At 55.2% G+C, this 69,001-nt stretch overlaps 8 long non-coding RNA genes across 8 annotated transcripts in view; all 8 read right to left on the reverse strand.

Annotated features, from left to right (window-relative positions):
* Positions 1-3,806: 3,806 nt before the first annotated feature.
* LOC142077130 (uncharacterized) lies at positions 3,807-7,464 on the reverse strand. Its single transcript, XR_012671572.1, has 5 exons — positions 6,573-7,464; positions 6,088-6,151; positions 5,530-5,703; positions 5,309-5,425; positions 3,807-4,486 (listed from the first exon to the last, which is right to left on the reverse strand). It is a non-coding gene; the product is annotated as an uncharacterized LOC142077130 (long non-coding RNA).
* Positions 7,465-12,621: 5,157 nt separating this feature from the next.
* LOC142077119 (uncharacterized) lies at positions 12,622-17,209 on the reverse strand. The gene is made up of 7 exons (XR_012671561.1): positions 17,114-17,209; positions 15,353-16,396; positions 14,866-14,929; positions 14,308-14,481; positions 13,962-14,203; positions 13,114-13,263; positions 12,622-12,831 (listed from the first exon to the last, which is right to left on the reverse strand). It is a non-coding gene; the product is annotated as an uncharacterized LOC142077119 (long non-coding RNA).
* A 5,647-nt stretch (positions 17,210-22,856) lies between these two features.
* Positions 22,857-25,479, reverse strand: LOC142077128 (uncharacterized). The gene is made up of 4 exons (XR_012671570.1): positions 24,105-25,479; positions 23,618-23,681; positions 23,060-23,233; positions 22,857-22,955 (listed from the first exon to the last, which is right to left on the reverse strand). It is a non-coding gene; the product is annotated as an uncharacterized LOC142077128 (long non-coding RNA).
* A 4,677-nt stretch (positions 25,480-30,156) lies between these two features.
* On the reverse strand, positions 30,157-34,744 carry LOC142077118 (uncharacterized). Its single transcript, XR_012671560.1, has 7 exons — positions 34,649-34,744; positions 32,888-33,931; positions 32,401-32,464; positions 31,843-32,016; positions 31,497-31,738; positions 30,649-30,798; positions 30,157-30,366 (listed from the first exon to the last, which is right to left on the reverse strand). It is a non-coding gene; the product is annotated as an uncharacterized LOC142077118 (long non-coding RNA).
* Positions 34,745-38,941: 4,197 nt separating this feature from the next.
* LOC142077120 (uncharacterized) lies at positions 38,942-43,529 on the reverse strand. Its single transcript, XR_012671562.1, has 7 exons — positions 43,434-43,529; positions 41,673-42,716; positions 41,186-41,249; positions 40,628-40,801; positions 40,282-40,523; positions 39,434-39,583; positions 38,942-39,151 (listed from the first exon to the last, which is right to left on the reverse strand). It is a non-coding gene; the product is annotated as an uncharacterized LOC142077120 (long non-coding RNA).
* A 4,413-nt stretch (positions 43,530-47,942) lies between these two features.
* LOC142077123 (uncharacterized) lies at positions 47,943-51,832 on the reverse strand. Its single transcript, XR_012671565.1, has 5 exons — positions 50,458-51,832; positions 49,971-50,034; positions 49,413-49,586; positions 49,067-49,308; positions 47,943-48,368 (listed from the first exon to the last, which is right to left on the reverse strand). It is a non-coding gene; the product is annotated as an uncharacterized LOC142077123 (long non-coding RNA).
* Positions 51,833-56,400: 4,568 nt separating this feature from the next.
* Positions 56,401-60,990, reverse strand: LOC142077117 (uncharacterized). Its single transcript, XR_012671559.1, has 7 exons — positions 60,895-60,990; positions 59,132-60,175; positions 58,645-58,708; positions 58,087-58,260; positions 57,741-57,982; positions 56,893-57,042; positions 56,401-56,610 (listed from the first exon to the last, which is right to left on the reverse strand). It is a non-coding gene; the product is annotated as an uncharacterized LOC142077117 (long non-coding RNA).
* A 5,541-nt stretch (positions 60,991-66,531) lies between these two features.
* The window catches only part of LOC142077121 (uncharacterized), a 3,246-nt gene continuing 776 nt past the window's right edge, over positions 66,532-69,001 (reverse strand). Inside the window, exons 2-5 of the long non-coding RNA XR_012671563.1 lie at positions 67,919-68,962; positions 67,432-67,495; positions 66,874-67,047; positions 66,532-66,769 (exon numbers count right to left, since the gene is read on the reverse strand). This is a non-coding gene — a long non-coding RNA (uncharacterized LOC142077121). The remainder of the gene's footprint in view (positions 66,770-66,873; positions 67,048-67,431; positions 67,496-67,918; positions 68,963-69,001) is intronic.

The following is a 69,001-nucleotide window of genomic DNA, read 5'->3' on the forward strand; positions in this document are numbered from 1 at the left end:
GGGAGTTGTAGTCGGCGCCCCGGGACCGCGCATGCGCACGGCGCCCCGTTGAAATACCGTCCGCAACCAATGAACGCGCGGCTCCACCGGCCGGCCCGCCCGCGCGAGGCACGCCGGGAGTTGTAGTCGGCGCCCTAGGACCGCGCATGCGCACGGCGCCCCGGGACCGCGCATGCGCACGGCGCCCCGTTGAAATACCGTCCGCAACCAATGAGCGCGCGGCTTCACCGGCCCGCCCGCGCGAGGCACGCCGGGAGTTGTAGTCGGCGCCCCGGGACCGCGCATGCGCACAGCGCCCCGGCACCGCGCATGCGCACGGCTCGCAGCCCCTCCCCAGCGTTTGCAAGCACTTCCCAGCCCCAGGACCCCCGGAGCTCACAGCACCCGACCACACCATTTTCCAGCCCCCTGGGAGCCCCACTCTCAAGTCCCGCCAGGACCCACAGCCCCACTCCCCAGCTCTTGGGGGACCTTGATCTCGATGGTCCGGGAGTCCTCCAGGTGTACTCTCTGGTCTGGACGTCCGTCTCTATGGTCCGGGAGTCCTCCAGGGGTACTCTCTAGGCCGGACTTTGCTCTCTATGGTCCGGCAGTCCTCCAGGGGTACTCTCTAGGCCGGACTTTGCTCTCTATGGTCCGGCAGTCCTCCGGGATACTCTCTAGGCCGGACTTTGCTCTCTATGGTCCGGCAGTCCTCCAGGGGGTACTCTCTAGGCCGGACTTTGCTCTCTATGGTCCGGCAGTCCTCCAGGGGGTACTCTCTAGGCCGGACTTTGCTCTCTATGGTCCGGCAGTCCTCCAGGGGGTACTCTCTAGGCCGGACTTTGCTCTCTATGGTCCGGCAGTCCTCCAGGGGTACTCTCTAGGCCGGACTTTGCTCTCTATGGTCCGGCAGTCCTCCAGGGGTACTCTCTAGGCCGGACTTTGCTCTCTATGGTCCGGCAGTCCTCCAGGGTGTACTCTCTAGGCCGGACTTTGCTCTCTATGGTCCGGCAGTCCTCCGGGATACTCTCTAGGCCGGACTTTGCTCTCTATGGTCCGGCAGTCCTCCAGGGGTACTCTCTAGGCCGGACTTTGCTCTCTATGGTCCGGCAGTCCTCCAGGGGTACTCTCTAGGCCGGACTTTGCTCTCTATGGTCCGCAAGTTCCCCACGTGCACTCTCCGCTCCGGACGACCGCCTCGATGGTCCAGAAGTCCTCCAGCTGTACTCTCTAGGCCGGACATTTTCCTCTATGGTGCGGAAGTCCCCCGGGTACATTCTATGCGTCTGGACCTCCGTCTCTATGGTCCGGAAGTCCTCCAGGTGTACTCTCTGGTCCGGGAGTCCTCCAGCTATACTCTCTGGTCTGGTCTCGATGGTCCGGCAGTCCTCCAGCCCCTCTCCCCGACCCCCTAGGGCTCGCAGCCCCCCCCAGCCCCACTCCCCGGCCCCCCCCGGGATGCACAGCCCCACTCCTCGGCCCCCTCGGGGGTCCGCAGCCCCCCCACTCCCCCTCCCCAGATGCTCACAGGGGGAAAGGAACGGCTCGGCCTCAAGCTCTGCGGGCTGCCTGTGGCCCCTGCAGAGCCCACGATCCTCGGCAGCCCACACGCGGGGCGACGCTCACAGCCCGAGAAGGAGTCACAGGGAGCCGCCGCTCCTGCCACAACCCTCCTTCCCAGCCTGCTGCTGGAGCACAAGGCACTTGAAAGCAGCAGGAAAGAACAAGGAGGGCCTCGCAAGATGGCAGGAATAACGCGGGGAGCCTAAAGCGTTTAGCCAGGCAGGGCTTGCCACTCACCTTGTGCCGGGGTTGAATCCCAGCCGGCAACTCAGCACCACACAACCGCTCCCTCGCTGCCCCCTCAGCGGGAGGGGGGAGAGAATTGGAAGGGCAAAAGTGAAAACACCCCACTCGTAAGGAAAAGGGGGGAAAAAAAAAAACCCCAAACAACAGAGAGAAAAACCCCAGACAGACAAGCGGTACAAATGAAAACAACGGCTCGCCGCCAACCGCCCGATGCCCAGCCAGCCGCAGCCCAGCAGCGGCCCCCCCCGCCGACCTCCCCCCCGAGTTTTATTTCCTGACGTCATAGGGTCTGGAACACCCCCTGGGTCCGCCGGGGTCAGCTCTCCCAGCGGTGCCCCCTCCCAGGCCCTCGCGCACCCCCAGCCCGCTCGCCGGCAGGGCAGGGCGAGGAGCAGCACAGCCCCCGGCGCCGTGCAAGCGCTGCGCAGCGGGAACTCACGCAGCCCCGCGTCACCCACGCCGTTCTCAGCACAAACCCAAAACGCAGGAGGAGGGAGAGCGGGGTGGGAGTGGGGGGCGGGGGAGCGGGAGGGGGGTGCCAGAGTTTGGGCGGGGGGCAACGGGCAGGTTGGCGGGGCAGGCAGCACCCCAGGGGTCCGGGCCCCTCAAATGGCTGGTGTTTCACCCCAAAGCTTCCCCAAATCGGGGGTTTTTTTGCTTTTGTATAATATCAAAGCTGGGGTTTTTTCCTTTTCCAAAATATTCCACTTGGAGGTTTTTCAACGCTTTTTCACAACAAAACTTGGTGATTTTTGCTTTTTCGTTTTGTGCATGAAAATGGGGTTTTTTTTGCTTTCCGGCTGCCCAAATCCTGGTGGATTTGGCTTTCCCGGGAGCTCCAAGTTGGGTATTTTTCCCCCAAAAATGCGGGTTTTCTTTTTCCCCACCCCTTGCAGGCCCCGAATTAGGGGTTTTGTGGTGTTTTTAGGCCACGGCGGCAGGTCCCGCTCTGTGTGCACGGCCCTGCAGGGGAAAGTCCCTGTTGGGGGGACCGGCCCCCAATCAGGATGGGAAAAGACGGAAAAAGAGAACAGGGAAGAGGCAGCTTTTGAAAGCGCTTTTGGATCTTCAACAGAGAGGTGTTTCGGGGGGGTGGGGGGGTGAAGAGTTTTTAAATCCTTTCTATAAACAGGGTTTCTTTGCATTTTAAAAACCTTATCTATCATAGACGTTTACGCTTAACGTATTTACACATACCTCTCTCTATATATATTTAGTGAATATATTTATGTTTCACTTATACCCCCCAATTTCCCACTCATTATATAGAATACCTGCTCAGACTAGATATGTCGACTTACATATTTTGACACTTAAATGTCTTTATAGACTTCTCTATTTACACTTACGTATATTTACACTTATCTCTTTATAGACTTAGATTTTAGACTTAGATATCTATTTGCACTTATAGATCATCTCTTAGATTACATATAATGCCTATTTAGGCTCTCTATGTAACACGTAGTAAGTGTAGACAGCGGTATCTATTCAGACTTTTTTCTATTTTCAATTCCTTCATACATGAAATATATCATCCCTTTTGCGTTTGGAAGTGCTTTCTTTTTTAATTTATATAGACGGGAGTTCTTTTTGTATTTTAAAACCCTATATACGTCTTCCGGATTTTTTTATGCTCTAAAATCCTTTAGATAATAGGGCGGATATAGGTTCCTATTTTGAAATCCTTGTATACATATAAAGGAATATTATTTTTCAATATATAGAACAAGGAGAGATTTTTCTCTATTTCGAGGCCTCACAGAGAGATTTAGAGTTTTTAAAAATTTTTGAACCCCCCCAGGAATTATCAGGCACTTTTGGGCTGTGACCCCCTTTGTGGGGGGGGGGGGACCCCCCATGACCCCCCATTCCCCACTCACCTGCTCCTCCACGGCATCATCAGCCCGCCGGTGATGTTGGGGTGCCCCAAATGACATCATCACCCCTCCAGGCCCCCAACCCCCCCTTTTTATTCAGCCCCCAAAAAGGCACAACATGAGGGAAACGGCCCCAACCGGCAGCTCGTTACTTTAATAATGCCGTTGGCGTATGTACGCACGCACCCCCGCCAAAAAGGGGGGCTCTGCTAGAAAGATAAAGGAGGGGCGGCCCCCCCAAACGCTTGCAGCCCCCCCTCAGCCCCCGTCCCGCAGGCTGGCAGCCGGCCCCTTACCCTCAGCACGCCCAACGACCGGCAGGCAAACCCGGGCCGGGGGTCTCTCCTGAGCACCACGGGACGCTTACAGCGCGGCATCTGAAAAACAAAAATCCCAACGGATATATTTCAGCACGTTAAAAAAAACAGCACCGAAGGCAGCAGAGGAATTCGGTCAGGACAAGGGAGAGGGCAGCAGTCGAGCTAAAGGAGGGTGCCAGGCAAACGGGTCAGCTCGAAATACAACGCGGCCTTTAAAAGCTCGAGCGATTCGAACGCTTAAAATCCGCGTGAGGACTAATTGACGCGATTCTGAACGCGTCCTTCGCAGAGAAGTAAACGCTCTCGCTGGTGTCGGAAAACGCCTCGTCCCTTCCTTACAGCACCGCTGCCGGGAGATAACCCCGTGAGGCTGCAGGACAAGGGCGCGCCGTAATCGGCATCTACGCTCACGGATCCGCCGCCACAGCTCCAGCCCTGGCGCTGCTGCTGCTGCTGCTGCTGCTGCTGCGCATCTCGCTCGCTTGGCCGATAAAGCTGAAAGCGAAGCGTAAAACTTTGAAGAGTAAAATGAAAAAGAAAGAACAAATCTCAGCAATTCATTTTATGCTAAAAAGGCGTGCGTACACTTACAGACGTACAACGAGAAGGCTTATACTATAAAAATATTTGATTTTCCTTTTGCGTTAATTGAAATTGCGTAGCTGTGAATTCATACCGTTAAATTATCTACCTCCAAACTACACAGCTATCGTTTGACCAGGGGTTTTGCGTGCGTCACATGACTAGGAGGGACGCCTGGCCAGCTGCGCCGAGACCGATGCTACCCAACTGCCGGGGAAACGCGCCACTGAAAGCGAGACAGAAATAAAGGACTTCAGAGCGCTCTGCCAAAAGATCGGGAAAAAAACCCCATCAGTTGCCTCTCTTTTTAAACGTTTAGAGCAACTACCTAACTGCTTAAGCACACCTAATAAATTATACGCTACAGCTCTTTGGCAGTTGCAGTTTAAACAACGCAAGCCAGTTTGGAAGTTATACAATTTTCACTTTCTTTTTAAAATTTCGTTTACGATAGAAAAATCAGTGAGATAAGAGATCTCCCATACGGTTTTACTTTTTTTTTGGGGGGGGGTGGGGGGGGGCAGGCGGTGGGGAATATCAAATCCCCGGTGCTGCAATACATCAGGCTACCAAAAAGGACCGGCAAGTTTGCTAACGCTGTTGGCCGTACCCGAGCGTGCGGAGGAACGCGTCTTTACGATCTCTCGACCGTTACACCCGAGAACCAAAGATCAGCCGTACGTCGACTATCGGAAGACGTGCTGCGCTTGGGTCTGTGCAAGGAAATCGACCTACCCCTTTTTTTTTTTTTTTCCAGAGAGAGCGCGAAAAGTCTCCTTGCGGATGACTTCTACTGCCGAGCACGTCATCTCCGAAGATCCATTCTGATGGGAAGTTCGTAAAAGGCAACTCCTTTGAACGAGAAAGATTTCCATTCTGGAAAATCTCTTTCCAACCAAAGTCAAAATTACGCGCTGCAGGTTAGGAAAAAGGACGCGATAGAAGCAGTAACTCACCAAAACCACATCAGGACTCTCTGTCGCTAGTTACGAGGCTGCTACCGCTTCTCGGGAAAGCCTGGAAAGCGCACCGAAGCGACGCCGATTTGTCCCGTGTTGTCCACGCCTCTTCTTTGACCTTGATTGCTTTTAGCACAGATGCTAGCATCTCAGTAAGGTGTTCGAGTGCTCCTGTAAGGCATTTTAAACACCGACTGACTGAAAAAGCGTAAAGCTTTTATCGTGAAAACAAAGCCTGTTTCTCCCGAACATCCCAACTCTTACAAACGGTTCCTTTCCTCTTCTAGTCCGACGTTATTTTCACAGCACCCTTTCCTAGCAAGCGCACAGAAACAGAAGACTGTGCTTGCAGGAAGAGAAAACAGACGGAGGGAAGCAAGCTTTGCAGAGGCGTACCACGCTCCAGAACAGACCTCCTTTATTTTTAGTATTCGCGTTAAAATATTTCACGTTAAAAAATCATATAGAAGGAGAGCTGCCACGTTTCTCGTGTTAACTGTAAAGGCCGTGCTACAAGCACCTTAGGAAAAACGCAGACACATGTCACAGGCCTACCTCGTACTTGCAGACCACTAGGGATCCTTTCCACCTGTCTCGTACTTTCACGGCAGTTGACGTTCTGCTGAGAGGAAAGGAAAAAAAAAACAAACAACGTTTAGCACAAAGCTTCCTTTGCCGCGAAGAGAACAACTGAGTGGAGGAGAAAGTATTTGGCATCGTCTTTGGTGCGGTTGTTGAGACAGGCCACTAGAGCTTCTGCACGTTTCAGACAACCGTGCCTTTTTTTTGGCTCATTAGCAGCTTTAGTTTCGCTAGAACTCACTTGCCTAGAAAGAGGAGTGACAGAGAAGGAAAAGAGAGGTCAGGCAGCAAGAGAGCTCTGCAGGCTGCCACCAGTCAACGTCGCACTCTTAAGGAAAAACAAACAACCAACCAAACAACCAAACAAAAAAAAAAAACAAACAAAAAAAACCCCAAAACACACAAACACAAAAAAACCCCACAAAACCCAACAACAAAACAAAACTTTGACGTTGTACCTTTCTTTCCTTTTGGAGCTCGTCCCTGTCTCAGCTGATCGTCTCGTCAGAGCACGAAGTGCAGATGATCCGTATCCCGATGACATCTGCACGCGATGAACACGTGTTCAGAAATAGTCCAGATCTGTAAGACTGGTGTCATTTGTGTGGTTCCAAGCATCCTAACTCCATTTTACTGACCAATGCATTTGTGAGGAAACTAAGTAGCTTTTAAACGTAGCCTCTCCTTGGGGAGAAAAATGCGTTAGGGAGCGAAAAAAAGGATGATTCAGAGCTCCCAACCATGACGGAGCAGCGGGAAAACTAATGAAAGCGAAGACCGACAGCAGCAACGCGAAGCGGCATTTGGCTTTAATTCCGATCACGTACTTAAGCGGCTCGCCAAGTCTATGCCTCGATCCTATGAATGACTAGCCCTTTTTTGGAAGGACCAACTTTTTTCCTTCAAAGTCCTAGATTGAAGACTCCGCTGAACAGAATGTGGATGGAGCCACAGGACAACATGCCATCAACACTCTAATGAAAAAAAAAATCAAGTAAAAATCAAGTTGAAGTATCAGTTTCCATCGTGTCTCGTTCATTACGTTTCTAGTAGTACCTGGGTGCTCCAAAATTCACTATCCTGACACCGCGTAGTACTACAAATTACAATTACGCGTGTAAAAATAAAAGGCTATTTCCAACCTGCCCGTAAAATCAGTACGAACAAACAGAAGAGAAACACTTGACCCTAAAGAAGGTCACAGGCAGCTCTTAATTTATCGTAGGCGAAAGCTCATTCTTTTCCCTGAAAGGAAAACGCTCGTAACTACCCAGGGACCGATGCGGGAACGAGGCACGCGCGCTCTGTTAACGGCAACCGTTCGTCAGCTTTTCTGCACCGGCACAAATTTGCCTTTTCCCTGGGTTTGACGCGGAGCACCTGCAGCGTCCTTGAACGCGCCAATGTTTCTCCCCGCTCCCCCGGCCCCACACGTGCCGTTACCTGAGCAGCAAGCGGCGTCAACCGCGCAGGATTTTCCTCGCGTGACGCAGAAGGTGACGCTGGGAAAAGAGGAGGCACAAAATGAACCTGTTTGTCACACCCAGCCAACGGTGAAAACCCAGGGAAGGATTCTGCCGTGCGGGGCCGGGCTGTGCACCCCCGGAGCTCCAGCCGGCCGGTTTCGCTCCCCTTTGCCGGGTACCGGGGAGACACCGCCGCCTCGTGCTGCCGCCTGCCCCCCGGGGAGAGCCGGGGGACCCCCACCTCACTTCAGCCCTCGGGAACGGGGCTGAAAGGTCCGATCCCGGTGCCGGGGGAGCAGAGGCGAGCTGGCTGGGACCAGCTTTTGCTCCTGGAACAGCCCTGGGGTGGACCTGTCCCTCCCTTTCAAACGCTCCAGCAGTTTCGGGGGCAGAAGGCCGTTTCTAAGCCCTCTCTCCAGCAGCTCCTCCCTCGACTCGGCCCGCGAAGCCCCCAGTCTGCCTGCAGGGAGGGCTGGGGGGTCCCCGGCCCCACGGGGCGACAGTGGGGACTCGCAGGGAGGATCTGTTTGCACAAAGCGCCCCCCCCCTCCCGCCCGCCGGCCCCCCGCCCCGGCCCGGCCCACTGCGCGGCCCCCCTAGGGCACGCAGCCCCCCCCCCCCAACTCCCCACTCCCCAGATGCTCACAGGCCCTCCCCCGCCTGGAGCCCCCCCAGCCCCTGTCCCCGGAGCCTGCAGAACCGCCCCCCCCCGCCACAGCCCGGCTCCCCGGGCCCGCGGCCCCTCACACTCACGCTGCGCCGCCGCCTCGGTGCAAAGCCCGCCGCGCGCCCCGTTGAAATACCGTCCGCAACCAATCAGCGCGCGGCTCCACCGGACCGCCCGCGCGAGGCACGCCGGGAGTTGTAGTCGGCGCCCCGGGACCGCGCATGCGCACGGCGCCCCGTCCGCAACCAATCAGCGCGCGGCTCCACCGGACCGCCCGCGCGAGGCACGCCAGGAGTTGTAGTCGGCGCCCCGGGACCTCGCATGCGCACGGCGCCCCGTTGAAATACCGTCCGCAACCAATGAGCGCGCGGCTCCACCGGACCGCCCGCGCGAGGCACGCCAGGAGTTGTAGTCGGCGCCCCGGGACCGCGCATGCGCACGGCGCCCCGTTGAAATACCGTCCGCAACCAATCAGCGCGCGGCTCCACCGGCCCGCCCGCGCGAGGCACGCCGGGAGTTGTAGTCGGCGCCCCGGGACCGCGCATGCGCACGGCGCCCCGTTGAAATACCGTCCGCAACCAATGAACGCGCGGCTCCACCGGCCCGCCCGCGCGAGGCACGCCGGGAGTTGTAGTCGGCGCCCTAGGACCGCGCATGCGCACGGCGCCCCGGGACCGCGCATGCGCACGGCGCCCCGTTGAAATACCGTCCGCAACCAATGAGCGCGCGGCTTCACCGGCCCGCCCGCGCGAGGCACGCCGGGAGTTGTAGTCGGCGCCCCGGGACCGCGCATGCGCACAGCGCCCCGGCACCGCGCATGCGCACGGCTCGCAGCCCCTCCCCAGCGTTTGCAAGCACTTCCCAGCCCCAGGACCCCCGGAGCTCACAGCACCCGACCACACCATTTTCCAGCCCCCTGGGAGCCCCACTCTCAAGTCCCGCCAGGACCCACAGCCCCACTCCCCAGCTCTTGGGGGACCTTGATCTCGATGGTCCGGGAGTCCTCCAGGTGTACTCTCTGGTCTGGACGTCCGTCTCTATGGTCCGGGAGTCCTCCAGGTGTACTCTCTAGGCCGGACTTTGCTCTCTATGGTCCGGCAGTCCTCCAGGGGTACTCTCTAGGCCGGACTTTGCTCTCTATGGTCCGGCAGTCCTCCGGGATACTCTCTAGGCCGGACTTTGCTCTCTATGGTCCGGCAGTCCTCCAGGGGGTACTCTCTAGGCCGGACTTTGCTCTCTATGGTCCGGCAGTCCTCCAGGGGGTACTCTCTAGGCCGGACTTTGCTCTCTATGGTCCGGCAGTCCTCCAGGGGTACTCTCTAGGCCGGACTTTGCTCTCTATGGTCCGGCAGTCCTCCAGGGGTACTCTCTAGGCCGGACTTTGCTCTCTATGGTCCGGCAGTCCTCCAGGGGTACTCTCTAGGCCCGACTTTGCTCTCTATGGTCCGGCAGTCCTCCAGGGGTACTCTCTAGGCCGGACTTTGCTCTCTATGGTCCGGCAGTCCTCCAGGGTGTACTCTCTAGGCCGGACTTTGCTCTCTATGGTCCGGCAGTCCTCCAGGGGGTACTCTCTAGGCCGGACTTTGCTCTCTATGGTCCGGCAGTCCTCCAGGGGTACTCTCTAGGCCGGACTTTGCTCTCTATGGTCCGCAAGTTCCCCACGTGCACTCTCCGCTCCGGACGACCGCCTCGATGGTCCAGAAGTCCTCCAGCTGTACTCTCTAGGCCGGACATTTTCCTCTATGGTGCGGAAGTCCCCCGGGTACATTCTATGCATCTGGACCTCCGTCTCTATGGTCCGGAAGTCCTCCAGGTGTACTCTCTGGTCCGGGAGTCCGCCATCTCTATGGTCCGGGAGTCCTCCAGCTATACTCTCTGGTCTGGTCTCTATGGTCCGGAAGTCCTCCAGCCCCTCTCCCCGACCCCCTAGGGCTCGCAGCCCCCCCCAGCCCCACTCCCCGGCCCCCCCGGGATGCACAGCCCCACTCCTCGGCCCCCTCGGGGGTCCGCAGCCCCCCCACTCCCCCTCCCCAGATGCTCACAGGGGGAAAGGAACGGCTCGGCCTCAAGCTCTGCGGGCTGCCTGTGGCCCCTGCAGAGCCCACGATCCTCGGCAGCCCACACGCGGGGCGAAGCTCGCAGCCCGAGGAGGAGTCACAGGGAGCCGCCGCTCCTGCCACAACCCTCCTTCCCAGCCTGCTGCTGGAGCACAAGGCACTTGAAAGCAGCAGGAAAGAACAAGGAGGGCCTCGCAAGATGGCAGGAATAACGCGGGGAGCCTAAAGCGTTTAGCCAGGCAGGGCTTGCCACTCACCTTGTGCCGTGGTCGAATCCCAGCCCGCAACTCAGCACCACACAACCGCTCCCTCGCTGCCCCCTCAGCGGGAGGGGGGAGAGAATTGGAAGGGCAAAAGTGAAAACACTCCACTCGTAAGGAAAAGGGGGGAAAAAAAAAAACCCCAAACAACAGAGAGAAAAACCCCAGACAGACAAGCGGTACAAACGAAAACAACGGCTCGCCGCCAACCGCCCGATGCCCGCCCAGCCAGCCGCAGCCCAGCAGCGGCCCCCCCGCCAACCTCCCCCCCGAGTTTTATTTCCTGACGTCACAGGGTCTGGAACATCCCCTGGGTCCGCCGGGGTCAGCTCTCCCAGCGGTGCCCCCTCCCAGGCCCTCGCGCACCCCCAGCCCGCTCGCCGGCAGGGCGGGGCGAGGAGCAGCACAGCCCCCGGCGCCGTGCAAGCGCTGCGCAGCGGGAACTCACGCAGCCCCGCGTCACCGACGCCGTTCTCAGCACAAACCCAAAACGCAGGAGGAGGGAGAGCGGGGTGGGAGTGGGGGGCGGGGGAGCGGGAGGGGGGTGCCAGAGTTTGGGCGGGGGGCAACGGGCAGGTTGGCGGGGCAGGCAGCACCCCAGGGGTCCGGGCCCCTCAAATGGCTGGTGTTTCACCCCAAAGCTTCCCCAAATCGGGGGTTTTTTTGCTTTTGTATAATATCAAAGCTGGGGTTTTTTCCTTTTCCAAAATATTCCACTGGGAGGTTTTTCAACGCTTTTTCACAACAAAACTTGGTGATTTTTGCTTTTTCGTTTTGTGCATGAAAATGGGGGTTTTTTTGCTTTCCGGCTGCCCAAATCCTGGTGGATTTGGCTTTCCCGGGAGCTCCAAGTTGGGTATTTTTCCCCCAAAAATGCGGGTTTTCTTTTTCCCAACCCCTTGCAGGCCCCGAATTAGGGGTTTTGTGGTGTTTTTAGGCCACGGCGGCAGGTCCCGCTCTGTGTGCACGGCCCTGCAGGGGAAAGTCCCTGTTGGGGGGACCGGCCCCCAATCAGGATGGGAAAAGACGGAAAAAGAGAACAGGGAAGAGGCAGCTTTTGAAAGCGCTTTTGGATCTTCAACAGAGAGGTGGTTCGGGGGGGTGGGGGGGGTGAAGAGTTTTTAAATCCTTTCTATAAACAGGGTTTCTTTGCATTTTAAAAACCTTATCTATCATAGACGTTTACGCTTAACGTATTTACACATACCTCTCTCTCTATATATTTAGTGAATATATTTATGTTTCACTTATACCCCCCGATTTCCCACTCATTATATATAATACCTGCTCAGACTAGATATCTGTCGACTTACATATTTTGACACTTCAATGTCTTTATAGACTTCTCTATTTACACTTACGTATATTTACACTTATCTCTTTATAGACTTAGATTTTAGACTTAGATATCTATTTGCACTTATAGATCATCTCTTAGATTACATATAACGCCTATTTAGGCTCTCTATGTAACACGTAGTAAGTGTAGACAGCGGTATCTATTCAGACTTTTTTCTATTTTCAATTCCTTCATACATAAAATATATCATCCCTTCTGCGTTTGGAAGTGCTTTCTTTTTTAATTTATATAGACGGGAGTTCTTTTTGTATTTTAAAACCCTATATACGTCTTCCGGATTTTTTTATGCTCTAAAATCCTTTAGATAATAGGGCAGATATAGGTTCCTATTTTGAAATCCTTGTATACATATAAAGGAATATTATTTTTCAATATATAGAACAAGGAGAGATTTTTCTCTATTTCGAGGCCTCACAGACAGATTTAGAGTTTTTAAAAATTTTTGAACCCCCCCAGGAATTATCAGGCACTTTTGGGCTGTGACCCCCTTTGTGGGGGGGGGGACCCCCCATGGCCCCCCATTCCCCACTCACCTGCTCCTCCACGGCATCATCAGCCCGCCGGTGATGTTGGGGTGCCCCAAATGACATCATCACCCCTCCAGGCCCCCAACCCCCCCTTTTTATTCAGCCCCCAAAAAGGCACAACATGAGGGAAATGGCCCCAACCGGCAGCTCGTTACTTTAATAATGCCGTTGGCGTATGTACGCACGCACCCCCGCCAAAAAGGGGTGCTCTGCTAGAAAGATAAAGGAGGGGCGGCCCCCCCAAACGCTTGCAGCCCCCCCTCAGCCCCCGTCCCGCAGGCTGGCAGCCGGCCCCTTACCCTCAGCACGCCCAACGACCGGCAGGCAAACCCGGGCCGGGGGTCTCTCCTGAGCACCACGGGACGCTTACAGCACGGCATCTGAAAAACAAAAATCCCAACGGATCTATTTCAGCACGTTAAAAAAAACAGCACCGAAGGCAGCAGAGGAATTCGGTCAGGACAAGGGAGAGGGTAGCAGTCGAGCTAAAGGAGGGTGCCAGGCAAACGGGTCAGCTCGAAATACAACGCGGCCTTTAAAAGCTCGAGCGATTCGAACGCTTAAAATCCGCGTGAGGACTAATTGACGCGATTCTGAACGCGTCCTTCGCAGAGAAGTAAACGCTCTCGCTGGTGTCGGAAAACGCCTCGTCCCTTCCTTACAGCACCGCTGCCGGGAGATAACCCCGTGAGGCTGCAGGACGAGGGCGCGCCGTAATCGGCATCTACGCTCACGGATCCGCCGCCACAGCTCCAGCCCTGGCGCTGCTGCTGCTGCTGCTGCTGCGCATCTCGCTCGCTTGGCCGATAAAGCTGAAAGCGAAGCGTAAAACTTTGAAGAGTAAAATGAAAAAGAAAGAACAAATCTCAGCAATTCATTTTATGCTAAAAAGGCGTGCGTACGCTTACAGACGTACGACGAGAAGGCTTATACTATAAAAATATTTGATTTTCCTTTTGCGTTAATTGAAATTGCGTAGCTGTGAATTCATACCGTTAAATTATCTACCTCCAAACTACACAGCTATCGTTTGACTAGGGGTTTTGCGTGCGTCACATGACTAGGAGGGACGCCTGGCCAGCTGCGCCGAGACCGATGCTACCCAACTGCCGGGGAAACGCGCCACTGAAAGCGAGGCAGAAATAAAGGACTTCAGAGCGCTCTGCCAAAAGATCGGGAAAAAAACCCGATCAGTTGCCTCTCTTTTTAAACGTTTAGAGCAACTACCTAACTGCTTAAGCACACCTAATAAATTATACGCTACAGCTCTTTGGCAGTTGCAGTTTAAACAACGCAAGTCAGTTTGGAAGTTATACAATTTTCACTTTCTTTTTAAAATTTCGTTTACGATAGAAAAATCAGTGAGATAAGAGATCTCCCATACGGTTTTACTTTTTTTTTGGGGGGGGGTGGGGTGGGGGCAGGCGGTGGGGAATATCAAATCCCCGGTGCTGCAATACATCAGGCTACCAAAAAGGACCGGCAGGTTTGCTAACGCTGTCGGCCGTACCCGAGCGTGCGGAGGAACGCGTCTTTACGATCTCTCGACCGTTACACCCGAGAACCAAAGATCAGCCGTACGTCGACTATCGGAAGACGTGCTGCGCTTGGGTCTGTGCAAGGAAATCGACCTACCCCTTTTTTTTTTTTTTTCCAGAGAGAGCGCGAAAAGTCTCCTTGCGGATGACTTCTACTGCCGAGCACGTCATCTCTGAAGATCCATTCTGATGGGAAGTTCGTAAAAGGCGACTCCTTTGAACGAGAAAGATTTCCATTCTGGAAAATCTCTTTCCAACCAAAGTCAAAATTACGCGCTGCAGGTTAGGAAAAAGGACGCGATAGAAGCAGTAACTCACCAAAACCACATCAGGACTCTCTGTCGCTAGTTACGAGGCTGCTACCGCTTCTCGGGAAAGCCTGGAAAGCGCACCGAAGCGACGCCGATTTGTCCCGTGTTGTCCACGCCGCTTCTTTGACCTTGATTGCTTTTAGCACAGATGCTAGCATCTCAGTAAGGTGTTCGAGTGCTCCTGTAAGGCATTTTAAACACCGACTGACTGAAAAAGCATACAGCTTTTATCGTGAAAACAAAGCCTGTTTCTCCCGAACATCCCAGCTCTTACAAACGGTTCCTTTCCTCTTCTAGTCCAACATTATTTTCACAGCACCCTTTCCTAGCAAGCGCACAGAAACAGAAGAGCGTGCTTGCAGGAAGAGAAAACAGACGGAGGGAAGCAAGCTTTGCAGAGGCGTACCACGCTCCAGAACAGACCTCCTTTATTTTTAGTATTTGCGTTAAAATATTTCACGTTAAAAAATCATATAGAAGGAGAGCTGCCACGTTCCTCGTGTTAACTGTAAAGTCCGTGCTACGAGCACCTTAGGAAAAACGCAGACACATGTCACAGGCCTACCTCGTACTTGCAGACCACTAGGGATCCTTTCCACCTGTCTCGTACTTTCACGGCAGTTGACGTTCTGCTGAGAGGAAAGGGAAAAAAAAACAAACAACGTTTAGCACAAAGCTTCCTTTGCCGCGAAGAGAACAACTGAGTGGAGGAGAAAGTATTTGGCATCGTCTTTGGTGCGGTTGTTGAGACAGGCCACTAGAGCTTCTGCACGTTTCAGACAACCGTGCCTTTTTTTTGGCTCATTGGCAGCTTTAGTTTCGCGAGAACTCACTTGCCTAGAAAGAGGAGTGACAGAGAAGGAAAAGAGAGGTCAGGCAGCAAGAGAGCTCTGCAGGCTGCCACCAGTCAACGTCGCACTCTTAAGGAAAAACAAACAAACAAACAACCAACCAACCAAACAAACAAAAAACAAACAAAAAAAACCCCAAAACACACAAACACAAAAAAACCCCGCAAAACCCAACAACAAAACAAAACTTTGACGTTGTACCTTTCTTTTCTTTTGGAGCTCGTCCCTGTCTCAGCTGATCGTCTCGTCAGAGCACGAAGTGCAGATGATCCGTATCCCGATGACATCTGCACGCGATGAACACGTGTTCAGAAATAGTCCAGATCTGTAAGACTGGTGTCATTTGTGTGGTTCCAAGCATCCTAACTCCATTTTACTGACCAATGCATTTGTGAGGAAACTAAGTAGCTTTTAAACGTAGCCTCTCCTTGGGGAGAAAAATGCGTTAGGGAGTGAAAAAAAGGATGATTCAGAGCTCCCAACCATGACGGAGCAGCGGGAAAACTAATGAAAGCGAAGACCAACAGCAGCAACGCGAAGCGGCATTTGGCTTTAATTCCGATCACGTACTTAAGCGGCTCGCCAAGTCTATGCCTCGATCCCATGAATGACTAGCCCTTTTTTGGAAGGACCAACTTTTTTCCTTCAAAGTCCTAGATTGAAGACTCCACTGAACAGAATGGGGATGGAGCCACAGGACAACATGCCATCAACACTCTAATGAAAAAAAAAATCAAGTAAAAATCCAGTTGAAGTATCAGTTTCCATCGTGTCTCGTTCATTACGTTTCTAGTAGTACCTGGGTGCTCCAAAATTCACTCTCCTGACACCACGTAGTACTACAAATTACAATTACGCGTGTAAAAATAAAAGGCTATTTCCAACCTGCCCGTAAAATCAGTACGAACAAACAGAAGAGAAACACTTGACCCTAAAGAAGGTCACAGGCAGCTCTTAATTTATCGTAGGCGAAAGCTCATTCTTTTCCCTGAAAGGAAAACGCTCGTAACTACCCAGGGACCGATTCGGGAACGAGGCACGCGCGCTCTGTTAACGGCAACCGTTCATCAGCTTTTCTGCACCGGCACAAATTTGCCTTTTCCCTGGGTTTGACGCGGAGCACCTGCAGCGTCCTTGAACGCGCCAATGTTTCTCCCCGCTCCCCCGGCCCCGCACGTGCCGTTACCTGAGCAGCAAGCGGCGTCAACCGCGCAGGATTTTCTTCACGTGACGCAGAAGGTGACGCTGGGAAAAGAGGAGGCACAAAATGAACCTGTTTGTCACACCCAGCCAACGGTGAAAACCCAGGGAAGGATTCTGCCGTGCGGGGCCGGGCTGTGCACCCCCGGAGCTCCAGCCGGCCGGTTTCGCTCCCCTTTGCCGGGTACCGGGGAGACACCGCCGCCTCGTGCTGCCGCCTGCCCCCCGGGGAGAGCCGGGGGACCCCCACCTCACTTCAGCCCTCGGGAACGGGGCTGAAAGGTCCGATCCCGGTGCCAGGGGAGCAGAGGCGAGCTGGCTGGGACCAGCTTTTGCTCCTGGAACAGCCCTGGGGTGGACCTGTCCCTCCCTTTCAAACGCTCCAGCAGTTTCGGGGGCAGAAGGCCGTTTCTAAGCCCTCTCTCCAGCAGCTCCTCCCTCGACTCGGCCCGCGAAGCCCCCAGTCTGCCTGCAGGGAGGGCTGGGGGGTCCCCGGCCCCACGGGGCGACAGTGGGGACTCGCAGGGAGGATCTGTTTGCACAAAGCGCCCCCCCCCTCCCGCCCGCCGGCCCCCCGCCCCGGCCCGGCCCACTGCGCGGCCCCCCTAGGGCACGCAGCGCCCCCCCCCCAACTCCCCACTCCCCAGATGCTCACAGGCCCTCCCCCGCCTGGAGCCCCCCCAGCCCCTGTCCCCGGAGCCTGCAGAACCGCCCCCCCCCGCCACAGCCCGGCTCCCCGGGCCCGCGGCTCCTCACACTCACGCTGCGCCGCCGCCTCGGTGCAGAGCCCGCCGCGCGCCCCGTTGAAATACCGTCCGCAACCAATCAGCGCGCGGCTCCACCGGCCCGCCCGCGCGAGGCACGCCGGGAGTTGTAGTCGGCGCCCCGGGACCGCGCATGCGCACGGCGCCCCGTCCGCAACCAATCAGCGCGCGGCTCCACCGGACCGCCCGCGCGAGGCACGCCAGGAGTTGTAGTCGGCGCCCCGGGACCTCGCATGCGCACGGCGCCCCGTTGAAATACCGTCCGCAACCAATGAGCGCGCGGCTCCACCGGACCGCCCGCGCGAGGCACGCCAGGAGTTGTAGTCGGCGCCCCGGGACCGCGCATGCGCACGGCGCCCCGTTGAAATACCGTCCGCAACCAATCAGCGCGCGGCTCCACCGGCCCGCCCGCGCGAGGCACGCCGGGAGTTGTAGTCGGCGCCCCGGGACCGCGCATGCGCACGGCGCCCCGTTGAAATACCGTCCGCAACCAATGAACGCGCGGCTCCACCGGCCGGCCCGCCCGCGCGAGGCACGCCGGGAGTTGTAGTCGGCGCCCTAGGACCGCGCATGCGCACGGCGCCCCGGGACCGCGCATGCGCACGGCGCCCCGTTGAAATACCGTCCGCAACCAATGAGCGCGCGGCTTCACCGGCCCGCCCGCGCGAGGCACGCCGGGAGTTGTAGTCGGCGCCCCGGGACCGCGCATGCGCACAGCGCCCCGGCACCGCGCATGCGCACGGCTCGCAGCCCCTCCCCAGCGTTTGCAAGCACTTCCCAGCCCCAGGACCCCCGGAGCTCACAGCACCCGACCACACCATTTTCCAGCCCCCTGGGAGCCCCACTCTCAAGTCCCGCCAGGACCCACAGCCCCACTCCCCAGCTCTTGGGGGACCTTGATCTCGATGGTCCGGGAGTCCTCCAGGTGTACTCTCTGGTCTGGACGTCCGTCTCTATGGTCCGGGAGTCCTCCAGGGGTACTCTCTAGGCCGGACTTTGCTCTCTATGGTCCGGCAGTCCTCCAGGGGTACTCTCTAGGCCGGACTTTGCTCTCTATGGTCCGGCAGTCCTCCGGGATACTCTCTAGGCCGGACTTTGCTCTCTATGGTCCGGCAGTCCTCCAGGGGGTACTCTCTAGGCCGGACTTTGCTCTCTATGGTCCGGCAGTCCTCCAGGGGGTACTCTCTAGGCCGGACTTTGCTCTCTATGGTCCGGCAGTCCTCCAGGGGTACTCTCTAGGCCGGACTTTGCTCTCTATGGTCCGGCAGTCCTCCAGGGGTACTCTCTAGGCCGGACTTTGCTCTCTATGGTCCGGCAGTCCTCCAGGGGTACTCTCTAGGCCCGACTTTGCTCTCTATGGTCCGGCAGTCCTCCAGGGGTACTCTCTAGGCCGGACTTTGCTCTCTATGGTCCGGCAGTCCTCCAGGGTGTACTCTCTAGGCCGGACTTTGCTCTCTATGGTCCGGCAGTCCTCCAGGGGGTACTCTCTAGGCCGGACATTGCTCTCTATGGTCCGGCAGTCCTCCAGGGGTACTCTCTAGGCCGGACTTTGCTCTCTATGGTCCGCAAGTTCCCCACGTGCACTCTCCGCTCCGGACGACCGCCTCGATGGTCCAGAAGTCCTCCAGCTGTACTCTCTAGGCCGGACATTTTCCTCTATGGTGCGGAAGTCCCCCGGGTACATTCTATGCGTCTGGACCTCCGTCTCTATGGTCCGGAAGTCCTCCAGGTGTACTCTCTGGTCCGGGAGTCCTCCAGCTATACTCTCTGGTCTGGTCTCGATGGTCCGGCAGTCCTCCAGCCCCTCTCCCCGACCCCCTAGGGCTCGCAGCCCCCCCCAGCCCCACTCCCCGGCCCCCCCCGGGATGCACAGCCCCACTCCTCGGCCCCCTCGGGGGTCCGCAGCCCCCCCACTCCCCCTCCCCAGATGCTCACAGGGGGAAAGGAACGGCTCGGCCTCAAGCTCTGCGGGCTGCCTGTGGCCCCTGCAGAGCCCACGATCCTCGGCAGCCCACACGCGGGGCGACGCTCACAGCCCGAGAAGGAGTCACAGGGAGCCGCCGCTCCTGCCACAACCCTCCTTCCCAGCCTGCTGCTGGAGCACAAGGCACTTGAAAGCAGCAGGAAAGAACAAGGAGGGCCTCGCAAGATGGCAGGAATAACGCGGGGAGCCTAAAGCGTTTAGCCAGGCAGGGCTTGCCACTCACCTTGTGCCGGGGTTGAATCCCAGCCGGCAACTCAGCACCACACAACCGCTCCCTCGCTGCCCCCTCAGCGGGAGGGGGGAGAGAATTGGAAGGGCAAAAGTGAAAACACCCCACTCGTAAGGAAAAGGGGGGAAAAAAAAAAACCCCAAACAACAGAGAGAAAAACCCCAGACAGACAAGCGGTACAAATGAAAACAACGGCTCGCCGCCAACCGCCCGATGCCCAGCCAGCCGCAGCCCAGCAGCGGCCCCCCCCGCCGACCTCCCCCCCGAGTTTTATTTCCTGACGTCATAGGGTCTGGAACACCCCCTGGGTCCGCCGGGGTCAGCTCTCCCAGCGGTGCCCCCTCCCAGGCCCTCGCGCACCCCCAGCCCGCTCGCCGGCAGGGCGGGGCGAGGAGCAGCACAGCCCCCGGCGCCGTGCAAGCGCTGCGCAGCGGGAACTCACGCAGCCCCGCGTCACCGACGCCGTTCTCAGCACAAACCCAAAACGCAGGAGGAGGGAGAGCGGGGTGGGAGTGGGGGGCGGGGGAGCGGGAGGGGGGTGCCAGAGTTTGGGCGGGGGGCAACGGGCAGGTTGGCGGGGCAGGCAGCACCCCAGGGGTCCGGGCCCCTCAAATGGCTGGTGTTTCACCCCAAAGCTTCCCCAAATCGGGGGTTTTTTTGCTTTTGTATAATATCAAAGCTGGGGTTTTTTCCTTTTCCAAAATATTCCACTTGGAGGTTTTTCAACGCTTTTTCACAACAAAACTTGGTGATTTTTGCTTTTTCGTTTTGTGCATGAAAATGGGGGTTTTTTTGCTTTCCGGCTGCCCAAATCCTGGTGGATTTGGCTTTCCCGGGAGCTCCAAGTTGGGTATTTTTCCCCCAAAAATGCGGGTTTTCTTTTTCCCCACCCCTTGCAGGCCCCGAATTAGGGGTTTTGTGGTGTTTTTAGGCCACGGCGGCAGGTCCCGCTCTGTGTGCACGGCCCTGCAGGGGAAAGTCCCTGTTGGGGGGACCGGCCCCCAATCAGGATGGGAAAAGACGGAAAAAGAGAACAGGGAAGAGGCAGCTTTTGAAAGCGCTTTTGGATCTTCAACAGAGAGGTGTTTCGGGGGGGTGGGGGGGTGAAGAGTTTTTAAATCCTTTCTATAAACAGGGTTTCTTTGCATTTTAAAAACCTTATCTATCATAGACGTTTACGCTTAACGTATTTACACATACCTCTCTCTATATATATTTAGTGAATATATTTATGTTTCACTTATACCCCCCAATTTCCCACTCATTATATAGAATACCTGCTCAGACTAGATATGTCGACTTACATATTTTGACACTTAAATGTCTTTATAGACTTCTCTATTTACACTTACGTATATTTACACTTATCTCTTTATAGACTTAGATTTTAGACTTAGATATCTATTTGCACTTATAGATCATCTCTTAGATTACATATAATGCCTATTTAGGCTCTCTATGTAACACGTAGTAAGTGTAGACAGCGGTATCTATTCAGACTTTTTTCTATTTTCAATTCCTTCATACATGAAATATATCATCCCTTTTGCGTTTGGAAGTGCTTTCTTTTTTAATTTATATAGACGGGAGTTCTTTTTGTATTTTAAAACCCTATATACGTCTTCCGGATTTTTTTATGCTCTAAAATCCTTTAGATAATAGGGCGGATATAGGTTCCTATTTTGAAATCCTTGTATACATATAAAGGAATATTATTTTTCAATATATAGAACAAGGAGAGATTTTTCTCTATTTCGAGGCCTCACAGATAGATTTAGAGTTTTTAAAAATTTTTGAACCCCCCCAGGAATTATCAGGCACTTTTGGGCTGTGACCCCCTTTGTGGGGGGGGGGGGGACCCCCCATGACCCCCCATTCCCCACTCACCTGCTCCTCCACGGCATCATCAGCCCGCCGGTGATGTTGGGGTGCCCCAAATGACATCATCACCCCTCCAGGCCCCCAACCCCCCCTTTTTATTCAGCCCCCAAAAAGGCACAACATGAGGGAAACGGCCCCAACCGGCAGCTCGTTACTTTAATAATGCCGTTGGCGTATGTACGCACGCACCCCCGCCAAAAAGGGGGGCTCTGCTAGAAAGATAAAGGAGGGGCGGCCCCCCCAAACGCTTGCAGCCCCCCCTCAGCCCCCGTCCCGCAGGCTGGCAGCCGGCCCCTTACCCTCAGCACGCCCAACGACCGGCAGGCAAACCCGGGCCGGGGGTCTCTCCTGAGCACCACGGGACGCTTACAGCGCGGCATCTGAAAAACAAAAATCCCAACGGATATATTTCAGCACGTTAAAAAAAACAGCACCGAAGGCAGCAGAGGAATTCGGTCAGGACAAGGGAGAGGGCAGCAGTCGAGCTAAAGGAGGGTGCCAGGCAAACGGGTCAGCTCGAAATACAACGCGGCCTTTAAAAGCTCGAGCGATTCGAACGCTTAAAATCCGCGTGAGGACTAATTGACGCGATTCTGAACGCGTCCTTCGCAGAGAAGTAAACGCTCTCGCTGGTGTCGGAAAACGCCTCGTCCCTTCCTTACAGCACCGCTGCCGGGAGATAACCCCGTGAGGCTGCAGGACGAGGGCGCGCCGTAATCGGCATCTACGCTCACGGATCCGCCGCCACAGCTCCAGCCCTGGCGCTGCTGCTGCTGCTGCGCATCTCGCTCGCTTGGCCGATAAAGCTGAAAGCGAAGCGTAAAACTTTGAAGAGTAAAATGAAAAAGAAAGAACAAATCTCAGCAATTCATTTTATGCTAAAAAGGCGTGCGTACGCTTACAGACGTACGACGAGAAGGCTTATACTATAAAAATATTTGATTTTCCTTTTGCGTTAATTGAAATTGCGTAGCTGTGAATTCATACCGTTAAATTATCTACCTCCAAACTACACAGCTATCGTTTGACCAGGGGTTTTGCGTGCGTCACATGACTAGGAGGGACGCCTGGCCAGCTGCGCCGAGACCGATGCTACCCAACTGCCGGGGAAACGCGCCACTGAAAGCGAGGCAGAAATAAAGGACTTCAGAGCGCTCTGCCAAAAGATCGGGAAAAAAACCCGATCAGTTGCCTCTCTTTTTAAACGTTTAGAGCAACTACCTAACTGCTTAAGCACACTTAATAAATTATACGCTACAGCTCTTTGGCAGTTGCAGTTTAAACAACGCAAGTCAGTTTGGAAGTTATACAATTTTCACTTTCTTTTTAAAATTTCGTTTACGATAGAAAAATCAGTGAGATAAGAGATCTCCCATACGGTTTTACTATTTTTTTGGGGGGGGGTGGGGTGGGGGCAGGCGGTGGGGAATATCAAATCCCCGGTGCTGCAATACATCAGGCTACCAAAAAGGACTGGCAGGTTTGCTAACGCTGTCGGCCGTACCCGAGCGTGCGGAGGAACGCGTCTTTACGATCTCTCGACCGTTACACCCGAGAACCAAAGATCAGCCGTACGTCGACTATCGGAAGACGTGCTGCGCTTGGGTCTGTGCAAGGAAATCGACCTACCCCTTTTTTTTTTTTTTTCCAGAGAGAGCGCGAAAAGTCTCCTTGCGGATGACTTCTACTGCCGAGCACGTCATCTCTGAAGATCCATTCTGATGGGAAGTTCGTAAAAGGCGACTCCTTTGAACGAGAAAGATTTCCATTCTGGAAAATCTCTTTCCAACCAAAGTCAAAATTACGCGCTGCAGGTTAGGAAAAAGGACGCGATAGAAGCAGTAACTCACCAAAACCACATCAGGACTCTCTGTCGCTAGTTACGAGGCTGCTACCGCTTCTCGGGAAAGCCTGGAAAGCGCACCGAAGCGACGCCGATTTGTCCCGTGTTGTCCACGCCGCTTCTTTGACCTTGATTGCTTTTAGCACAGATGCTAGCATCTCAGTAAGGTGTTCGAGTGCTCCTGTAAGGCATTTTAAACACCGACTGACTGAAAAAGCATACAGCTTTTATCGTGAAAACAAAGCCTGTTTCTCCCGAACATCCCAGCTCTTACAAACGGTTCCTTTCCTCTTCTAGTCCAACATTATTTTCACAGCACCCTTTCCTAGCAAGCGCACAGAAACAGAAGAGCGTGCTTGCAGGAAGAGAAAACAGACGGAGGGAAGCAAGCTTTGCAGAGGCGTACCACGCTCCAGAACAGACCTCCTTTATTTTTAGTATTTGCGTTAAAATATTTCACGTTAAAAAATCATATAGAAGGAGAGCTGCCACGTTCCTCGTGTTAACTGTAAAGTCCGTGCTACGAGCACCTTAGGAAAAACGCAGACACATGTCACAGGCCTACCTCGTACTTGCAGACCACTAGGGATCCTTTCCACCTGTCTCGTACTTTCACGGCAGTTGACGTTCTGCTGAGAGGAAAGGGAAAAAAAAACAAACAACGTTTAGCACAAAGCTTCCTTTGCCGCGAAGAGAACAACTGAGTGGAGGAGAAAGTATTTGGCATCGTCTTTGGTGCGGTTGTTGAGACAGGCCACTAGAGCTTCTGCACGTTTCAGACAACCGTGCCTTTTTTTTGGCTCATTGGCAGCTTTAGTTTCGCGAGAACTCACTTGCCTAGAAAGAGGAGTGACAGAGAAGGAAAAGAGAGGTCAGGCAGCAAGAGAGCTCTGCAGGCTGCCACCAGTCAACGTCGCACTCTTAAGGAAAAACAAACAAACAAACAACCAACCAACCAAACAAACAAAAAACAAACAAAAAAAACCCCAAAACACACAAACACAAAAAAACCCCGCAAAACCCAACAACAAAACAAAACTTTGACGTTGTACCTTTCTTTTCTTTTGGAGCTCGTCCCTGTCTCAGCTGATCGTCTCGTCAGAGCACGAAGTGCAGATGATCCGTATCCCGATGACATCTGCACGCGATGAACACGTGTTCAGAAATAGTCCAGATCTGTAAGACTGGTGTCATTTGTGTGGTTCCAAGCATCCTAACTCCATTTTACTGACCAATGCATTTGTGAGGAAACTAAGTAGCTTTTAAACGTAGCCTCTCCTTGGGGAGAAAAATGCGTTAGGGAGTGAAAAAAAGGATGATTCAGAGCTCCCAACCATGACGGAGCAGCGGGAAAACTAATGAAAGCGAAGACCAACAGCAGCAACGCGAAGCGGCATTTGGCTTTAATTCCGATCACGTACTTAAGCGGCTCGCCAAGTCTATGCCTCGATCCCATGAATGACTAGCCCTTTTTTGGAAGGACCAACTTTTTTCCTTCAAAGTCCTAGATTGAAGACTCCACTGAACAGAATGGGGATGGAGCCACAGGACAACATGCCATCAACACTCTAATGAAAAAAAAAATCAAGTAAAAATCCAGTTGAAGTATCAGTTTCCATCGTGTCTCGTTCATTACGTTTCTAGTAGTACCTGGGTGCTCCAAAATTCACTCTCCTGACACCACGTAGTACTACAAATTACAATTACGCGTGTAAAAATAAAAGGCTATTTCCAACCTGCCCGTAAAATCAGTACGAACAAACAGAAGAGAAACACTTGACCCTAAAGAAGGTCACAGGCAGCTCTTAATTTATCGTAGGCGAAAGCTCATTCTTTTCCCTGAAAGGAAAACGCTCGTAACTACCCAGGGACCGATTCGGGAACGAGGCACGCGCGCTCTGTTAACGGCAACCGTTCATCAGCTTTTCTGCACCGGCACAAATTTGCCTTTTCCCTGGGTTTGACGCGGAGCACCTGCAGCGTCCTTGAACGCGCCAATGTTTCTCCCCGCTCCCCCGGCCCCGCACGTGCCGTTACCTGAGCAGCAAGCGGCGTCAACCGCGCAGGATTTTCTTCACGTGACGCAGAAGGTGACGCTGGGAAAAGAGGAGGCACAAAATGAACCTGTTTGTCACACCCAGCCAACGGTGAAAACCCAGGGAAGGATTCTGCCGTGCGGGGCCGGGCTGTGCACCCCCGGAGCTCCAGCCGGCCGGTTTCGCTCCCCTTTGCCGGGTACCGGGGAGACACCGCCGCCTCGTGCTGCCGCCTGCCCCCCGGGGAGAGCCGGGGGACCCCCACCTCACTTCAGCCCTCGGGAACGGGGCTGAAAGGTCCGATCCCGGTGCCGGGGGAGCAGAGGCGAGCTGGCTGGGACCAGCTTTTGCTCCTGGAACAGCCCTGGGGTGGACCTGTCCCTCCCTTTCAAACGCTCCAGCAGTTTCGGGGGCAGAAGGCCGTTTCTAAGCCCTCTCTCCAGCAGCTCCTCCCTCGACTCGGCCCGCGAAGCCCCCAGTCTGCCTGCAGGGAGGGCTGGGGGGTCCCCGGCCCCACGGGGCGACAGTGGGGACTCGCAGGGAGGATCTGTTTGCACAAAGCGCCCCCCCCCCTCCCGCCCGCCGGCCCCCCGCCCCGGCCCGGCCCACTGCGCGGCCCCCCTAGGGCACGCAGCCCCCCCCCCCCAACTCCCCACTCCCCAGATGCTCACAGGCCCTCCCCCGCCTGGAGCCCCCCCAGCCCCTGTCCCCGGAGCCTGCAGAACCGCCCCCCCCCGCCACAGCCCGGCTCCCCGGGCCCGCGGCTCCTCACACTCACGCTGCGCCGCCGCCTCGGTGCAAAGCCCGCCGCGCGCCCCGTTGAAATACCGTCCGCAACCAATCAGCGCGCGGCTCCACCGGACCGCCCGCGCGAGGCACGCCGGGAGTTGTAGTCGGCGCCCCGGGACCGCGCATGCGCACGGCGCCCCGTCCGCAACCAATCAGCGCGCGGCTCCACCGGACCGCCCGCGCGAGGCACGCCAGGAGTTGTAGTCGGCGCCCCGGGACCTCGCATGCGCACGGCGCCCCGTTGAAATACCGTCCGCAACCAATGAGCGCGCGGCTCCACCGGACCGCCCGCGCGAGGCACGCCGGGAGTTGTAGTCGGCGCCCCGGGACCGCGCATGCGCACGGCGCCCCGTTGAAATACCGTCCGCAACCAATCAGCGCGCGGCTCCACCGGCCCGCCCGCGCGAGGCACGCCGGGAGTTGTAGTCGGCGCCCCGGGACCGCGCATGCGCACGGCGCCCCGTTGAAATACCGTCCGCAACCAATGAACGCGCGGCTCCACCGGCCGGCCCGCCCGCGCGAGGCACGCCGGGAGTTGTAGTCGGCGCCCTAGGACCGCGCATGCGCACGGCGCCCCGGGACCGCGCATGCGCACGGCGCCCCGTTGAAATACCGTCCGCAACCAATGAGCGCGCGGCTTCACCGGCCCGCCCGCGCGAGGCACGCCGGGAGTTGTAGTCGGCGCCCCGGGACCGCGCATGCGCACAGCGCCCCGGCACCGCGCATGCGCACGGCTCGCAGCCCCTCCCCAGCGTTTGCAAGCACTTCCCAGCCCCAGGACCCCCGGAGCTCACAGCACCCGACCACACCATTTTCCAGCCCCCTGGGAGCCCCACTCTCAAGTCCCGCCAGGACCCACAGCCCCACTCCCCAGCTCTTGGGGGACCTTGATCTCGATGGTCCGGGAGTCCTCCAGGTGTACTCTCTGGTCTGGACGTCCGTCTCTATGGTCCGGGAGTCCTCCAGGGGTACTCTCTAGGCCGGACTTTGCTCTCTATGGTCCGGCAGTCCTCCAGGGGTACTCTCTAGGCCGGACTTTGCTCTCTATGGTCCGGCAGTCCTCCGGGATACTCTCTAGGCCGGACTTTGCTCTCTATGGTCCGGCAGTCCTCCAGGGGGTACTCTCTAGGCCGGACTTTGCTCTCTATGGTCCGGCAGTCCTCCAGGGGGTACTCTCTAGGCCGGACTTTGCTCTCTATGGTCCGGCAGTCCTCCAGGGGTACTCTCTAGGCCGGACTTTGCTCTCTATGGTCCGGCAGTCCTCCAGCTGTACTCTCTAGGCCGGACTTTGCTCTCTATGGTCCGGCAGTCCTCCAGGGGTACTCTCTAGGCCCGACTTTGCTCTCTATGGTCCGGCAGTCCTCCAGGGGGTACTCTCTAGGCCGGACTTTGCTCTCTATGGTCCGGCAGTCCTCCGGGATACTCTCTAGGCCGGACTTTGCTCTCTATGGTCCGGCAGTCCTCCAGGGGTACTCTCTAGGCCGGACTTTGCTCTCTATGGTCCGGCAGTCCTCCAGGGGTACTCTCTAGGCCGGACTTTGCTCTCTATGGTCCGCAAGTTCCCCACGTGCACTCTCCGCTCCGGACGACCGCCTCGATGGTCCAGAAGTCCTCCAGCTGTACTCTCTAGGCCGGACATTTTCCTCTATGGTGCGGAAGTCCCCCGGGTACATTCTATGCGTCTGGACCTCCGTCTCTAGGGTCCGGAAGTCCTCCAGGTGTACTCTCTGGTCCGGGAGTCCGCCATCTCTATGGTCCGGGAGTCCTCCAGCTATACTCTCTGGTCTGGTCTCTATGGTCCGGAAGTCCTCCAGCCCCTCTCCCCGACCCCCTAGGGCTCGCAGCCCCCCCCAGCCCCACTCCCCGGCCCCCCCGGGATGCACAGCCCCACTCCTCGGCCCCCTCGGGGGTCCGCAGCCCCCCCACTCCCCCTCCCCAGATGCTCACAGGGGGAAAGGAACGGCTCGGCCTCAAGCTCTGCGGGCTGCCTGTGGCCCCTGCAGAGCCCACGATCCTCGGCAGCCCACACGCGGGGCGAAGCTCGCAGCCCGAGGAGGAGTCACAGGGAGCCGCCGCTCCTGCCACAACCCTCCTTCCCAGCCTGCTGCTGGAGCACAAGGCACTTGAAAGCAGCAGGAAAGAACAAGGAGGGCCTCGCAAGATGGCAGGAATAACGCGGGGAGCCTAAAGCGTTTAGCCAGGCAGGGCTTGCCACTCACCTTGTGCCGGGGTTGAATCCCAGCCGGCAACTCAGCACCACACAACCGCTCCCTCGCTGCCCCCTCAGCGGGAGGGGGGAGAGAATTGGAAGGGCAAAAGTGAAAACACTCCACTCGTAAGGAAAAGGGGGGAAAAAAAAAAACCCCAAACAACAGAGAGAAAAACCCCAGACAGACAAGCGGTACAAACGAAAACAACGGCTCGCCGCCAACCGCCCGATGCCCGCCCAGCCAGCCGCAGCCCAGCAGCGGCCCCCCCGCCAACCTCCCCCCCGAGTTTTATTTCCTGACGTCACAGGGTCTGGAACATCCCCTGGGTCCGCCGGGGTCAGCTCTCCCAGCGGTGCCCCCTCCCAGGCCCTCGCGCACCCCCAGCCCGCTCGCCGGCAGGGCGGGGCGAGGAGCAGCACAGCCCCCGGCGCCGTGCAAGCGCTGCGCAGCGGGAACTCACGCAGCCCCGCGTCACCGACGCCGTTCTCAGCACAAACCCAAAACGCAGGAGGAGGGAGAGCGGGGTGGGAGTGGGGGGCGGGGGAGCGGGAGGGGGGTGCCAGAGTTTGGGCGGGGGGCAACGGGCAGGTTGGCGGGGCAGGCAGCACCCCAGGGGTCCGGGCCCCTCAAATGGCTGGTGTTTCACCCCAAAGCTTCCCCAAATCGGGGGTTTTTTTGCTTTTGTATAATATCAAAGCTGGGGTTTTTTCCTTTTCCAAAATATTCCACTGGGAGGTTTTTCAACGCTTTTTCACAACAAAACTTGGTGATTTTTGCTTTTTCGTTTTGTGCATGAAAATGGGGGTTTTTTTGCTTTCCGGCTGCCCAAATCCTGGTGGATTTGGCTTTCCCGGGAGCTCCAAGTTGGGTATTTTTCCCCCAAAAATGCGGGTTTTCTTTTTCCCAACCCCTTGCAGGCCCCGAATTAGGGGTTTTGTGGTGTTTTTAGGCCACGGCGGCAGGTCCCGCTCTGTGTGCACGGCCCTGCAGGGGAAAGTCCCTGTTGGGGGGACCGGCCCCCAATCAGGATGGGAAAAGACGGAAAAAGAGAACAGGGAAGAGGCAGCTTTTGAAAGCGCTTTTGGATCTTCAACAGAGAGGTGGTTCGGGGGGGTGGGGGGGGTGAAGAGTTTTTAAATCCTTTCTATAAACAGGGTTTCTTTGCATTTTAAAAACCTTATCTATCATAGACGTTTACGCTTAACGTATTTACACATACCTCTCTCTCTATATATTTAGTGAATATATTTATGTTTCACTTATACCCCCCGATTTCCCACTCATTATATATAATACCTGCTCAGACTAGATATCTGTCGACTTACATATTTTGACACTTCAATGTCTTTATAGACTTCTCTATTTACACTTACGTATATTTACACTTATCTCTTTATAGACTTAGATTTTAGACTTAGATATCTATTTGCACTTATAGATCATCTCTTAGATTACATATAACGCCTATTTAGGCTCTCTATGTAACACGTAGTAAGTGTAGACAGCGGTATCTATTCAGACTTTTTTCTATTTTCAATTCCTTCATACATAAAATATATCATCCCTTCTGCGTTTGGAAGTGCTTTCTTTTTTAATTTATATAGACGGGAGTTCTTTTTGTATTTTAAAACCCTATATACGTCTTCCGGATTTTTTTATGCTCTAAAATCCTTTAGATAATAGGGCAGATATAGGTTCCTATTTTGAAATCCTTGTATACATATAAAGGAATATTATTTTTCAATATATAGAACAAGGAGAGATTTTTCTCTATTTCGAGGCCTCACAGACAGATTTAGAGTTTTTAAAAATTTTTGAACCCCCCCAGGAATTATCAGGCACTTTTGGGCTGTGACCCCCTTTGTGGGGGGGGGGACCCCCCATGACCCCCCATTCCCCACTCACCTGCTCCTCCACGGCATCATCAGCCCGCCGGTGATGTTGGGGTGCCCCAAATGACATCATCACCCCTCCAGGCCCCCAACCCCCCCTTTTTATTCAGCCCCCAAAAAGGCACAACAGGAGGGAAATGGCCCCAACCGGCAGCTCGTTACTTTAATAATGCCGTTGGCGTATGTACGCACGCACCCCCGCCAAAAAGGGGTGCTCTGCTAGAAAGATAAAGGAGGGGCGGCCCCCCCAAACGCTTGCAGCCCCCCCTCAGCCCCCGTCCCGCAGGCTGGCAGCCGGCCCCTTACCCTCAGCACGCCCAACGACCGGCAGGCAAACCCGGGCCGGGGGTCTCTCCTGAGCACCACGGGACGCTTACAGCACGGCATCTGAAAAACAAAAATCCCAACGGATCTATTTCAGCACGTTAAAAAAAACAGCACCGAAGGCAGCAGAGGAATTCGGTCAGGACAAGGGAGAGGGTAGCAGTCGAGCTAAAGGAGGGTGCCAGGCAAACGGGTCAGCTCGAAATACAACGCGGCCTTTAAAAGCTCGAGCGATTCGAACGCTTAAAATCCGCGTGAGGACTAATTGACGCGATTCTGAACGCGTCCTTCGCAGAGAAGTAAACGCTCTCGCTGGTGTCGGAAAACGCCTCGTCCCTTCCTTACAGCACCGCTGCCGGGAGATAACCCCGTGAGGCTGCAGGACGAGGGCGCGCCGTAATCGGCATCTACGCTCACGGATCCGCCGCCACAGCTCCAGCCCTGGCGCTGCTGCTGCTGCTGCTGCTGCGCATCTCGCTCGCTTGGCCGATAAAGCTGAAAGCGAAGCGTAAAACTTTGAAGAGTAAAATGAAAAAGAAAGAACAAATCTCAGCAATTCATTTTATGCTAAAAAGGCGTGCGTACGCTTACAGACGTACGACGAGAAGGCTTATACTATAAAAATATTTGATTTTCCTTTTGCGTTAATTGAAATTGCGTAGCTGTGAATTCATACCGTTAAATTATCTACCTCCAAACTACACAGCTATCGTTTGACCAGGGGTTTTGCGTGCGTCACATGACTAGGAGGGACGCCTGGCCAGCTGCGCCGAGACCGATGCTACCCAACTGCCGGGGAAACGCGCCACTGAAAGCGAGGCAGAAATAAAGGACTTCAGAGCGCTCTGCCAAAAGATCGGGAAAAAAACCCGATCAGTTGCCTCTCTTTTTAAACGTTTAGAGCAACTACCTAACTGCTTAAGCACACCTAATAAATTATACGCTACAGCTCTTTGGCAGTTGCAGTTTAAACAACGCAAGTCAGTTTGGAAGTTATACAATTTTCACTTTCTTTTTAAAATTTCGTTTACGATAGAAAAATCAGTGAGATAAGAGATCTCCCATACGGTTTTACTTTTTTTTTGGGGGGGGGTGGGGTGGGGGCAGGCGGTGGGGAATATCAAATCCCCGGTGCTGCAATACATCAGGCTACCAAAAAGGACCGGCAGGTTTGCTAACGCTGTCGGCCGTACCCGAGCGTGCGGAGGAACGCGTCTTTACGATCTCTCGACCGTTACACCCGAGAACCAAAGATCAGCCGTACGTCGACTATCGGAAGACGTGCTGCGCTTGGGTCTGTGCAAGGAAATCGACCTACCCCTTTTTTTTTTTTTTTCCAGAGAGAGCGCGAAAAGTCTCCTTGCGGATGACTTCTACTGCCGAGCACGTCATCTCTGAAGATCCATTCTGATGGGAAGTTCGTAAAAGGCGACTCCTTTGAACGAGAAAGATTTCCATTCTGGAAAATCTCTTTCCAACCAAAGTCAAAATTACGCGCTGCAGGTTAGGAAAAAGGACGCGATAGAAGCAGTAACTCACCAAAACCACATCAGGACTCTCTGTCGCTAGTTACGAGGCTGCTACCGCTTCTCGGGAAAGCCTGGAAAGCGCACCGAAGCGACGCCGATTTGTCCCGTGTTGTCCACGCCGCTTCTTTGACCTTGATTGCTTTTAGCACAGATGCTAGCATCTCAGTAAGGTGTTCGAGTGCTCCTGTAAGGCATTTTAAACACCGACTGACTGAAAAAGCATACAGCTTTTATCGTGAAAACAAAGCCTGTTTCTCCCGAACATCCCAGCTCTTACAAACGGTTCCTTTCCTCTTCTAGTCCAACATTATTTTCACAGCACCCTTTCCTAGCAAGCGCACAGAAACAGAAGAGCGTGCTTGCAGGAAGAGAAAACAGACGGAGGGAAGCAAGCTTTGCAGAGGCGTACCACGCTCCAGAACAGACCTCCTTTATTTTTAGTATTTGCGTTAAAATATTTCACGTTAAAAAATCATATAGAAGGAGAGCTGCCACGTTCCTCGTGTTAACTGTAAAGTCCGTGCTACGAGCACCTTAGGAAAAACGCAGACACATGTCACAGGCCTACCTCGTACTTGCAGACCACTAGGGATCCTTTCCACCTGTCTCGTACTTTCACGGCAGTTGACGTTCTGCTGAGAGGAAAGGGAAAAAAAAACAAACAACGTTTAGCACAAAGCTTCCTTTGCCGCGAAGAGAACAACTGAGTGGAGGAGAAAGTATTTGGCATCGTCTTTGGTGCGGTTGTTGAGACAGGCCACTAGAGCTTCTGCACGTTTCAGACAACCGTGCCTTTTTTTTGGCTCATTGGCAGCTTTAGTTTCGCGAGAACTCACTTGCCTAGAAAGAGGAGTGACAGAGAAGGAAAAGAGAGGTCAGGCAGCAAGAGAGCTCTGCAGGCTGCCACCAGTCAACGTCGCACTCTTAAGGAAAAACAAACAAACAAACAACCAACCAAACAAACAAAAAAAAAACAAACAAAAAAAACCCCAAAACACACAAACACAAAAAAACCCCGCAAAACCCAACAACAAAACAAAACTTTGACGTTGTACCTTTCTTTTCTTTTGGAGCTCGTCCCTGTCTCAGCTGATCGTCTCGTCAGAGCACGAAGTGCAGATGATCCGTATCCCGATGACATCTGCACGCGATGAACACGTGTTCAGAAATAGTCCAGATCTGTAAGACTGGTGTCATTTGTGTGGTTCCAAGCATCCTAACTCCATTTTACTGACCAATGCATTTGTGAGGAAACTAAGTAGCTTTTAAACGTAGCCTCTCCTTGGGGAGAAAAATGCGTTAGGGAGTGAAAAAAAGGATGATTCAGAGCTCCCAACCATGACGGAGCAGCGGGAAAACTAATGAAAGCGAAGACCAACAGCAGCAACGCGAAGCGGCATTTGGCTTTAATTCCGATCACGTACTTAAGCGGCTCGCCAAGTCTATGCCTCGATCCCATGAATGACTAGCCCTTTTTTGGAAGGACCAACTTTTTTCCTTCAAAGTCCTAGATTGAAGACTCCACTGAACAGAATGGGGATGGAGCCACAGGACAACATGCCATCAACACTCTAATGAAAAAAAAAATCAAGTAAAAATCCAGTTGAAGTATCAGTTTCCATCGTGTCTCGTTCATTACGTTTCTAGTAGTACCTGGGTGCTCCAAAATTCACTCTCCTGACACCACGTAGTACTACAAATTACAATTACGCGTGTAAAAATAAAAGGCTATTTCCAACCTGCCCGTAAAATCAGTACGAACAAACAGAAGAGAAACACTTGACCCTAAAGAAGGTCACAGGCAGCTCTTAATTTATCGTAGGCGAAAGCTCATTCTTTTCCCTGAAAGGAAAACGCTCGTAACTACCCAGGGACCGATTCGGGAACGAGGCACGCGCGCTCTGTTAACGGCAACCGTTCATCAGCTTTTCTGCACCGGCACAAATTTGCCTTTTCCCTGGGTTTGACGCGGAGCACCTGCAGCGTCCTTGAACGCGCCAATGTTTCTCCCCGCTCCCCCGGCCCCGCACGTGCCGTTACCTGAGCAGCAAGCGGCGTCAACCGCGCAGGATTTTCTTCACGTGACGCAGAAGGTGACGCTGGGAAAAGAGGAGGCACAAAATGAACCTGTTTGTCACACCCAGCCAACGGTGAAAACCCAGGGAAGGATTCTGCCGTGCGGGGCCGGGCTGTGCACCCCCGGAGCTCCAGCCGGCCGGTTTCGCTCCCCTTTGCCGGGTACCGGGGAGACACCGCCGCCTCGTGCTGCCGCCTGCCCCCCGGGGAGAGCCGGGGGACCCCCACCTCACTTCAGCCCTCGGGAACGGGGCTGAAAGGTCCGATCCCGGTGCCGGGGGAGCAGAGGCGAGCTGGCTGGGACCAGCTTTTGCTCCTGGAACAGCCCTGGGGTGGACCTGTCCCTCCCTTTCAAACGCTCCAGCAGTTTCGGGGGCAGAAGGCCGTTTCTAAGCCCTCTCTCCAGCAGCTCCTCCCTCGACTCGGCCCGCGAAGCCCCCAGTCTGCCTGCAGGGAGGGCTGGGGGGTCCCCGGCCCCACGGGGCGACAGTGGGGACTCGCAGGGAGGATCTGTTTGCACAAAGCGCCCCCCCCCTCCCGCCCGCCGGCCCCCCGCCCCGGCCCGGCCCACTGCGCGGCCCCCCTAGGGCACGCAGCCCCCCCCCCCCAACTCCCCACTCCCCAGATGCTCACAGGCCCTCCCCCGCCTGGAGCCCCCCCAGCCCCTGTCCCCGGAGCCTGCAGAACCGCCCCCCCCCGCCACAGCCCGGCTCCCCGGGCCCGCGGCTCCTCACACTCACGCTGCGCCGCCGCCTCGGTGCAGAGCCCGCCGCGCGCCCCGTTGAAATACCGTCCGCAACCAATCAGCGCGCGGCTCCACCGGCCCGCCCGCGCGAGGCACGCCGGGAGTTGTAGTCGGCGCCCCGGGACCGCGCATGCGCACGGCGCCCCGTCCGCAACCAATCAGCGCGCGGCTCCACCGGACCGCCCGCGCGAGGCACGCCAGGAGTTGTAGTCGGCGCCCCGGGACCTCGCATGCGCACGGCGCCCCGTTGAAATACCGTCCGCAACCAATGAGCGCGCGGCTCCACCGGACCGCCCGCGCGAGGCACGCCAGGAGTTGTAGTCGGCGCCCCGGGACCGCGCATGCGCACGGCGCCCCGTTGAAATACCGTCCGCAACCAATCAGCGCGCGGCTCCACCGGCCCGCCCGCGCGAGGCACGCCGGGAGTTGTAGTCGGCGCCCCGGGACCGCGCATGCGCACGGCGCCCCGTTGAAATACCGTCCGCAACCAATGAACGCGCGGCTCCACCGGCCGGCCCGCCCGCGCGAGGCACGCCGGGAGTTGTAGTCGGCGCCCTAGGACCGCGCATGCGCACGGCGCCCCGGGACCGCGCATGCGCACGGCGCCCCGTTGAAATACCGTCCGCAACCAATGAGCGCGCGGCTTCACCGGCCCGCCCGCGCGAGGCACGCCGGGAGTTGTAGTCGGCGCCCCGGGACCGCGCATGCGCACAGCGCCCCGGCACCGCGCATGCGCACGGCTCGCAGCCCCTCCCCAGCGTTTGCAAGCACTTCCCAGCCCCAGGACCCCCGGAGCTCACAGCACCCGACCACACCATTTTCCAGCCCCCTGGGAGCCCCACTCTCAAGTCCCGCCAGGACCCACAGCCCCACTCCCCAGCTCTTGGGGGACCTTGATCTCGATGGTCCGGGAGTCCTCCAGGTGTACTCTCTGGTCTGGACGTCCGTCTCTATGGTCCGGGAGTCCTCCAGGTGTACTCTCTAGGCCGGACTTTGCTCTCTATGGTCCGGCAGTCCTCCAGGGGTACTCTCTAGGCCCGACTTTGCTCTCTATGGTCCGGCAGTCCTCCGGGATACTCTCTAGGCCGGACTTTGCTCTCTATGGTCCGGCAGTCCTCCAGGGGGTACTCTCTAGGCCGGACTTTGCTCTCTATGGTCCGGCAGTCCTCCAGGGGGTACTCTCTAGGCCGGACTTTGCTCTCTATGGTCCGGCAGTCCTCCAGGGGTACTCTCTAGGCCGGACTTTGCTCTCTATGGTCCGGCAGTCCTCCAGGGGTACTCTCTAGGCCGGACTTTGCTCTCTATGGTCCGGCAGTCCTCCAGGGGTACTCTCTAGGCCCGACTTTGCTCTCTATGGTCCGGCAGTCCTCCAGGGGTACTCTCTAGGCCGGACTTTGCTCTCTATGGTCCGGCAGTCCTCCAGGGTGTACTCTCTAGGCCGGACTTTGCTCTCTATGGTCCGGCAGTCCTCCAGGGGGTACTCTCTAGGCCGGACTTTGCTCTCTATGGTCCGGCAGTCCTCCAGGGGTACTCTCTAGGCCGGACTTTGCTCTCTATGGTCCGCAAGTTCCCCACGTGCACTCTCCGCTCCGGACGACCGCCTCGATGGTCCAGAAGTCCTCCAGCTGTACTCTCTAGGCCGGACATTTTCCTCTATGGTGCGGAAGTCCCCCGGGTACATTCTATGCATCTGGACCTCCGTCTCTATGGTCCGGAAGTCCTCCAGGTGTACTCTCTGGTCCGGGAGTCCGCCATCTCTATGGTCCGGGAGTCCTCCAGCTATACTCTCTGGTCTGGTCTCTATGGTCCGGAAGTCCTCCAGCCCCTCTCCCCGACCCCCTAGGGCTCGCAGCCCCCCCCAGCCCCACTCCCCGGCCCCCCCGGGATGCACAGCCCCACTCCTCGGCCCCCTCGGGGGTCCGCAGCCCCCCCACTCCCCCTCCCCAGATGCTCACAGGGGGAAAGGAACGGCTCGGCCTCAAGCTCTGCGGGCTGCCTGTGGCCCCTGCAGAGCCCACGATCCTCGGCAGCCCACACGCGGGGCGAAGCTCGCAGCCCGAGGAGGAGTCACAGGGAGCCGCCGCTCCTGCCACAACCCTCCTTCCCAGCCTGCTGCTGGAGCACAAGGCACTTGAAAGCAGCAGGAAAGAACAAGGAGGGCCTCGCAAGATGGCAGGAATAACGCGGGGAGCCTAAAGCGTTTAGCCAGGCAGGGCTTGCCACTCACCTTGTGCCGTGGTCGAATCCCAGCCCGCAACTCAGCACCACACAACCGCTCCCTCGCTGCCCCCTCAGCGGGAGGGGGGAGAGAATTGGAAGGGCAAAAGTGAAAACACTCCACTCGTAAGGAAAAGGGGGGAAAAAAAAAAACCCCAAACAACAGAGAGAAAAACCCCAGACAGACAAGCGGTACAAACGAAAACAACGGCTCGCCGCCAACCGCCCGATGCCCGCCCAGCCAGCCGCAGCCCAGCAGCGGCCCCCCCGCCAACCTCCCCCCCGAGTTTTATTTCCTGACGTCACAGGGTCTGGAACATCCCCTGGGTCCGCCGGGGTCAGCTCTCCCAGCGGTGCCCCCTCCCAGGCCCTCGCGCACCCCCAGCCCGCTCGCCGGCAGGGCGGGGCGAGGAGCAGCACAGCCCCCGGCGCCGTGCAAGCGCTGCGCAGCGGGAACTCACGCAGCCCCGCGTCACCGACGCCGTTCTCAGCACAAACCCAAAACGCAGGAGGAGGGAGAGCGGGGTGGGAGTGGGGGGCGGGGGAGCGGGAGGGGGGTGCCAGAGTTTGGGCGGGGGGCAACGGGCAGGTTGGCGGGGCAGGCAGCACCCCAGGGGTCCGGGCCCCTCAAATGGCTGGTGTTTCACCCCAAAGCTTCCCCAAATCGGGGGTTTTTTTGCTTTTGTATAATATCAAAGCTGGGGTTTTTTCCTTTTCCAAAATATTCCACTGGGAGGTTTTTCAACGCTTTTTCACAACAAAACTTGGTGATTTTTGCTTTTTCGTTTTGTGCATGAAAATGGGGGTTTTTTTGCTTTCCGGCTGCCCAAATCCTGGTGGATTTGGCTTTCCCGGGAGCTCCAAGTTGGGTATTTTTCCCCCAAAAATGCGGGTTTTCTTTTTCCCAACCCCTTGCAGGCCCCGAATTAGGGGTTTTGTGGTGTTTTTAGGCCACGGCGGCAGGTCCCGCTCTGTGTGCACGGCCCTGCAGGGGAAAGTCCCTGTTGGGGGGACCGGCCCCCAATCAGGATGGGAAAAGACGGAAAAAGAGAACAGGGAAGAGGCAGCTTTTGAAAGCGCTTTTGGATCTTCAACAGAGAGGTGGTTCGGGGGGGTGGGGGGGGTGAAGAGTTTTTAAATCCTTTCTATAAACAGGGTTTCTTTGCATTTTAAAAACCTTATCTATCATAGACGTTTACGCTTAACGTATTTACACATACCTCTCTCTCTATATATTTAGTGAATATATTTATGTTTCACTTATACCCCCCGATTTCCCACTCATTATATATAATACCTGCTCAGACTAGATATCTGTCGACTTACATATTTTGACACTTCAATGTCTTTATAGACTTCTCTATTTACACTTACGTATATTTACACTTATCTCTTTATAGACTTAGATTTTAGACTTAGATATCTATTTGCACTTATAGATCATCTCTTAGATTACATATAACGCCTATTTAGGCTCTCTATGTAACACGTAGTAAGTGTAGACAGCGGTATCTATTCAGACTTTTTTCTATTTTCAATTCCTTCATACATAAAATATATCATCCCTTCTGCGTTTGGAAGTGCTTTCTTTTTTAATTTATATAGACGGGAGTTCTTTTTGTATTTTAAAACCCTATATACGTCTTCCGGATTTTTTTATGCTCTAAAATCCTTTAGATAATAGGGCAGATATAGGTTCCTATTTTGAAATCCTTGTATACATATAAAGGAATATTATTTTTCAATATATAGAACAAGGAGAGATTTTTCTCTATTTCGAGGCCTCACAGACAGATTTAGAGTTTTTAAAAATTTTTGAACCCCCCCAGGAATTATCAGGCACTTTTGGGCTGTGACCCCCTTTGTGGGGGGGGGGGACCCCCCATGACCCCCCATTCCCCACTCACCTGCTCCTCCACGGCATCATCAGCCCGCCGGTGATGTTGGGGTGCCCCAAATGACATCATCACCCCTCCAGGCCCCCAACCCCCCCTTTTTATTCAGCCCCCAAAAAGGCACAACAGGAGGGAAATGGCCCCAACCGGCAGCTCGTTACTTTAATAATGCCGTTGGCGTATGTACGCACGCACCCCCGCCAAAAAGGGGTGCTCTGCTAGAAAGATAAAGGAGGGGCGGCCCCCCCAAACGCTTGCAGCCCCCCCTCAGCCCCCGTCCCGCAGGCTGGCAGCCGGCCCCTTACCCTCAGCACGCCCAACGACCGGCAGGCAAACCCGGGCCGGGGGTCTCTCCTGAGCACCACGGGACGCTTACAGCACGGCATCTGAAAAACAAAAATCCCAACGGATCTATTTCAGCACGTTAAAAAAAACAGCACCGAAGGCAGCAGAGGAATTCGGTCAGGACAAGGGAGAGGGTAGCAGTCGAGCTAAAGGAGGGTGCCAGGCAAACGGGTCAGCTCGAAATACAACGCGGCCTTTAAAAGCTCGAGCGATTCGAACGCTTAAAATCCGCGTGAGGACTAATTGACGCGATTCTGAACGCGTCCTTCGCAGAGAAGTAAACGCTCTCGCTGGTGTCGGAAAACGCCTCGTCCCTTCCTTACAGCACCGCTGCCGGGAGATAACCCCGTGAGGCTGCAGGACGAGGGCGCGCCGTAATCGGCATCTACGCTCACGGATCCGCCGCCACAGCTCCAGCCCTGGCGCTGCTGCTGCTGCTGCTGCTGCGCATCTCGCTCGCTTGGCCGATAAAGCTGAAAGCGAAGCGTAAAACTTTGAAGAGTAAAATGAAAAAGAAAGAACAAATCTCAGCAATTCATTTTATGCTAAAAAGGCGTGCGTACGCTTACAGACGTACGACGAGAAGGCTTATACTATAAAAATATTTGATTTTCCTTTTGCGTTAATTGAAATTGCGTAGCTGTGAATTCATACCGTTAAATTATCTACCTCCAAACTACACAGCTATCGTTTGACTAGGGGTTTTGCGTGCGTCACATGACTAGGAGGGACGCCTGGCCAGCTGCGCCGAGACCGATGCTACCCAACTGCCGGGGAAACGCGCCACTGAAAGCGAGGCAGAAATAAAGGACTTCAGAGCGCTCTGCCAAAAGATCGGGAAAAAAACCCGATCAGTTGCCTCTCTTTTTAAACGTTTAGAGCAACTACCTAACTGCTTAAGCACACCTAATAAATTATACGCTACAGCTCTTTGGCAGTTGCAGTTTAAACAACGCAAGTCAGTTTGGAAGTTATACAATTTTCACTTTCTTTTTAAAATTTCGTTTACGATAGAAAAATCAGTGAGATAAGAGATCTCCCATACGGTTTTACTTTTTTTTTGGGGGGGGGTGGGGTGGGGGCAGGCGGTGGGGAATATCAAATCCCCGGTGCTGCAATACATCAGGCTACCAAAAAGGACCGGCAGGTTTGCTAACGCTGTCGGCCGTACCCGAGCGTGCGGAGGAACGCGTCTTTACGATCTCTCGACCGTTACACCCGAGAACCAAAGATCAGCCGTACGTCGACTATCGGAAGACGTGCTGCGCTTGGGTCTGTGCAAGGAAATCGACCTACCCCTTTTTTTTTTTTTTTCCAGAGAGAGCGCGAAAAGTCTCCTTGCGGATGACTTCTACTGCCGAGCACGTCATCTCTGAAGATCCATTCTGATGGGAAGTTCGTAAAAGGCGACTCCTTTGAACGAGAAAGATTTCCATTCTGGAAAATCTCTTTCCAACCAAAGTCAAAATTACGCGCTGCAGGTTAGGAAAAAGGACGCGATAGAAGCAGTAACTCACCAAAACCACATCAGGACTCTCTGTCGCTAGTTACGAGGCTGCTACCGCTTCTCGGGAAAGCCTGGAAAGCGCACCGAAGCGACGCCGATTTGTCCCGTGTTGTCCACGCCGCTTCTTTGACCTTGATTGCTTTTAGCACAGATGCTAGCATCTCAGTAAGGTGTTCGAGTGCTCCTGTAAGGCATTTTAAACACCGACTGACTGAAAAAGCATACAGCTTTTATCGTGAAAACAAAGCCTGTTTCTCCCGAACATCCCAGCTCTTACAAACGGTTCCTTTCCTCTTCTAGTCCAACATTATTTTCACAGCACCCTTTCCTAGCAAGCGCACAGAAACAGAAGAGCGTGCTTGCAGGAAGAGAAAACAGACGGAGGGAAGCAAGCTTTGCAGAGGCGTACCACGCTCCAGAACAGACCTCCTTTATTTTTAGTATTTGCGTTAAAATATTTCACGTTAAAAAATCATATAGAAGGAGAGCTGCCACGTTCCTCGTGTTAACTGTAAAGTCCGTGCTACGAGCACCTTAGGAAAAACGCAGACACATGTCACAGGCCTACCTCGTACTTGCAGACCACTAGGGATCCTTTCCACCTGTCTCGTACTTTCACGGCAGTTGACGTTCTGCTGAGAGGAAAGGGAAAAAAAAACAAACAACGTTTAGCACAAAGCTTCCTTTGCCGCGAAGAGAACAACTGAGTGGAGGAGAAAGTATTTGGCATCGTCTTTGGTGCGGTTGTTGAGACAGGCCACTAGAGCTTCTGCACGTTTCAGACAACCGTGCCTTTTTTTTGGCTCATTGGCAGCTTTAGTTTCGCGAGAACTCACTTGCCTAGAAAGAGGAGTGACAGAGAAGGAAAAGAGAGGTCAGGCAGCAAGAGAGCTCTGCAGGCTGCCACCAGTCAACGTCGCACTCTTAAGGAAAAACAAACAAACAAACAACCAACCAACCAAACAAACAAAAAACAAACAAAAAAAACCCCAAAACACACAAACACAAAAAAACCCCGCAAAACCCAACAACAAAACAAAACTTTGACGTTGTACCTTTCTTTTCTTTTGGAGCTCGTCCCTGTCTCAGCTGATCGTCTCGTCAGAGCACGAAGTGCAGATGATCCGTATCCCGATGACATCTGCACGCGATGAACACGTGTTCAGAAATAGTCCAGATCTGTAAGACTGGTGTCATTTGTGTGGTTCCAAGCATCCTAACTCCATTTTACTGACCAATGCATTTGTGAGGAAACTAAGTAGCTTTTAAACGTAGCCTCTCCTTGGGGAGAAAAATGCGTTAGGGAGTGAAAAAAAGGATGATTCAGAGCTCCCAACCATGACGGAGCAGCGGGAAAACTAATGAAAGCGAAGACCAACAGCAGCAACGCGAAGCGGCATTTGGCTTTAATTCCGATCACGTACTTAAGCGGCTCGCCAAGTCTATGCCTCGATCCCATGAATGACTAGCCCTTTTTTGGAAGGACCAACTTTTTTCCTTCAAAGTCCTAGATTGAAGACTCCACTGAACAGAATGGGGATGGAGCCACAGGACAACATGCCATCAACACTCTAATGAAAAAAAAAATCAAGTAAAAATCCAGTTGAAGTATCAGTTTCCATCGTGTCTCGTTCATTACGTTTCTAGTAGTACCTGGGTGCTCCAAAATTCACTCTCCTGACACCACGTAGTACTACAAATTACAATTACGCGTGTAAAAATAAAAGGCTATTTCCAACCTGCCCGTAAAATCAGTACGAACAAACAGAAGAGAAACACTTGACCCTAAAGAAGGTCACAGGCAGCTCTTAATTTATCGTAGGCGAAAGCTCATTCTTTTCCCTGAAAGGAAAACGCTCGTAACTACCCAGGGACCGATTCGGGAACGAGGCACGCGCGCTCTGTTAACGGCAACCGTTCATCAGCTTTTCTGCACCGGCACAAATTTGCCTTTTCCCTGGGTTTGACGCGGAGCACCTGCAGCGTCCTTGAACGCGCCAATGTTTCTCCCCGCTCCCCCGGCCCCGCACGTGCCGTTACCTGAGCAGCAAGCGGCGTCAACCGCGCAGGATTTTCTTCACGTGACGCAGAAGGTGACGCTGGGAAAAGAGGAGGCACAAAATGAACCTGTTTGTCACACCCAGCCAACGGTGAAAACCCAGGGAAGGATTCTGCCGTGCGGGGCCGGGCTGTGCACCCCCGGAGCTCCAGCCGGCCGGTTTCGCTCCCCTTTGCCGGGTACCGGGGAGACACCGCCGCCTCGTGCTGCCGCCTGCCCCCCGGGGAGAGCCGGGGGACCCCCACCTCACTTCAGCCCTCGGGAACGGGGCTGAAAGGTCCGATCCCGGTGCCGGGGGAGCAGAGGCGAGCTGGCTGGGACCAGCTTTTGCTCCTGGAACAGCCCTGGGGTGGACCTGTCCCTCCCTTTCAAACGCTCCAGCAGTTTCGGGGGCAGAAGGCCGTTTCTAAGCCCTCTCTCCAGCAGCTCCTCCCTCGACTCGGCCCGCGAAGCCCCCAGTCTGCCTGCAGGGAGGGCTGGGGGGTCCCCGGCCCCACGGGGCGACAGTGGGGACTCGCAGGGAGGATCTGTTTGCACAAAGCGCCCCCCCCCTCCCGCCCGCCGGCCCCCCGCCCCGGCCCGGCCCACTGCGCGGCCCCCCTAGGGCACGCAGCCCCCCCCCCCCAACTCCCCACTCCCCAGATGCTCACAGGCCCTCCCCCGCCTGGAGCCCCCCCAGCCCCTGTCCCCGGAGCCTGCAGAACCGCCCCCCCCCGCCACAGCCCGGCTCCCCGGGCCCGCGGCTCCTCACACTCACGCTGCGCCGCCGCCTCGGTGCAGAGCCCGCCGCGCGCCCCGTTGAAATACCGTCCGCAACCAATCAGCGCGCGGCTCCACCGGCCCGCCCGCGCGAGGCACGCCGGGAGTTGTAGTCGGCGCCCCGGGACCGCGCATGCGCACGGCGCCCCGTCCGCAACCAATCAGCGCGCGGCTCCACCGGCCCGCCCGCGCGAGGCACGCCAGGAGTTGTAGTCGGCGCCCCGGGACCTCGCATGCGCACGGCGCCCCGTTGAAATACCGTCCGCAACCAATGAGCGCGCGGCTCCACCGGACCGCCCGCGCGAGGCACGCCAGGAGTTGTAGTCGGCGCCCCGGGACCGCGCATGCGCACGGCGCCCCGTTGAAATACCGTCCGCAACCAATCAGCGCGCGGCTCCACCGGCCCGCCCGCGCGAGGCACGCCGGGAGTTGTAGTCGGCGCCCCGGGACCGCGCATGCGCACGGCGCCCCGTTGAAATACCGTCCGCAACCAATGAACGCGCGGCTCCACCGGCCGGCCCGCCCGCGCGAGGCACGCCGGGAGTTGTAGTCGGCGCCCTAGGATCGCGCATGCGCACGGCGCCCCGGGACCGCGCATGCGCACGGCGCCCCGTTGAAATACCGTCCGCAACCAATGAGCGCGCGGCTTCACCGGCCCGCCCGCGCGAGGCACGCCGGGAGTTGTAGTCGGCGCCCCGGGACCGCGCATGCGCACAGCGCCCCGGCACCGCGCATGCGCACGGCTCGCAGCCCCTCCCCAGCGTTTGCAAGCACTTCCCAGCCCCAGGACCCCCGGAGCTCACAGCACCCGACCACACCATTTTCCAGCCCCCTGGGAGCCCCACTCTCAAGTCCCGCCAGGACCCACAGCCCCACTCCCCAGCTCTTGGGGGACCTTGATCTCGATGGTCCGGGAGTCCTCCAGGTGTACTCTCTGGTCTGGACGTCCGTCTCTATGGTCCGGGAGTCCTCCAGGTGTACTCTCTAGGCCGGACTTTGCTCTCTATGGTCCGGCAGTCCTCCAGGGGTACTCTCTAGGCCGGACTTTGCTCTCTATGGTCCGGCAGTCCTCCGGGATACTCTCTAGGCCGGACTTTGCTCTCTATGGTCCGGCAGTCCTCCAGGGGGTACTCTCTAGGCCGGACTTTGCTCTCTATGGTCCGGCAGTCCTCCAGGGGGTACTCTCTAGGCCGGACTTTGCTCTCTATGGTCCGGCAGTCCTCCAGGGGTACTCTCTAGGCCGGACTTTGCTCTCTATGGTCCGGCAGTCCTCCAGGGGTACTCTCTAGGCCGGACTTTGCTCTCTATGGTCCGGCAGTCCTCCAGGGGTACTCTCTAGGCCCGACTTTGCTCTCTATGGTCCGGCAGTCCTCCAGGGGTACTCTCTAGGCCGGACTTTGCTCTCTATGGTCCGGCAGTCCTCCAGGGTGTACTCTCTAGGCCGGACTTTGCTCTCTATGGTCCGGCAGTCCTCCAGGGGGTACTCTCTAGGCCGGACTTTGCTCTCTATGGTCCGGCAGTCCTCCAGGGGTACTCTCTAGGCCGGACTTTGCTCTCTATGGTCCGCAAGTTCCCCACGTGCACTCTCCGCTCCGGACGACCGCCTCGATGGTCCAGAAGTCCTCCAGCTGTACTCTCTAGGCCGGACATTTTCCTCTATGGTGCGGAAGTCCCCCGGGTACATTCTATGCATCTGGACCTCCGTCTCTATGGTCCGGAAGTCCTCCAGGTGTACTCTCTGGTCCGGGAGTCCGCCATCTCTATGGTCCGGGAGTCCTCCAGCTATACTCTCTGGTCTGGTCTCTATGGTCCGGAAGTCCTCCAGCCCCTCTCCCCGACCCCCTAGGGCTCGCAGCCCCCCCCAGCCCCACTCCCCGGCCCCCCCGGGATGCACAGCCCCACTCCTCGGCCCCCTCGGGGGTCCGCAGCCCCCCCACTCCCCCTCCCCAGATGCTCACAGGGGGAAAGGAACGGCTCGGCCTCAAGCTCTGCGGGCTGCCTGTGGCCCCTGCAGAGCCCACGATCCTCGGCAGCCCACACGCGGGGCGAAGCTCGCAGCCCGAGGAGGAGTCACAGGGAGCCGCCGCTCCTGCCACAACCCTCCTTCCCAGCCTGCTGCTGGAGCACAAGGCACTTGAAAGCAGCAGGAAAGAACAAGGAGGGCCTCGCAAGATGGCAGGAATAACGCGGGGAGCCTAAAGCGTTTAGCCAGGCAGGGCTTGCCACTCACCTTGTGCCGTGGTCGAATCCCAGCCCGCAACTCAGCACCACACAACCGCTCCCTCGCTGCCCCCTCAGCGGGAGGGGGGAGAGAATTGGAAGGGCAAAAGTGAAAACACTCCACTCGTAAGGAAAAGGGGGGAAAAAAAAAAAACCCCAAACAACAGAGAGAAAAACCCCAGACAGACAAGCGGTACAAACGAAAACAACGGCTCGCCGCCAACCGCCCGATGCCCGCCCAGCCAGCCGCAGCCCAGCAGCGGCCCCCCCGCCAACCTCCCCCCCGAGTTTTATTTCCTGACGTCACAGGGTCTGGAACATCCCCTGGGTCCGCCGGGGTCAGCTCTCCCAGCGGTGCCCCCTCCCAGGCCCTCGCGCACCCCCAGCCCGCTCGCCGGCAGGGCGGGGCGAGGAGCAGCACAGCCCCCGGCGCCGTGCAAGCGCTGCGCAGCGGGAACTCACGCAGCCCCGCGTCACCGACGCCGTTCTCAGCACAAACCCAAAACGCAGGAGGAGGGAGAGCGGGGTGGGAGTGGGGGGCGGGGGAGCGGGAGGGGGGTGCCAGAGTTTGGGCGGGGGGCAACGGGCAGGTTGGCGGGGCAGGCAGCACCCCAGGGGTCCGGGCCCCTCAAATGGCTGGTGTTTCACCCCAAAGCTTCCCCAAATCGGGGGTTTTTTTGCTTTTGTATAATATCAAAGCTGGGGTTTTTTCCTTTTCCAAAATATTCCACTGGGAGGTTTTTCAACGCTTTTTCACAACAAAACTTGGTGATTTTTGCTTTTTCGTTTTGTGCATGAAAATGGGGGTTTTTTTGCTTTCCGGCTGCCCAAATCCTGGTGGATTTGGCTTTCCCGGGAGCTCCAAGTTGGGTATTTTTCCCCCAAAAATGCGGGTTTTCTTTTTCCCAACCCCTTGCAGGCCCCGAATTAGGGGTTTTGTGGTGTTTTTAGGCCACGGCGGCAGGTCCCGCTCTGTGTGCACGGCCCTGCAGGGGAAAGTCCCTGTTGGGGGGACCGGCCCCCAATCAGGATGGGAAAAGACGGAAAAAGAGAACAGGGAAGAGGCAGCTTTTGAAAGCGCTTTTGGATCTTCAACAGAGAGGTGGTTCGGGGGGGTGGGGGGGGTGAAGAGTTTTTAAATCCTTTCTATAAACAGGGTTTCTTTGCATTTTAAAAACCTTATCTATCATAGACGTTTACGCTTAACGTATTTACACATACCTCTCTCTCTATATATTTAGTGAATATATTTATGTTTCACTTATACCCCCCGATTTCCCACTCATTATATATAATACCTGCTCAGACTAGATATCTGTCGACTTACATATTTTGACACTTCAATGTCTTTATAGACTTCTCTATTTACACTTACGTATATTTACACTTATCTCTTTATAGACTTAGATTTTAGACTTAGATATCTATTTGCACTTATAGATCATCTCTTAGATTACATATAACGCCTATTTAGGCTCTCTATGTAACACGTAGTAAGTGTAGACAGCGGTATCTATTCAGACTTTTTTCTATTTTCAATTCCTTCATACATAAAATATATCATCCCTTCTGCGTTTGGAAGTGCTTTCTTTTTTAATTTATATAGACGGGAGTTCTTTTTGTATTTTAAAACCCTATATACGTCTTCCGGATTTTTTTATGCTCTAAAATCCTTTAGATAATAGGGCAGATATAGGTTCCTATTTTGAAATCCTTGTATACATATAAAGGAATATTATTTTTCAATATATAGAACAAGGAGAGATTTTTCTCTATTTCGAGGCCTCACAGACAGATTTAGAGTTTTTAAAAATTTTTGAACCCCCCCAGGAATTATCAGGCACTTTTGGGCTGTGACCCCCTTTGTGGGGGGGGGGACCCCCCATGACCCCCCATTCCCCACTCACCTGCTCCTCCACGGCATCATCAGCCCGCCGGTGATGTTGGGGTGCCCCAAATGACATCATCACCCCTCCAGGCCCCCAACCCCCCCTTTTTATTCAGCCCCCAAAAAGGCACAACAGGAGGGAAATGGCCCCAACCGGCAGCTCGTTACTTTAATAATGCCGTTGGCGTATGTACGCACGCACCCCCGCCAAAAAGGGGTGCTCTGCTAGAAAGATAAAGGAGGGGCGGCCCCCCCAAACGCTTGCAGCCCCCCCTCAGCCCCCGTCCCGCAGGCTGGCAGCCGGCCCCTTACCCTCAGCACGCCCAACGACCGGCAGGCAAACCCGGGCCGGGGGTCTCTCCTGAGCACCACGGGACGCTTACAGCACGGCATCTGAAAAACAAAAATCCCAACGGATCTATTTCAGCACGTTAAAAAAAACAGCACCGAAGGCAGCAGAGGAATTCGGTCAGGACAAGGGAGAGGGTAGCAGTCGAGCTAAAGGAGGGTGCCAGGCAAACGGGTCAGCTCGAAATACAACGCGGCCTTTAAAAGCTCGAGCGATTCGAACGCTTAAAATCCGCGTGAGGACTAATTGACGCGATTCTGAACGCGTCCTTCGCAGAGAAGTAAACGCTCTCGCTGGTGTCGGAAAACGCCTCGTCCCTTCCTTACAGCACCGCTGCCGGGAGATAACCCCGTGAGGCTGCAGGACGAGGGCGCGCCGTAATCGGCATCTACGCTCACGGATCCGCCGCCACAGCTCCAGCCCTGGCGCTGCTGCTGCTGCTGCTGCTGCGCATCTCGCTCGCTTGGCCGATAAAGCTGAAAGCGAAGCGTAAAACTTTGAAGAGTAAAATGAAAAAGAAAGAACAAATCTCAGCAATTCATTTTATGCTAAAAAGGCGTGCGTACGCTTACAGACGTACGACGAGAAGGCTTATACTATAAAAATATTTGATTTTCCTTTTGCGTTAATTGAAATTGCGTAGCTGTGAATTCATACCGTTAAATTATCTACCTCCAAACTACACAGCTATCGTTTGACTAGGGGTTTTGCGTGCGTCACATGACTAGGAGGGACGCCTGGCCAGCTGCGCCGAGACCGATGCTACCCAACTGCCGGGGAAACGCGCCACTGAAAGCGAGGCAGAAATAAAGGACTTCAGAGCGCTCTGCCAAAAGATCGGGAAAAAAACCCGATCAGTTGCCTCTCTTTTTAAACGTTTAGAGCAACTACCTAACTGCTTAAGCACACTTAATAAATTATACGCTACAGCTCTTTGGCAGTTGCAGTTTAAACAACGCAAGTCAGTTTGGAAGTTATACAATTTTCACTTTCTTTTTAAAATTTCGTTTACGATAGAAAAATCAGTGAGATAAGAGATCTCCCATACGGTTTTACTTTTTTTTTGGGGGGGGGTGGGGTGGGGGCAGGCGGTGGGGAATATCAAATCCCCGGTGCTGCAATACATCAGGCTACCAAAAAGGACCGGCAGGTTTGCTAACGCTGTCGGCCGTACCCGAGCGTGCGGAGGAACGCGTCTTTACGATCTCTCGACCGTTACACCCGAGAACCAAAGATCAGCCGTACGTCGACTATCGGAAGACGTGCTGCGCTTGGGTCTGTGCAAGGAAATCGACCTACCCCTTTTTTTTTTTTTTTCCAGAGAGAGCGCGAAAAGTCTCCTTGCGGATGACTTCTACTGCCGAGCACGTCATCTCTGAAGATCCATTCTGATGGGAAGTTCGTAAAAGGCGACTCCTTTGAACGAGAAAGATTTCCATTCTGGAAAATCTCTTTCCAACCAAAGTCAAAATTACGCGCTGCAGGTTAGGAAAAAGGACGCGATAGAAGCAGTAACTCACCAAAACCACATCAGGACTCTCTGTCGCTAGTTACGAGGCTGCTACCGCTTCTCGGGAAAGCCTGGAAAGCGCACCGAAGCGACGCCGATTTGTCCCGTGTTGTCCACGCCGCTTCTTTGACCTTGATTGCTTTTAGCACAGATGCTAGCATCTCAGTAAGGTGTTCGAGTGCTCCTGTAAGGCATTTTAAACACCGACTGACTGAAAAAGCATACAGCTTTTATCGTGAAAACAAAGCCTGTTTCTCCCGAACATCCCAGCTCTTACAAACGGTTCCTTTCCTCTTCTAGTCCAACATTATTTTCACAGCACCCTTTCCTAGCAAGCGCACAGAAACAGAAGAGCGTGCTTGCAGGAAGAGAAAACAGACGGAGGGAAGCAAGCTTTGCAGAGGCGTACCACGCTCCAGAACAGACCTCCTTTATTTTTAGTATTTGCGTTAAAATATTTCACGTTAAAAAATCATATAGAAGGAGAGCTGCCACGTTCCTCGTGTTAACTGTAAAGTCCGTGCTACGAGCACCTTAGGAAAAACGCAGACACATGTCACAGGCCTACCTCGTACTTGCAGACCACTAGGGATCCTTTCCACCTGTCTCGTACTTTCACGGCAGTTGACGTTCTGCTGAGAGGAAAGGGAAAAAAAAACAAACAACGTTTAGCACAAAGCTTCCTTTGCCGCGAAGAGAACAACTGAGTGGAGGAGAAAGTATTTGGCATCGTCTTTGGTGCGGTTGTTGAGACAGGCCACTAGAGCTTCTGCACGTTTCAGACAACCGTGCCTTTTTTTTGGCTCATTGGCAGCTTTAGTTTCGCGAGAACTCACTTGCCTAGAAAGAGGAGTGACAGAGAAGGAAAAGAGAGGTCAGGCAGCAAGAGAGCTCTGCAGGCTGCCACCAGTCAACGTCGCACTCTTAAGGAAAAACAAACAAACAAACAACCAACCAACCAAACAAACAAAAAACAAACAAAAAAAACCCCAAAACACACAAACACAAAAAAACCCCGCAAAACCCAACAACAAAACAAAACTTTGACGTTGTACCTTTCTTTTCTTTTGGAGCTCGTCCCTGTCTCAGCTGATCGTCTCGTCAGAGCACGAAGTGCAGATGATCCGTATCCCGATGACATCTGCACGCGATGAACACGTGTTCAGAAATAGTCCAGATCTGTAAGACTGGTGTCATTTGTGTGGTTCCAAGCATCCTAACTCCATTTTACTGACCAATGCATTTGTGAGGAAACTAAGTAGCTTTTAAACGTAGCCTCTCCTTGGGGAGAAAAATGCGTTAGGGAGTGAAAAAAAGGATGATTCAGAGCTCCCAACCATGACGGAGCAGCGGGAAAACTAATGAAAGCGAAGACCAACAGCAGCAACGCGAAGCGGCATTTGGCTTTAATTCCGATCACGTACTTAAGCGGCTCGCCAAGTCTATGCCTCGATCCCATGAATGACTAGCCCTTTTTTGGAAGGACCAACTTTTTTCCTTCAAAGTCCTAGATTGAAGACTCCACTGAACAGAATGGGGATGGAGCCACAGGACAACATGCCATCAACACTCTAATGAAAAAAAAAATCAAGTAAAAATCCAGTTGAAGTATCAGTTTCCATCGTGTCTCGTTCATTACGTTTCTAGTAGTACCTGGGTGCTCCAAAATTCACTCTCCTGACACCACGTAGTACTACAAATTACAATTACGCGTGTAAAAATAAAAGGCTATTTCCAACCTGCCCGTAAAATCAGTACGAACAAACAGAAGAGAAACACTTGACCCTAAAGAAGGTCACAGGCAGCTCTTAATTTATCGTAGGCGAAAGCTCATTCTTTTCCCTGAAAGGAAAACGCTCGTAACTACCCAGGGACCGATTCGGGAACGAGGCACGCGCGCTCTGTTAACGGCAACCGTTCATCAGCTTTTCTGCACCGGCACAAATTTGCCTTTTCCCTGGGTTTGACGCGGAGCACCTGCAGCGTCCTTGAACGCGCCAATGTTTCTCCCCGCTCCCCCGGCCCCGCACGTGCCGTTACCTGAGCAGCAAGCGGCGTCAACCGCGCAGGATTTTCTTCACGTGACGCAGAAGGTGACGCTGGGAAAAGAGGAGGCACAAAATGAACCTGTTTGTCACACCCAGCCAACGGTGAAAACCCAGGGAAGGATTCTGCCGTGCGGGGCCGGGCTGTGCACCCCCGGAGCTCCAGCCGGCCGGTTTCGCTCCCCTTTGCCGGGTACCGGGGAGACACCGCCGCCTCGTGCTGCCGCCTGCCCCCCGGGGAGAGCCGGGGGACCCCCACCTCACTTCAGCCCTCGGGAACGGGGCTGAAAGGTCCGATCCCGGTGCCGGGGGAGCAGAGGCGAGCTGGCTGGGACCAGCTTTTGCTCCTGGAACAGCCCTGGGGTGGACCTGTCCCTCCCTTTCAAACGCTCCAGCAGTTTCGGGGGCAGAAGGCCGTTTCTAAGCCCTCTCTCCAGCAGCTCCTCCCTCGACTCGGCCCGCGAAGCCCCCAGTCTGCCTGCAGGGAGGGCTGGGGGGTCCCCGGCCCCACGGGGCGACAGTGGGGACTCGCAGGGAGGATCTGTTTGCACAAAGCGCCCCCCCCCTCCCGCCCGCCGGCCCCCCGCCCCGGCCCGGCCCACTGCGCGGCCCCCCTAGGGCACGCAGCGCCCCCCCCCCAACTCCCCACTCCCCAGATGCTCACAGGCCCTCCCCCGCCTGGAGCCCCCCCAGCCCCTGTCCCCGGAGCCTGCAGAACCGCCCCCCCCCGCCACAGCCCGGCTCCCCGGGCCCGCGGCTCCTCACACTCACGCTGCGCCGCCGCCTCGGTGCAAAGCCCGCCGCGCGCCCCGTTGAAATACCGTCCGCAACCAATCAGCGCGCGGCTCCACCGGACCGCCCGCGCGAGGCACGCCGGGAGTTGTAGTCGGCGCCCCGGGACCGCGCATGCGCACGGCGCCCCGTCCGCAACCAATCAGCGCGCGGCTCCACCGGACCGCCCGCGCGAGGCACGCCAGGAGTTGTAGTCGGCGCCCCGGGACCGCGCATGCGCACGGCGCCCCGTTGAAATACCGTCCGCAACCAATCAGCGCGCGGCTCCACCGGCCCGCCCGCGCGAGGCACGCCGGGAGTTGTAGTCGGCGCCCCGGGACCGCGCATGCGCACGGCGCCCCGTTGAAATACCGTCCGCAACCAATGAACGCGCGGCTCCACCGGCCGGCCCGCCCGCGCGAGGCACGCCGGGAGTTGTAGTCGGCGCCCTAGGACCGCGCATGCGCACGGCGCCCCGGGACCGCGCATGCGCACGGCGCCCCGTTGAAATACCGTCCGCAACCAATGAGCGCGCGGCTTCACCGGCCCGCCCGCGCGAGGCACGCCGGGAGTTGTAGTCGGCGCCCCGGGACCGCGCATGCGCACAGCGCCCCGGCACCGCGCATGCGCACGGCTCGCAGCCCCTCCCCAGCGTTTGCAAGCACTTCCCAGCCCCAGGACCCCCGGAGCTCACAGCACCCGACCACACCATTTTCCAGCCCCCTGGGAGCCCCACTCTCAAGTCCCGCCAGGACCCACAGCCCCACTCCCCAGCTCTTGGGGGACCTTGATCTCGATGGTCCGGGAGTCCTCCAGGTGTACTCTCTGGTCTGGACGTCCGTCTCTATGGTCCGGGAGTCCTCCAGGTGTACTCTCTAGGCCGGACTTTGCTCTCTATGGTCCGGCAGTCCTCCAGGGGTACTCTCTAGGCCGGACTTTGCTCTCTATGGTCCGGCAGTCCTCCGGGATACTCTCTAGGCCGGACTTTGCTCTCTATGGTCCGGCAGTCCTCCAGGGGGTACTCTCTAGGCCGGACTTTGCTCTCTATGGTCCGGCAGTCCTCCAGGGGGTACTCTCTAGGCCGGACTTTGCTCTCTATGGTCCGGCAGTCCTCCAGGGGTACTCTCTAGGCCGGACTTTGCTCTCTATGGTCCGGCAGTCCTCCAGGGGTACTCTCTAGGCCGGACTTTGCTCTCTATGGTCCGGCAGTCCTCCAGGGGTACTCTCTAGGCCCGACTTTGCTCTCTATGGTCCGGCAGTCCTCCAGGGGTACTCTCTAGGCCGGACTTTGCTCTCTATGGTCCGGCAGTCCTCCAGGGTGTACTCTCTAGGCCGGACTTTGCTCTCTATGGTCCGGCAGTCCTCCAGGGGGTACTCTCTAGGCCGGACTTTGCTCTCTATGGTCCGGCAGTCCTCCAGGGGTACTCTCTAGGCCGGACTTTGCTCTCTATGGTCCGCAAGTTCCCCACGTGCACTCTCCGCTCCGGACGACCGCCTCGATGGTCCAGAAGTCCTCCAGCTGTACTCTCTAGGCCGGACATTTTCCTCTATGGTGCGGAAGTCCCCCGGGTACATTCTATGCATCTGGACCTCCGTCTCTATGGTCCGGAAGTCCTCCAGGTGTACTCTCTGGTCCGGGAGTCCGCCATCTCTATGGTCCGGGAGTCCTCCAGCTATACTCTCTGGTCTGGTCTCTATGGTCCGGAAGTCCTCCAGCCCCTCTCCCCGACCCCCTAGGGCTCGCAGCCCCCCCCAGCCCCACTCCCCGGCCCCCCCGGGATGCACAGCCCCACTCCTCGGCCCCCTCGGGGGTCCGCAGCCCCCCCACTCCCCCTCCCCAGATGCTCACAGGGGGAAAGGAACGGCTCGGCCTCAAGCTCTGCGGGCTGCCTGTGGCCCCTGCAGAGCCCACGATCCTCGGCAGCCCACACGCGGGGCGAAGCTCGCAGCCCGAGGAGGAGTCACAGGGAGCCGCCGCTCCTGCCACAACCCTCCTTCCCAGCCTGCTGCTGGAGCACAAGGCACTTGAAAGCAGCAGGAAAGAACAAGGAGGGCCTCGCAAGATGGCAGGAATAACGCGGGGAGCCTAAAGCGTTTAGCCAGGCAGGGCTTGCCACTCACCTTGTGCCGTGGTCGAATCCCAGCCCGCAACTCAGCACCACACAACCGCTCCCTCGCTGCCCCCTCAGCGGGAGGGGGGAGAGAATTGGAAGGGCAAAAGTGAAAACACTCCACTCGTAAGGAAAAGGGGGGAAAAAAAAAAAACCCCAAACAACAGAGAGAAAAACCCCAGACAGACAAGCGGTACAAACGAAAACAACGGCTCGCCGCCAACCGCCCGATGCCCGCCCAGCCAGCCGCAGCCCAGCAGCGGCCCCCCCGCCAACCTCCCCCCCGAGTTTTATTTCCTGACGTCACAGGGTCTGGAACATCCCCTGGGTCCGCCGGGGTCAGCTCTCCCAGCGGTGCCCCCTCCCAGGCCCTCGCGCACCCCCAGCCCGCTCGCCGGCAGGGCGGGGCGAGGAGCAGCACAGCCCCCGGCGCCGTGCAAGCGCTGCGCAGCGGGAACTCACGCAGCCCCGCGTCACCGACGCCGTTCTCAGCACAAACCCAAAACGCAGGAGGAGGGAGAGCGGGGTGGGAGTGGGGGGCGGGGGAGCGGGAGGGGGGTGCCAGAGTTTGGGCGGGGGGCAACGGGCAGGTTGGCGGGGCAGGCAGCACCCCAGGGGTCCGGGCCCCTCAAATGGCTGGTGTTTCACCCCAAAGCTTCCCCAAATCGGGGGTTTTTTTGCTTTTGTATAATATCAAAGCTGGGGTTTTTTCCTTTTCCAAAATATTCCACTGGGAGGTTTTTCAACGCTTTTTCACAACAAAACTTGGTGATTTTTGCTTTTTCGTTTTGTGCATGAAAATGGGGGTTTTTTTGCTTTCCGGCTGCCCAAATCCTGGTGGATTTGGCTTTCCCGGGAGCTCCAAGTTGGGTATTTTTCCCCCAAAAATGCGGGTTTTCTTTTTCCCAACCCCTTGCAGGCCCCGAATTAGGGGTTTTGTGGTGTTTTTAGGCCACGGCGGCAGGTCCCGCTCTGTGTGCACGGCCCTGCAGGGGAAAGTCCCTGTTGGGGGGACCGGCCCCCAATCAGGATGGGAAAAGACGGAAAAAGAGAACAGGGAAGAGGCAGCTTTTGAAAGCGCTTTTGGATCTTCAACAGAGAGGTGGTTCGGGGGGGTGGGGGGGGTGAAGAGTTTTTAAATCCTTTCTATAAACAGGGTTTCTTTGCATTTTAAAAACCTTATCTATCATAGACGTTTACGCTTAACGTATTTACACATACCTCTCTCTCTATATATTTAGTGAATATATTTATGTTTCACTTATACCCCCCGATTTCCCACTCATTATATATAATACCTGCTCAGACTAGATATCTGTCGACTTACATATTTTGACACTTCAATGTCTTTATAGACTTCTCTATTTACACTTACGTATATTTACACTTATCTCTTTATAGACTTAGATTTTAGACTTAGATATCTATTTGCACTTATAGATCATCTCTTAGATTACATATAACGCCTATTTAGGCTCTCTATGTAACACGTAGTAAGTGTAGACAGCGGTATCTATTCAGACTTTTTTCTATTTTCAATTCCTTCATACATAAAATATATCATCCCTTCTGCGTTTGGAAGTGCTTTCTTTTTTAATTTATATAGACGGGAGTTCTTTTTGTATTTTAAAACCCTATATACGTCTTCCGGATTTTTTTATGCTCTAAAATCCTTTAGATAATAGGGCAGATATAGGTTCCTATTTTGAAATCCTTGTATACATATAAAGGAATATTATTTTTCAATATATAGAACAAGGAGAGATTTTTCTCTATTTCGAGGCCTCACAGACAGATTTAGAGTTTTTAAAAATTTTTGAACCCCCCCAGGAATTATCAGGCACTTTTGGGCTGTGACCCCCTTTGTGGGGGGGGGGACCCCCCATGACCCCCCATTCCCCACTCACCTGCTCCTCCACGGCATCATCAGCCCGCCGGTGATGTTGGGGTGCCCCAAATGACATCATCACCCCTCCAGGCCCCCAACCCCCCCTTTTTATTCAGCCCCCAAAAAGGCACAACAGGAGGGAAATGGCCCCAACCGGCAGCTCGTTACTTTAATAATGCCGTTGGCGTATGTACGCACGCACCCCCGCCAAAAAGGGGTGCTCTGCTAGAAAGATAAAGGAGGGGCGGCCCCCCCAAACGCTTGCAGCCCCCCCTCAGCCCCCGTCCCGCAGGCTGGCAGCCGGCCCCTTACCCTCAGCACGCCCAACGACCGGCAGGCAAACCCGGGCCGGGGGTCTCTCCTGAGCACCACGGGACGCTTACAGCACGGCATCTGAAAAACAAAAATCCCAACGGATCTATTTCAGCACGTTAAAAAAAACAGCACCGAAGGCAGCAGAGGAATTCGGTCAGGACAAGGGAGAGGGTAGCAGTCGAGCTAAAGGAGGGTGCCAGGCAAACGGGTCAGCTCGAAATACAACGCGGCCTTTAAAAGCTCGAGCGATTCGAACGCTTAAAATCCGCGTGAGGACTAATTGACGCGATTCTGAACGCGTCCTTCGCAGAGAAGTAAACGCTCTCGCTGGTGTCGGAAAACGCCTCGTCCCTTCCTTACAGCACCGCTGCCGGGAGATAACCCCGTGAGGCTGCAGGACGAGGGCGCGCCGTAATCGGCATCTACGCTCACGGATCCGCCGCCACAGCTCCAGCCCTGGCGCTGCTGCTGCTGCTGCTGCTGCGCATCTCGCTCGCTTGGCCGATAAAGCTGAAAGCGAAGCGTAAAACTTTGAAGAGTAAAATGAAAAAGAAAGAACAAATCTCAGCAATTCATTTTATGCTAAAAAGGCGTGCGTACGCTTACAGACGTACGACGAGAAGGCTTATACTATAAAAATATTTGATTTTCCTTTTGCGTTAATTGAAATTGCGTAGCTGTGAATTCATACCGTTAAATTATCTACCTCCAAACTACACAGCTATCGTTTGACCAGGGGTTTTGCGTGCGTCACATGACTAGGAGGGACGCCTGGCCAGCTGCGCCGAGACCGATGCTACCCAACTGCCGGGGAAACGCGCCACTGAAAGCGAGGCAGAAATAAAGGACTTCAGAGCGCTCTGCCAAAAGATCGGGAAAAAAACCCGATCAGTTGCCTCTCTTTTTAAACGTTTAGAGCAACTACCTAACTGCTTAAGCACACCTAATAAATTATACGCTACAGCTCTTTGGCAGTTGCAGTTTAAACAACGCAAGTCAGTTTGGAAGTTATACAATTTTCACTTTCTTTTTAAAATTTCGTTTACGATAGAAAAATCAGTGAGATAAGAGATCTCCCATACGGTTTTACTTTTTTTTTGGGGGGGGGTGGGGTGGGGGCAGGCGGTGGGGAATATCAAATCCCCGGTGCTGCAATACATCAGGCTACCAAAAAGGACCGGCAGGTTTGCTAACGCTGTCGGCCGTACCCGAGCGTGCGGAGGAACGCGTCTTTACGATCTCTCGACCGTTACACCCGAGAACCAAAGATCAGCCGTACGTCGACTATCGGAAGACGTGCTGCGCTTGGGTCTGTGCAAGGAAATCGACCTACCCCTTTTTTTTTTTTTTTCCAGAGAGAGCGCGAAAAGTCTCCTTGCGGATGACTTCTACTGCCGAGCACGTCATCTCTGAAGATCCATTCTGATGGGAAGTTCGTAAAAGGCGACTCCTTTGAACGAGAAAGATTTCCATTCTGGAAAATCTCTTTCCAACCAAAGTCAAAATTACGCGCTGCAGGTTAGGAAAAAGGACGCGATAGAAGCAGTAACTCACCAAAACCACATCAGGACTCTCTGTCGCTAGTTACGAGGCTGCTACCGCTTCTCGGGAAAGCCTGGAAAGCGCACCGAAGCGACGCCGATTTGTCCCGTGTTGTCCACGCCGCTTCTTTGACCTTGATTGCTTTTAGCACAGATGCTAGCATCTCAGTAAGGTGTTCGAGTGCTCCTGTAAGGCATTTTAAACACCGACTGACTGAAAAAGCATACAGCTTTTATCGTGAAAACAAAGCCTGTTTCTCCCGAACATCCCAGCTCTTACAAACGGTTCCTTTCCTCTTCTAGTCCAACATTATTTTCACAGCACCCTTTCCTAGCAAGCGCACAGAAACAGAAGAGCGTGCTTGCAGGAAGAGAAAACAGACGGAGGGAAGCAAGCTTTGCAGAGGCGTACCACGCTCCAGAACAGACCTCCTTTATTTTTAGTATTTGCGTTAAAATATTTCACGTTAAAAAATCATATAGAAGGAGAGCTGCCACGTTCCTCGTGTTAACTGTAAAGTCCGTGCTACGAGCACCTTAGGAAAAACGCAGACACATGTCACAGGCCTACCTCGTACTTGCAGACCACTAGGGATCCTTTCCACCTGTCTCGTACTTTCACGGCAGTTGACGTTCTGCTGAGAGGAAAGGGAAAAAAAAACAAACAACGTTTAGCACAAAGCTTCCTTTGCCGCGAAGAGAACAACTGAGTGGAGGAGAAAGTATTTGGCATCGTCTTTGGTGCGGTTGTTGAGACAGGCCACTAGAGCTTCTGCACGTTTCAGACAACCGTGCCTTTTTTTTGGCTCATTGGCAGCTTTAGTTTCGCGAGAACTCACTTGCCTAGAAAGAGGAGTGACAGAGAAGGAAAAGAGAGGTCAGGCAGCAAGAGAGCTCTGCAGGCTGCCACCAGTCAACGTCGCACTCTTAAGGAAAAACAAACAAACAAACAACCAACCAAACAAACAAAAAAAAAACAAACAAAAAAAACCCCAAAACACACAAACACAAAAAAACCCCGCAAAACCCAACAACAAAACAAAACTTTGACGTTGTACCTTTCTTTTCTTTTGGAGCTCGTCCCTGTCTCAGCTGATCGTCTCGTCAGAGCACGAAGTGCAGATGATCCGTATCCCGATGACATCTGCACGCGATGAACACGTGTTCAGAAATAGTCCAGATCTGTAAGACTGGTGTCATTTGTGTGGTTCCAAGCATCCTAACTCCATTTTACTGACCAATGCATTTGTGAGGAAACTAAGTAGCTTTTAAACGTAGCCTCTCCTTGGGGAGAAAAATGCGTTAGGGAGTGAAAAAAAGGATGATTCAGAGCTCCCAACCATGACGGAGCAGCGGGAAAACTAATGAAAGCGAAGACCAACAGCAGCAACGCGAAGCGGCATTTGGCTTTAATTCCGATCACGTACTTAAGCGGCTCGCCAAGTCTATGCCTCGATCCCATGAATGACTAGCCCTTTTTTGGAAGGACCAACTTTTTTCCTTCAAAGTCCTAGATTGAAGACTCCACTGAACAGAATGGGGATGGAGCCACAGGACAACATGCCATCAACACTCTAATGAAAAAAAAAATCAAGTAAAAATCCAGTTGAAGTATCAGTTTCCATCGTGTCTCGTTCATTACGTTTCTAGTAGTACCTGGGTGCTCCAAAATTCACTCTCCTGACACCACGTAGTACTACAAATTACAATTACGCGTGTAAAAATAAAAGGCTATTTCCAACCTGCCCGTAAAATCAGTACGAACAAACAGAAGAGAAACACTTGACCCTAAAGAAGGTCACAGGCAGCTCTTAATTTATCGTAGGCGAAAGCTCATTCTTTTCCCTGAAAGGAAAACGCTCGTAACTACCCAGGGACCGATTCGGGAACGAGGCACGCGCGCTCTGTTAACGGCAACCGTTCATCAGCTTTTCTGCACCGGCACAAATTTGCCTTTTCCCTGGGTTTGACGCGGAGCACCTGCAGCGTCCTTGAACGCGCCAATGTTTCTCCCCGCTCCCCCGGCCCCGCACGTGCCGTTACCTGAGCAGCAAGCGGCGTCAACCGCGCAGGATTTTCTTCACGTGACGCAGAAGGTGACGCTGGGAAAAGAGGAGGCACAAAATGAACCTGTTTGTCACACCCAGCCAACGGTGAAAACCCAGGGAAGGATTCTGCCGTGCGGGGCCGGGCTGTGCACCCCCGGAGCTCCAGCCGGCCGGTTTCGCTCCCCTTTGCCGGGTACCGGGGAGACACCGCCGCCTCGTGCTGCCGCCTGCCCCCCGGGGAGAGCCGGGGGACCCCCACCTCACTTCAGCCCTCGGGAACGGGGCTGAAAGGTCCGATCCCGGTGCCGGGGGAGCAGAGGCGAGCTGGCTGGGACCAGCTTTTGCTCCTGGAACAGCCCTGGGGTGGACCTGTCCCTCCCTTTCAAACGCTCCAGCAGTTTCGGGGGCAGAAGGCCGTTTCTAAGCCCTCTCTCCAGCAGCTCCTCCCTCGACTCGGCCCGCGAAGCCCCCAGTCTGCCTGCAGGGAGGGCTGGGGGGTCCCCGGCCCCACGGGGCGACAGTGGGGACTCGCAGGGAGGATCTGTTTGCACAAAGCGCCCCCCCCCTCCCGCCCGCCGGCCCCCCGCCCCGGCCCGGCCCACTGCGCGGCCCCCCTAGGGCACGCAGCCCCCCCCCCCCCCAACTCCCCACTCCCCAGATGCTCACAGGCCCTCCCCCGCCTGGAGCCCCCCCAGCCCCTGTCCCCGGAGCCTGCAGAACCGCCCCCCCCCGCCACAGCCCGGCTCCCCGGGCCCGCGGCTCCTCACACTCACGCTGCGCCGCCGCCTCGGTGCAGAGCCCGCCGCGCGCCCCGTTGAAATACCGTCCGCAACCAATCAGCGCGCGGCTCCACCGGCCCGCCCGCGCGAGGCACGCCGGGAGTTGTAGTCGGCGCCCCGGGACCGCGCATGCGCACGGCGCCCCGTCCGCAACCAATCAGCGCGCGGCTCCACCGGACCGCCCGCGCGAGGCACGCCAGGAGTTGTAGTCGGCGCCCCGGGACCTCGCATGCGCACGGCGCCCCGTTGAAATACCGTCCGCAACCAATGAGCGCGCGGCTCCACCGGACCGCCCGCGCGAGGCACGCCAGGAGTTGTAGTCGGCGCCCCGGGACCGCGCATGCGCACGGCGCCCCGTTGAAATACCGTCCGCAACCAATCAGCGCGCGGCTCCACCGGCCCGCCCGCGCGAGGCACGCCGGGAGTTGTAGTCGGCGCCCCGGGACCGCGCATGCGCACGGCGCCCCGTTGAAATACCGTCCGCAACCAATGAACGCGCGGCTCCACCGGCCGGCCCGCCCGCGCGAGGCACGCCGGGAGTTGTAGTCGGCGCCCTAGGACCGCGCATGCGCACGGCGCCCCGGGACCGCGCATGCGCACGGCGCCCCGTTGAAATACCGTCCGCAACCAATGAGCGCGCGGCTTCACCGGCCCGCCCGCGCGAGGCACGCCGGGAGTTGTAGTCGGCGCCCCGGGACCGCGCATGCGCACAGCGCCCCGGCACCGCGCATGCGCACGGCTCGCAGCCCCTCCCCAGCGTTTGCAAGCACTTCCCAGCCCCAGGACCCCCGGAGCTCACAGCACCCGACCACACCATTTTCCAGCCCCCTGGGAGCCCCACTCTCAAGTCCCGCCAGGACCCACAGCCCCACTCCCCAGCTCTTGGGGGACCTTGATCTCGATGGTCCGGGAGTCCTCCAGGTGTACTCTCTGGTCTGGACGTCCGTCTCTATGGTCCGGGAGTCCTCCAGGTGTACTCTCTAGGCCGGACTTTGCTCTCTATGGTCCGGCAGTCCTCCAGGGGTACTCTCTAGGCCGGACTTTGCTCTCTATGGTCCGGCAGTCCTCCGGGATACTCTCTAGGCCGGACTTTGCTCTCTATGGTCCGGCAGTCCTCCAGGGGGTACTCTCTAGGCCGGACTTTGCTCTCTATGGTCCGGCAGTCCTCCAGGGGGTACTCTCTAGGCCGGACTTTGCTCTCTATGGTCCGGCAGTCCTCCAGGGGTACTCTCTAGGCCGGACTTTGCTCTCTATGGTCCGGCAGTCCTCCAGGGGTACTCTCTAGGCCGGACTTTGCTCTCTATGGTCCGGCAGTCCTCCAGGGGTACTCTCTAGGCCCGACTTTGCTCTCTATGGTCCGGCAGTCCTCCAGGGGTACTCTCTAGGCCGGACTTTGCTCTCTATGGTCCGGCAGTCCTCCAGGGTGTACTCTCTAGGCCGGACTTTGCTCTCTATGGTCCGGCAGTCCTCCAGGGGGTACTCTCTAGGCCGGACTTTGCTCTCTATGGTCCGGCAGTCCTCCAGGGGTACTCTCTAGGCCGGACTTTGCTCTCTATGGTCCGCAAGTTCCCCACGTGCACTCTCCGCTCCGGACGACCGCCTCGATGGTCCAGAAGTCCTCCAGCTGTACTCTCTAGGCCGGACATTTTCCTCTATGGTGCGGAAGTCCCCCGGGTACATTCTATGCATCTGGACCTCCGTCTCTATGGTCCGGAAGTCCTCCAGGTGTACTCTCTGGTCCGGGAGTCCGCCATCTCTATGGTCCGGGAGTCCTCCAGCTATACTCTCTGGTCTGGTCTCTATGGTCCGGAAGTCCTCCAGCCCCTCTCCCCGACCCCCTAGGGCTCGCAGCCCCCCCCAGCCCCACTCCCCGGCCCCCCCGGGATGCACAGCCCCACTCCTCGGCCCCCTCGGGGGTCCGCAGCCCCCCCACTCCCCCTCCCCAGATGCTCACAGGGGGAAAGGAACGGCTCGGCCTCAAGCTCTGCGGGCTGCCTGTGGCCCCTGCAGAGCCCACGATCCTCGGCAGCCCACACGCGGGGCGAAGCTCGCAGCCCGAGGAGGAGTCACAGGGAGCCGCCGCTCCTGCCACAACCCTCCTTCCCAGCCTGCTGCTGGAGCACAAGGCACTTGAAAGCAGCAGGAAAGAACAAGGAGGGCCTCGCAAGATGGCAGGAATAACGCGGGGAGCCTAAAGCGTTTAGCCAGGCAGGGCTTGCCACTCACCTTGTGCCGTGGTCGAATCCCAGCCCGCAACTCAGCACCACACAACCGCTCCCTCGCTGCCCCCTCAGCGGGAGGGGGGAGAGAATTGGAAGGGCAAAAGTGAAAACACTCCACTCGTAAGGAAAAGGGGGGAAAAAAAAAAACCCCAAACAACAGAGAGAAAAACCCCAGACAGACAAGCGGTACAAACGAAAACAACGGCTCGCCGCCAACCGCCCGATGCCCGCCCAGCCAGCCGCAGCCCAGCAGCGGCCCCCCCGCCAACCTCCCCCCCGAGTTTTATTTCCTGACGTCACAGGGTCTGGAACATCCCCTGGGTCCGCCGGGGTCAGCTCTCCCAGCGGTGCCCCCTCCCAGGCCCTCGCGCACCCCCAGCCCGCTCGCCGGCAGGGCGGGGCGAGGAGCAGCACAGCCCCCGGCGCCGTGCAAGCGCTGCGCAGCGGGAACTCACGCAGCCCCGCGTCACCGACGCCGTTCTCAGCACAAACCCAAAACGCAGGAGGAGGGAGAGCGGGGTGGGAGTGGGGGGCGGGGGAGCGGGAGGGGGGTGCCAGAGTTTGGGCGGGGGGCAACGGGCAGGTTGGCGGGGCAGGCAGCACCCCAGGGGTCCGGGCCCCTCAAATGGCTGGTGTTTCACCCCAAAGCTTCCCCAAATCGGGGGTTTTTTTGCTTTTGTATAATATCAAAGCTGGGGTTTTTTCCTTTTCCAAAATATTCCACTGGGAGGTTTTTCAACGCTTTTTCACAACAAAACTTGGTGATTTTTGCTTTTTCGTTTTGTGCATGAAAATGGGGGTTTTTTTGCTTTCCGGCTGCCCAAATCCTGGTGGATTTGGCTTTCCCGGGAGCTCCAAGTTGGGTATTTTTCCCCCAAAAATGCGGGTTTTCTTTTTCCCAACCCCTTGCAGGCCCCGAATTAGGGGTTTTGTGGTGTTTTTAGGCCACGGCGGCAGGTCCCGCTCTGTGTGCACGGCCCTGCAGGGGAAAGTCCCTGTTGGGGGGACCGGCCCCCAATCAGGATGGGAAAAGACGGAAAAAGAGAACAGGGAAGAGGCAGCTTTTGAAAGCGCTTTTGGATCTTCAACAGAGAGGTGGTTCGGGGGGGTGGGGGGGGTGAAGAGTTTTTAAATCCTTTCTATAAACAGGGTTTCTTTGCATTTTAAAAACCTTATCTATCATAGACGTTTACGCTTAACGTATTTACACATACCTCTCTCTCTATATATTTAGTGAATATATTTATGTTTCACTTATACCCCCCGATTTCCCACTCATTATATATAATACCTGCTCAGACTAGATATCTGTCGACTTACATATTTTGACACTTCAATGTCTTTATAGACTTCTCTATTTACACTTACGTATATTTACACTTATCTCTTTATAGACTTAGATTTTAGACTTAGATATCTATTTGCACTTATAGATCATCTCTTAGATTACATATAACGCCTATTTAGGCTCTCTATGTAACACGTAGTAAGTGTAGACAGCGGTATCTATTCAGACTTTTTTCTATTTTCAATTCCTTCATACATAAAATATATCATCCCTTCTGCGTTTGGAAGTGCTTTCTTTTTTAATTTATATAGACGGGAGTTCTTTTTGTATTTTAAAACCCTATATACGTCTTCCGGATTTTTTTATGCTCTAAAATCCTTTAGATAATAGGGCAGATATAGGTTCCTATTTTGAAATCCTTGTATACATATAAAGGAATATTATTTTTCAATATATAGAACAAGGAGAGATTTTTCTCTATTTCGAGGCCTCACAGACAGATTTAGAGTTTTTAAAAATTTTTGAACCCCCCCAGGAATTATCAGGCACTTTTGGGCTGTGACCCCCTTTGTGGGGGGGGGGGACCCCCCATGACCCCCCATTCCCCACTCACCTGCTCCTCCACGGCATCATCAGCCCGCCGGTGATGTTGGGGTGCCCCAAATGACATCATCACCCCTCCAGGCCCCCAACCCCCCCTTTTTATTCAGCCCCCAAAAAGGCACAACAGGAGGGAAATGGCCCCAACCGGCAGCTCGTTACTTTAATAATGCCGTTGGCGTATGTACGCACGCACCCCCGCCAAAAAGGGGTGCTCTGCTAGAAAGATAAAGGAGGGGCGGCCCCCCCAAACGCTTGCAGCCCCCCCTCAGCCCCCGTCCCGCAGGCTGGCAGCCGGCCCCTTACCCTCAGCACGCCCAACGACCGGCAGGCAAACCCGGGCCGGGGGTCTCTCCTGAGCACCACGGGACGCTTACAGCACGGCATCTGAAAAACAAAAATCCCAACGGATCTATTTCAGCACGTTAAAAAAAACAGCACCGAAGGCAGCAGAGGAATTCGGTCAGGACAAGGGAGAGGGTAGCAGTCGAGCTAAAGGAGGGTGCCAGGCAAACGGGTCAGCTCGAAATACAACGCGGCCTTTAAAAGCTCGAGCGATTCGAACGCTTAAAATCCGCGTGAGGACTAATTGACGCGATTCTGAACGCGTCCTTCGCAGAGAAGTAAACGCTCTCGCTGGTGTCGGAAAACGCCTCGTCCCTTCCTTACAGCACCGCTGCCGGGAGATAACCCCGTGAGGCTGCAGGACGAGGGCGCGCCGTAATCGGCATCTACGCTCACGGATCCGCCGCCACAGCTCCAGCCCTGGCGCTGCTGCTGCTGCTGCTGCTGCGCATCTCGCTCGCTTGGCCGATAAAGCTGAAAGCGAAGCGTAAAACTTTGAAGAGTAAAATGAAAAAGAAAGAACAAATCTCAGCAATTCATTTTATGCTAAAAAGGCGTGCGTACGCTTACAGACGTACGACGAGAAGGCTTATACTATAAAAATATTTGATTTTCCTTTTGCGTTAATTGAAATTGCGTAGCTGTGAATTCATACCGTTAAATTATCTACCTCCAAACTACACAGCTATCGTTTGACTAGGGGTTTTGCGTGCGTCACATGACTAGGAGGGACGCCTGGCCAGCTGCGCCGAGACCGATGCTACCCAACTGCCGGGGAAACGCGCCACTGAAAGCGAGGCAGAAATAAAGGACTTCAGAGCGCTCTGCCAAAAGATCGGGAAAAAAACCCGATCAGTTGCCTCTCTTTTTAAACGTTTAGAGCAACTACCTAACTGCTTAAGCACACCTAATAAATTATACGCTACAGCTCTTTGGCAGTTGCAGTTTAAACAACGCAAGTCAGTTTGGAAGTTATACAATTTTCACTTTCTTTTTAAAATTTCGTTTACGATAGAAAAATCAGTGAGATAAGAGATCTCCCATACGGTTTTACTTTTTTTTTGGGGGGGGGTGGGGTGGGGGCAGGCGGTGGGGAATATCAAATCCCCGGTGCTGCAATACATCAGGCTACCAAAAAGGACCGGCAGGTTTGCTAACGCTGTCGGCCGTAGCCGAGCGTGCGGAGGAACGCGTCTTTACGATCTCTCGACCGTTACACCCGAGAACCAAAGATCAGCCGTACGTCGACTATCGGAAGACGTGCTGCGCTTGGGTCTGTGCAAGGAAATCGACCTACCCCTTTTTTTTTTTTTTTCCAGAGAGAGCGCGAAAAGTCTCCTTGCGGATGACTTCTACTGCCGAGCACGTCATCTCTGAAGATCCATTCTGATGGGAAGTTCGTAAAAGGCGACTCCTTTGAACGAGAAAGATTTCCATTCTGGAAAATCTCTTTCCAACCAAAGTCAAAATTACGCGCTGCAGGTTAGGAAAAAGGACGCGATAGAAGCAGTAACTCACCAAAACCACATCAGGACTCTCTGTCGCTAGTTACGAGGCTGCTACCGCTTCTCGGGAAAGCCTGGAAAGCGCACCGAAGCGACGCCGATTTGTCCCGTGTTGTCCACGCCGCTTCTTTGACCTTGATTGCTTTTAGCACAGATGCTAGCATCTCAGTAAGGTGTTCGAGTGCTCCTGTAAGGCATTTTAAACACCGACTGACTGAAAAAGCATACAGCTTTTATCGTGAAAACAAAGCCTGTTTCTCCCGAACATCCCAGCTCTTACAAACGGTTCCTTTCCTCTTCTAGTCCAACATTATTTTCACAGCACCCTTTCCTAGCAAGCGCACAGAAACAGAAGAGCGTGCTTGCAGGAAGAGAAAACAGACGGAGGGAAGCAAGCTTTGCAGAGGCGTACCACGCTCCAGAACAGACCTCCTTTATTTTTAGTATTTGCGTTAAAATATTTCACGTTAAAAAATCATATAGAAGGAGAGCTGCCACGTTCCTCGTGTTAACTGTAAAGTCCGTGCTACGAGCACCTTAGGAAAAACGCAGACACATGTCACAGGCCTACCTCGTACTTGCAGACCACTAGGGATCCTTTCCACCTGTCTCGTACTTTCACGGCAGTTGACGTTCTGCTGAGAGGAAAGGGAAAAAAAAACAAACAACGTTTAGCACAAAGCTTCCTTTGCCGCGAAGAGAACAACTGAGTGGAGGAGAAAGTATTTGGCATCGTCTTTGGTGCGGTTGTTGAGACAGGCCACTAGAGCTTCTGCACGTTTCAGACAACCGTGCCTTTTTTTTGGCTCATTGGCAGCTTTAGTTTCGCGAGAACTCACTTGCCTAGAAAGAGGAGTGACAGAGAAGGAAAAGAGAGGTCAGGCAGCAAGAGAGCTCTGCAGGCTGCCACCAGTCAACGTCGCACTCTTAAGGAAAAACAAACAAACAAACAACCAACCAAACAAACAAAAAAAAAACAAACAAAAAAAACCCCAAAACACACAAACACAAAAAAACCCCGCAAAACCCAACAACAAAACAAAACTTTGACGTTGTACCTTTCTTTTCTTTTGGAGCTCGTCCCTGTCTCAGCTGATCGTCTCGTCAGAGCACGAAGTGCAGATGATCCGTATCCCGATGACATCTGCACGCGATGAACACGTGTTCAGAAATAGTCCAGATCTGTAAGACTGGTGTCATTTGTGTGGTTCCAAGCATCCTAACTCCATTTTACTGACCAATGCATTTGTGAGGAAACTAAGTAGCTTTTAAACGTAGCCTCTCCTTGGGGAGAAAAATGCGTTAGGGAGTGAAAAAAAGGATGATTCAGAGCTCCCAACCATGACGGAGCAGCGGGAAAACTAATGAAAGCGAAGACCAACAGCAGCAACGCGAAGCGGCATTTGGCTTTAATTCCGATCACGTACTTAAGCGGCTCGCCAAGTCTATGCCTCGATCCCATGAATGACTAGCCCTTTTTTGGAAGGACCAACTTTTTTCCTTCAAAGTCCTAGATTGAAGACTCCACTGAACAGAATGGGGATGGAGCCACAGGACAACATGCCATCAACACTCTAATGAAAAAAAAAATCAAGTAAAAATCCAGTTGAAGTATCAGTTTCCATCGTGTCTCGTTCATTACGTTTCTAGTAGTACCTGGGTGCTCCAAAATTCACTCTCCTGACACCACGTAGTACTACAAATTACAATTACGCGTGTAAAAATAAAAGGCTATTTCCAACCTGCCCGTAAAATCAGTACGAACAAACAGAAGAGAAACACTTGACCCTAAAGAAGGTCACAGGCAGCTCTTAATTTATCGTAGGCGAAAGCTCATTCTTTTCCCTGAAAGGAAAACGCTCGTAACTACCCAGGGACCGATTCGGGAACGAGGCACGCGCGCTCTGTTAACGGCAACCGTTCATCAGCTTTTCTGCACCGGCACAAATTTGCCTTTTCCCTGGGTTTGACGCGGAGCACCTGCAGCGTCCTTGAACGCGCCAATGTTTCTCCCCGCTCCCCCGGCCCCGCACGTGCCGTTACCTGAGCAGCAAGCGGCGTCAACCGCGCAGGATTTTCTTCACGTGACGCAGAAGGTGACGCTGGGAAAAGAGGAGGCACAAAATGAACCTGTTTGTCAC

This window comes from Calonectris borealis, unplaced genomic scaffold, assembly GCF_964195595.1.
Source record: "Calonectris borealis unplaced genomic scaffold, bCalBor7.hap1.2 HAP1_SCAFFOLD_158, whole genome shotgun sequence".
Lineage (NCBI taxonomy): Eukaryota > Metazoa > Chordata > Aves > Procellariiformes > Procellariidae > Calonectris > Calonectris borealis.